The sequence below is a fragment of the Mobula birostris genome, unplaced genomic scaffold (genome assembly GCF_030028105.1).
Source record: "Mobula birostris isolate sMobBir1 unplaced genomic scaffold, sMobBir1.hap1 scaffold_1420, whole genome shotgun sequence".
Classification (NCBI taxonomy): Eukaryota; Metazoa; Chordata; class Chondrichthyes; order Myliobatiformes; family Myliobatidae; genus Mobula; species Mobula birostris.
In genome coordinates this window covers 1-69,504 of record NW_027274461.1, presented here as the reverse complement: position 1 = coordinate 69,504, position 69,504 = coordinate 1, and the positions used below count along the sequence as shown (strand labels likewise).

The following is a 69,504-nucleotide window of genomic DNA, read 5'->3' as shown; positions in this document are numbered from 1 at the left end:
CAGATTAAGCAACATACACAAAATGCTGGAGGAAATCCACAGGCCGTGGAAAAGAGTAAACAGCCGATGTCTCAGGCCGAGACGCTTCTTCAGAACTGAGAAGGAAGGCAGAAGCTGCCAGAATAAAGAAGGTCGGGTACGGGAAAGAGGCTGGTTAGGAGGTGACAGTGTGAAGCCAAGTGGGTGGGAAAGGTCAGGGGCTGGAGAAGAGAGTGGACCATAGGAGAAAGGAAAGCGGCCAGTGAGTGAGTGGGCCAGTGAAGGAGTGGAGCTTTGAGGCTTTGACTCGAGGCAGAGGACGAGCTTGTTCCCAGTTAGTCTTTACAATGCCTCCTGAGACGATGATGTGCCTCTCATGTGAGATGTGGCAGTCTTGGGGAACGCCCCTCTCCCACAGAGTCACATCTGCCAGAAGAGTATATGGCTGGACGATCTGGAAGACCGTGTAAGGAATCTGGAGCAGCAGCTGGATGACCTTAGACTCATAAGGGAGAATGAGGCAGTCATAGATGAGAGCTACAGGGAGGTAGTCACACCTACGCTGTCGGAAGCAGGTCGTTGGGTGACAGTCAGAGGGGGGGAAAGCGAAGGTGAGCAGACAGGTAGTGCAGAGCACCCCTGTAGCCATTCCCCCAAATAATAAGTTTACCGTCCTGGATACTGATGGCGGGGACGACCGACCAGGTGTGAGTCACGGTGGCAGGGCCTCTGGCACTGACTCTGACCCGGTGGTGCAGAAGGGTGGGACGGAGAAGAGGAGAGCTGTCGTCATTGGAGACTCTATAGTCAGGGGAGCAGACAGGAGATTTTGTGGACGTGAGAAGGACACCCGCATGGTTTGTTGCCTCCCGGGTGCCAGGGTCCAGGATGTCTCTGACCGGGTGCACGACATCCTGGTACGAGAGGGAAAGCAACCAGAAGTCGTGATACATGTTGGGACCAACGACACAGGCAGGAAGAGGGATGAGGTCCTGAAGTGTGAGTTTTGGGAACTAGGCAGAAGGCTGAAGAACAGGACCCCAAGGGTGGCGTTCTCAGGATTGCTGCCAGTGCTACATGACAGAGATGGTAAGAATTGGAGGAGATGGCAGTTGAATGTGTGGCTGAGGAGTTGGTGTAGGGAGCAGGGTTTTAGATTTTTAGATCATTGGGATCTCTTCTGGGGAAGGTGGGACCTGTACAGATTGGACAGATTGCATCTGAACTCAAGGGGGAGCAATATCCTTGCAGGTAGGTTTGCTAGCATGGTTCGGGAGGGTTTAAACTAATTTGCGAGGGGGATGGGACCCGGAGCGATAGAGCAGTGAAGGAATTGCATGGAGTAAAGCCAGATCTAACATACAGAGAGGCTTTGAGGAAAGAGAAGCAGAATAAATGGTGTAAAGACAGTAAGGTAGAAGGGCTGAAATGTGTGTACCTCAATGCAAGAAGCATCAGGAACAAAGGTGATGAACTGAGAGCTTGGATACATAGCAGGATACATAGCAATGTAGCAGGATCCTCTTTTGAGTCAGGATGGGTGGAAGTCAGGAACAGGGAGGGAGCAGTTACTCTATTGGGGGTATTCTATAGGCCCCCTGGTAGCAGCAGAGATACCAAGGAGCAGATTGGGAGGCAGATTTTGGAAAGGTGCAAAAATAACAGGGTTGTTATCATGGGTGACTTTAACTTCCCTGATATTGATTGGCACCTGATTAGTTCCAAGGGTTTGGACGGGGCAGAGTTTGTTAAGCGTGTCCAGGACGGATTCCTGTCACAGTATGTTGACAGGCCGACTAGGGGGAATGCCATACTAGATCTAGTACTAGGTAATGAACTGGGTCAGGTCACAGATCTCTCGGTGGATGAGCATCTGGGGGACAGTGACCACCGCTCCCTGGCCTTTAGTATTATCATGGAAAAGGATAGAATCAGAGAGGACAGGAAAATTTTTAATTGGGGAAGGGCAAATTATGAGGGTATAAGGCTAGAACCTGTGGATGTGAATTGGGATGATATTTTTGCAGGGAAATGTACTATGGACATGAGGTCGATGTTTAGAGATCTCTTGCAGGATGTAAGCGATAAATTTGTCCCGATGAGGAAGATAAAGAATGGTAGGGTGAAGGAACCATGGGTGACAAGTGAGGTGGAAAATCTAATCAGGTGGAAGAAGGCAGCGTACATGAGGTTTAGGAAGCAAGGATCAGATGGGTCTATTAAGGAATATAGGGTAGCAAGAAAGGAGCTTAAGAAGGGGCTGAGAAGAACAAGAAGGGGGCATGAGAAGGCCTTGCCGAGTAGGGTAAAGGAAAACCCCAAGGCATTCTTCAATTATGTGAAGAACAAAAGGATGACAGAGTGAAGGTAGGACCGATTAGAGATAAAGGTGGGAAGATGTGCCTGGAGGCTGTGGAAGTGAGCGAGGTCCTCAATGAATACTTCTCTTCGGTATTCACCAATGAGAGGGAACTTGATGATGGTGAGGACAATATGAGTGAGGTTGATGTTCTGGAGCATGTTGATATTAAGGCAGAGGAGGTGTTGGAGTTATTGAAATATATTAGGACAGATAAGTCCCCGGGGTCTGACGGAATATTCCCCAGGCTGCTCCACGAGGTGAGGGAAGAGGTTGCTGAGCTTCTGGCTAGGATCTTTACGTCCTCGTTTGTCACATTGACGGGCCATTGGGAGCAAGGATGGACCCAAATGCAAGACACATCTTCTGAGGTTTCTTAGGTTTAGTTTATTGTACGATACCAGGAGAGCAAGGCAGAAGCAGGAATAGCGAACAGGATAAGGACTTAGGACTACGACTAGGCTGGGACCAAGGGTCTGGGTTTGGATTTGTAATCGGCTCCCAGAACTAGAGGAGACATGAAGAGGCTAGGGTATGGACTCCGAGCCCGAGACCGGGCAAGGACCCAGTACCTGGGCCTTACCTCGGGCTCGGACCCCAGACCCAGGCATGGATAGGACATGGGCTAGGGAGAGGAGGAACATGGAAAACAGAGCCTCGGTCTCAGGAGAGCAGGTACATGGAACCATGGACACATACACAGAACACAGAGTACAAGACATAGGGCCGGGACTCGCACACAGAAAAAAGAGCTGGGACCCCTCCTTGGGTACAGGACATAGGGCCGGGACTCATGACCCTCCGCGGGGCAACAGCAAGACAGCCTGACTTATCCCACGGAAGCGAGGACAAGACACATAGAAACATAGAAACGTAGAAAATAGGTGCAGGAGTAGGCCATTCGGCCCTTCGAGCCTGTACCGTCATTCAGTATGATCATGGCTGATCATCCAACTCAGAACCCTGTACCTGCCTTCCCTCCATACCCCCTGATCCCTTTAGCCACAAGGGCCATATCTAACTCCCTCTTAAATATAGCCAATGAACTGGCCTCAACTGTTTCCTGTGGCAGAGAATTCCACAGATTCACCACTCGCTGTGTGAAGAAGTTTTTCCTAATTTCAGTCCTAAAAGGCTTCCACTTTATCCTCAAACTGTGACCCCTCGTTCTGGACTTCCCCAACATCGGGAACAATCATCCTGCATCTAGCCTGTCCAATCCCTTTAGAATTTTATACGTTTCAATAAGATCCCCCCTCAATCTTCTAAATTCCAGCGAGTATAAGCCTAGTTCATCCAGTCTTTCATCATATGAAAGTCCTGCCAACCCAGGAATCAATCTGGTGAACCTTCTTTGTACTCCCTCTATGGCAAGGATGTCTTTCCTCAGATCAGGGGACCAAAACTGCACACAATACTCCAGGTGTGGTCTCACCAAGGCCTTGTACAACTGCAGTAGTACCTCCCTGCTCCTGTACTCGAATCCTCTCGCTATAAATGCCAGCATACCATTCGCCTTTTTCACTGCCTGCTGTACCTGCATGCCCACTTTCAATGACTGGTGTATAATGACACCCAGGTCTCGTTGCACCTCCCCTTTTCCTAATCGGCCACCATAATAGATAATAATCAGATAATAATCTGTTTTCCTGTTTTTGCCACCAAAGTGGATAACATCACATTTATCCACATTAAATTGCATCTGCAATGAATTTGTCCACTCTCCTAAACTATCCAAGTCACCCTGCACCTTCCTAGCATCCTCCTCACAGCTAACACTGCTGCCCAGCTTCGTGTCATCCGCAAACTTAGAGATGCTGCATATAATTCCCTCATCCAAGTCATTAATATATATTGTAAACAACTGGGGTCCCAGCACTGAGCCTTGCGGTACCCCACTAGTCACTGCCTGCCATTCTGAAAAGGTCCTGTTTATTCCCACTCTTTGCTTCCTGTCTGCCAACCAATTCTCTAACCACATCAATACCTTACCCCCAATACCGTGTGCTTTAAGTTTGCACACTAATCTCCTGTGTGGGACCTTGTCAAAAGCCTTTTGAAAATTCAAATATACCACATCCACTGGTTCTCCCCTATCCACTCTACTAGTTACGTCCTCAAAAAATTCTATGAGATTTGTCAGACATGATTTTCCTCTCACAAATCCATGCTGACTTTGTCCGATGATTTCACCGCTTTCCAAATGTGCTGTTATCACATCTTTGATAACTGACTCCAGCAGTTTCCCCACCACCGACGTTAGGCTAACCGGTCTATAATTCCCCGGTTTCTCTCTCCCTCCTTTTTTAAAAAGTGGGGTTACATTAGCCACCCTCCAATCCTCAGGAACTAGTCCAGAATCTAAAGAGTTTTGAAAAATTATCGCTAATGCATCCACTATTTCTTGGGCTACTTCCTTAAGCACTCTAGGATGCAGACCATCTGGCCCTAGGGATTTATCTGCCTTTAATCCCTTCAATTTACCTAACACCACTTCCCTACTAACATGTATTTCGCTCAATTCCTCCATCTCACTGGACCCTCTGTCCCTTACTATTTCTGGAAGATTATTTATGTCCTCCTTAGTGAAGACAGAACCAAAGTAATTATTCAATCGGTCTGCCATGTCCTTGCTCCCCATAATCAATTCACCTGTTTCTGTCTGTAGGGGACCTACATTTGTCTTAACCAATCTTTTTCTTTTCACATATCTATGAAAGCTTTTACAGTCAGTTTTTATGTTCCCTGCCAGTTTTCTCTCATAATCTTTTTTCCCCTTCCTAATTAAGCCCTTTGTCCTCCTCTGCTGGACTCTGAATTTCTCCCAGTCCTCAGGTGAGCCACTTTTTCTGGCTAATTTGTATGCTTCTTCTTTGGAATTGATACTATCCCTAATTTCCCTTGTCAGCCACATGTGCACTACCTTCCTTGATTTATTCTTTTCCCAAACTGGGATGAACAATTGTTGTAGTTCATCCATGCAACCTTTAAATGCTTGCCATTGCATATCCACCGTCAACCCTTTAAGTGTCACTTGCCAGTCTATCTTAGATAATTCATGTCTCATACCTTCAAAGTTACCCTTCTTTAAGTTCAGAACCTTTGTTTCTAAATTAACTATGTCACTCTCCATCTTAATGAAGAATTCCACCATATTATGGTCACTCTTACCCAAGGGGCCTCTCACGACAAGATTGCTAATTAACCCTTCTTCATTGCTCAAAACCCAGTCCAGAATAGCCTGCTCTCTAGTTGGTTCCTCGACATGTTGGTTCAAAAAACCATCCCGTATACATTCCAAGAAATCCTCTTCCTCAGCACCTTTACCAATTTGGTTCACCCAATCTACATGTAGATTGAAGTCACCCATTATAACTGCTGTTCTTTTATTGCACACATTTCTAATTTCCTGTTTAATACCATCTCCGACCTCACTACTACTGTTAGGTGGCCTGTACACAACTCCCACCAGCATATTCTGCTCCTTAGTGTTATGCAGCTCTACCCATATCGATTCCACATCCTCCTGGCTAATGTCCTTCCTTTCTATTGCGTTAATCTCCTCTCTAACCAGCAATGCTACCCCACCTCCTTTTCTTTCATGTCTATCCCTCCTGAATATTGAATATCCCTGAATGTTGAGCTCCCATCCTTGGTCACCCTGGAGCCATGTCTCTGTGATCCCAACTATATCATATTCATTAATAACAATCTGCACTTTTAATTCATCCACCTTGTTATGAATGCTCCTTGCGTTGACACACAAAGCTTTCAGGCTCGCATTTACAACTCTCTTAGCCCTTATACAATTATGTTGAAAAGTGGCCCTTTTTGATTTTTGCCCTGGATTTGTCAGCCTGCCACTTTTACTTTTCACCTTACGACTTTTTGCTTCTACTCTCATTTTACACCCCTCTGTCTCTCTGCACTGGTTCCCATCCCCCTGTTGTGAACTAACCTCCTCTCGCCTAGCCGCTTTAATTTGATTCCCACCCCCCAACCATTCTAGTTGAAAGTCACCTCAGTAGCCCTCGCTAATCTCCCTGCCAGGATATTGGTCCCCCTAGGATTCAAATGTAACCCGTCCTTTTAGTACAGGTCACGTCTGCGCCAAAAGAGGTCCCAATGATCCAAAAACTTGAATCCCTGCCCCCTGCTCCAATCCCTCAGCCACGCATTTATCCTCCACCTCATCGCATTCCAACTCTCACTGTCGCGTGGCACAGGCAGTAATCCCGAGATTACTGCCTTTGCAGTCCCTTTTCTCAACTCCCTTCCTAACTCCCTATATTCTCCTTTCAGGACCTCATCCCTTTTCCTACCTATGTCATTGGTACCTATATGTACCACGACCTCTGGCTCCTCACCCTCCCACTTCAGGATATCTTGGAGGTGATCAGAAATATCCCGGACCCTGGCACCAGGGAGGCAAACTACCTTCTGGGTCTCCTGACTGCATCCACAGAATCGCCTATCTGACCCTCTTGCTATCGAGTCCCCTATTACAACTGCCCTCCTCTTCCTTTCCCTACCCTTCTGAGCTGCAGGGCTGGATTCTGTGCCGGAGGCATGGCCACTGTCGCTTCCCCCAGGTAAGCTGTCCCCCCCAACAGTACTCAAACAGGAGTACCTATTGTTAAGGGGCACAGCCACTGGGGTACTCTCTATTACCTGACTCTTCCCCTTACCCCTCCTAACCGTGACCCACTTGTCTGCCTCCCGTGGCCCCGGTGTGACCACCTGCCTGTAACTCCTCTCTATCAACTCCTCACTCTCCCTGACCAGATGAAGGTCATCGAGCTGCAGCTCCAGTTCCGTAACCCGTTCCTTAGGAGCTGCATCTCGATGCACTTGACGCAGATGTGGATGTCCCAGAGGCTTGGAGACTCCAGGGCCTCCCACATCCGGCACCGAGAACAACAAACTGCCCTCACACTCATACTGCCCCTCTCCTCAAATAACAACAAAAATAAATACCAAACCTTCCCCGCCTCGCCCGTTTCCGCCTAAGCCCGGTGAGCCAAAGCCCTTAAGCCTTCATTCTGTTCCTGGCTCAGTCCACAGGCCGCATATGACACTGCCCGCTGTATAAGGCTCTGTTCCTTTTAAATCTTCCGTGCTTCACTGCCCGACGTCACACGCCTGCGTAGTCCCACCTCTCTGAACGCCGATGGAAAAAAAACTGAAAAATTCACAGATGTCTTCCTCCGTAGTCCCGCTCCGATTCTCAGACTTCCTTCTTCGAACACAACAAGACATGAACCCCCGTGGGGCAACGGCAAGACGGCCTGACTTACCCCACGGAGGCGAGGACAAGACAAGACAAGACCAACACGAATGAACACCAGACAGTACCTATCTAGCTTCGGTGATGGAACTAGACCGAAGTGCAGGCGGGGGCTGCAGACGAGGGCGAGAGGCGAGAAGGGCAGAGAAGGGATTCAGACAAGGAGGTAGGACAGGAATCACGGACCGCCAGGGCCAGGACTAGACTCAGAACTGGGAAGTCGCTAGGGCCAGGACTTGACATGGTACTTGAACGCCACCAGGGCCAGGACTTGACATGGTACTTGGACGCCACCAGGGCCAGGACTTGACATGGTACTTGGACGCCACCAGGGCCAGGACTTGACATGGTACTTGGACGCCACCAGGGCCAGGACTTGACATGGTATTTGGACGCCGCCAGGGCCAGGACTTGACATGGTATTTGGACGCCGCCAGGGACAGGACTTGACATGGTACTTGGACGCCACCAGGGACAGGACTTGACATGGTACTTGAACACCACCAGGGCCAGGACTTGACATGGTACTTGGTTGACGCCAGAACCAGGACGTAGACGTGGTACTTGGACGATGCCAGGGCCAGGACGTGGACGTGGTACTTGGACGACGCCAGGGCCAGGACGTGGACGTGGTACTTGGACGACGCCAGGGCCAGACCGTGGTGCTTGGAACCTCCGGGTAGTGCCGAGCTCTCGACTCGGCCCGGGAACAGTAGACAGCAGCTCTTGATTCTCTCCGGCGGGTTAACTGACGGACCCACCTTGATGAGGAAACTTTGCAGGCTCGCTTTGGCGAGGTAACTGGACTGGGTTGCTCCGGTGAGGAGAGGTGAATTACCGACACTCGCTTCGGGCGGAGACAAGGCTTGCTCCGGCTAGATAACATTGGCACGCTGTGACTTTGCAGACGCTCCCGCCCCGAACGGCTGAAAGCCGGAGACTATAAACTACCGGTTCAGCCGAGTGTTAGTTGTCTCTAATCACCAAAGTCGAGGGACAGGGGAAAACAGGGAATCAATGGTCCGGATCGTAACATAAATAAACTAAATTTAAAGGGACCCCGATCCGGACCATGACATCGTTGTCTACGGGAATGGTACCAGAGGATTGGAGGGAGGTGAATGTTGTCCCCGTGTTGAAAAAAGGTAGCAGGGATAGTCTGGGTAATTATAGACCAGCGAGCCTATGTCTGTGGTGGGAAAGCTGTTGGAAAAGATTCTTAGAGATAGGATTTATGGGCATTTAGAGAATCATGGTCTGATCAGGGACAGCCAGCATGGCTTTGTGAAGGGCAGATCGTGTCTGACAAGCCTGATAGAGTTCTTTGAGGAGGTGACCAGGCATATAGATGAGGGTAGTGCAGTGGATGTGATCTATATGGATTTTAGTAAGGCATTTGACAAGGTTCCACACAGTAGGCTTATTCAGAAAGTCAGAAGGCATGGGATCCAGGGAAGATTGGCCAGGTGGATTCAGAACTGGCTTGCCTGCAGAAGGCAGAGGTCGTGGTGGAGGGAGTACATTCAGATTGGAGGATTGGAACTAGTGGTGTCCCACAAGGATCTGTTCTGGGACCTCTACTTTTCGTGATTTTTATTAACGACCTGGATGTGGGGGTAGAAGGGTGGGTTGGCAAGTTTGCAGACAACACAAAAGTTGGTGGTGCTGTAGATAGTGTAGAGGATTGTCAAAGATTGCAGAGAGACATTGATAGGACGCAGAAGTGGGCTGAGAAGTGGCAGATGGAGTTTCAACCCGGAGAAGTGTGAGGTGGTACACTTTGGAAGGACAAACTGGAAGGCAGAGTACAAAGTAAATGGCAGGATACTTGGTAGTGTGGAGGAGCAGAGGGATCTCAGGGTACATCCCTGAAAGTTACCTCACAGGTAGATAGGGTAGTTAAGAAAGCTTATGGGGTGTTAGCTTTCATAAATCGAGGGATAGAGTTTAAGAGTCGCGATGTAATGATGCAGCTCTATAAAACTCTGGTTAGGCCACACTTGGAGTACTGTGTCCATTTCTGGTCGCCTCACTATAGGAAGGATGTGGAAGCATTGGAAAGGGTACAGAGGAGATTTACCAGGATGCTGCCTGGTTTAGAGAGTACGGATTATGATCAGAGATTAAGAGAGCTAGGGCTTTACTCTTTGGAGAGAAGGAGGATGAAAGGAGACATGATAGAGGTGTACAAGATAATAAGAGGAATAGATAGAGTGGATAGCCAGCGCCTCTTCTCCAGCGCACCACTGTTCAATACAAGAGCACATGGCTTTAAGGTAAGGGGTGGGAAGTTCAAGGAGGATATTAGAGGAAGGTTTTTTACTCAGAGAGTGGTTGGTGCGTGGAATGCATTGCCTGAGTCAGTGGTGGAGGCAGATTAACTAGAGAAGTCTAAGAGACTACTAGACAGGTATATGGAGGAATTTAAGGTGGGGGCTTATATGGGAGGCAGGATTTGAGGGTCGGCACAACATTGTGGGCCAAAGGGCCTGTACTGTGCTGTACTATTCTATGTTCTATGTTCTATGTCTATAAAAGGAGGAGGTGACTAGAGGAAGTAATAGGCAGGTGAGAATTGAAAGGTCAGGGGTAATAGAGGAAGAGGGGGAACTTATTCACTGGAAAACATAGAAACATAGAAAACCCAGAGCACAATACAGGCCCTTCAGCCCACAAAGCTGTGCTGAACATGTCCTTACCTCAGAAATCACCTCGGGTTACCTATAGCCCTCTATTTTTCTATGCTCCATGTACCTATCCAGGAGCCTCTTAAAAGACCCTATCGTATCCACCTCCACCACAGTTGCCGGCAGCCCATTCCACACACTCACCACTCTCTGCATAAAAAACTTACCCCTAATGTCTGCTCTGTACCAACTCGCAAGCACCTTAAAACTGTCTTCTCATGCTAGCCATTCCAGCTCTGGGAAAAAGCCTTTGACTATCCACACGATCAATGCCTCTCATCATCTTATACACCTCTATCAGGTCACCTCTCATCCTCCATCGCTCCAAGGAGAAAAGGCCAAGCTCACTCAACCTATTCTCATAAGGCATGCTCCCCAATCCAGGCAACATCCTTGTAAATCTCCTCTGCACCCTTTCTACGGTTTCCACATCTTTCCTATAGTGAGGCGACCAGAACTGGAAGGAGAAACCAATATTCATGCCATCAGGTTGGAGGCGTCCCAGATGGAATATAAGGTGGTGTCCCTCCAAGGCGAGGGTGGCCTCGAGATTGACACATCAGAATGGAAATGGGAATCGGAATTAAAATGTTTGCCACTAGGAAATCCCACTTGTGGTAGATAGTGCTGGACAAAGCAGTCCCTTAATTTACAATGGATACATTGATTAAATAGGCCAAAGGGCCTGTGTTTTTTGTGCTGTGACTCTATGTAGAGGTGTTGGAGAGCTTACTTGGCTGTGACATCTATGTGGAATACAGTGTTGGGAAGTGTGTGATCATGCACTTTGGTAAAAGGAATAAAGCTCCAGACTGTTTTCTACACAGGGAGCAAATTCAGACATCAGAAGTGCAGAGGAAGCTGGGAGTCCTCATGCGAGATTCCCTAAAGGTTAACTCACAAGTTGAGCTGGTGGTGAGGAAGCCAGATGCAATGTTCATAGAAGTCAAAAGTCAAAGTAAAATTGATTATCAAAGAATGTTGATGTTTGTGATGTATATAACTGACTTGGGTGAAAATTTAGATGGGGATTAATAAGTTTGCAGATGATGCAATGTTGTGGATTAGGTAGATGACTAGCAAAGAATACAGCACGTTATAGATCAGGTGCGATATGGGCAGGGAAACGGCAGATGGAGTTTAACCTCTTTAACAGGGGTAATGGGGAGTGGCTCCCTCTGTAACAGAGGTAATGGGGAGGGACTCTGTCTGTAACAGGGGTAATGGGGAGGGACTCCCTCTGTAACAGGGGTAATGGGGAGTAACTCCCTCTGTAACAGGGGTAATGGGGAGAGACTCCATCTCCAACAGGGGTAATGGAGGAGAGACTCCCTGTGTAACAGGAGTAATGAGGAGAGACTCCTTCTATAACAGGGGTAATGGGGGAGAAACCCCACTGCAACAAGGGTAATGGGGAGAGACTCCCTCTGTAACAGGGGTAATGGGGAGGGACTCTGTCTGTAACAGGGGTAATGGGGAGGGACTCCCTCTGTAACAGGTGTAATGGGGAGGGACTCTGTCTGTAACAGCGGTAATGGGAAGGGACTCCATCTGTAACAGGGGTAATGGGGAGCAACTCCCTCTGTAACAGGGGTAATGGGAAGGGACTCCGTCTGTAACAGGGGTAATGGGGAGGGACTCCCTCTGTAACAGGGGTAATGGGGACAGACTCCATCTGTAACAGGGGTAATGGGGAGGGACTCCGTCTGTAACAGGGGTAATGGGGAGGGACTCTGTCTGTAACAGGGGTAATGGGGAGGGACTCCGTCTGTAACAGGTGCAATGGGGAGGGACTCCGTCTGTAACAGGGGTAATGAGGAGTAACTCCCTCTGTAACAGGGGTAATGGGGAGGGACTCTGTCTGTAACAGGGGTAATGGGGAAAGACTCCCTCTGTAACAGGGGTAATGGGGAAGACTCCATCTGTAACAGGGGTAATGGGGAGAGACTCCATCTCCAACAGGAGTAATGGGGAGGGACTGTCTGTAACAGGGGTAATGGGGAGGGAGTCCCTCTGTAACAGGGGTAATGGGGACAGACTCCATCTGTAACATGGGTAATGGGGAGGGACTCTGTCTGTAACAGGGGTAATGGGGAGTAACTCCCTCTGTAACAGGGGTAATGGGGAGTGGCTCCCTCTGTAATGGGGTAATGGGGAGGGACTCTGTAACAGGGGTAATGGGGAGGGACTCCCTCTGTAACAGGGGTAATGGGGACAGACTCCATCTGTAACAGGGGTAATGGGGAGGGACTCCGTCTGTAACAGGGGTAATGGGGAGGGACTCTGTCTGTAACAGGGGTAATGGGGAGGGACTCCGTCTGTAACAGGTGCAATGGGGAGGGACTCCGTCTGTAACAGGGGTAATGAGGAGTAACTCCCTCTGTAACAGGGGTAATGGGGAGGGACTCTGTCTGTAACAGGGGTAATGGGGAAAGACTCCCTCTGTAACAGGGGTAATGGGGAAGACTCCATCTGTAACAGGGGTAATGGGGAGAGACTCCATCTCCAACAGGGGTAATGGAGGAGAGACTCCCTCTGTAACAGGAGTAATGAGGAGAGACTCCTTCTATAACAGGGGTAATGGGGGAGAAACCCCACTGCAACAGGGGTAATGGGGAGAGACTCCCTCTGTAACAGGGGTAATGGGGAGGGACTCTGTCTGTAACAGGGGTAATGGGGAGGGACTCCCTCTGTAACAGGAGTAATGGGGAGGGACTGTCTGTAACAGGGGTAATGGAGAGGGACTCCATCTGTAACAGGGGTAATGGGGAGCAACTCCCTCTGTAACAGGGGTAATGGGAAGGGACTCCGTCTGTAACAGGGGTAATGGGGAGGGACTCCCTCTGTAACAGGGGTAATGGGGACAGACTCCATCTGTAACAGGGGTAATGGGGAGGGACTCCGTCTGTAACAGGGGTAATGGGGAGGGACTCTGTCTGTAACAGGGGTAATGGGGAGGGACTCCGTCTGTAACAGGTGCAATGGGGAGGGACTCCGTCTGTAACGGGGTAATGAGGAGTAACTCCCTCTGTAACAGGGGTAATGGGGAAGACTCCATCTGTAACAGGGGTAATGGGGAGAGACTCCATCTCCAACAGGAGTAATGGGGAGGGACTGTCTGTAACAGGGGTAATGGGGAGGGAGTCCCTCTGTAACAGGGGTAATGGGGACAGACTCCATCTGTAACATGGGTAATGGGGAGGGACTCTGTCTGTAACAGGGGTAATGGGGAGTAACTCCCTCTGTAACAGGGGTAATGGGGAGTGGCTCCCTCTGTAATGGGGTAATGGGGAGGGACTCTGTAACAGGGGTAATGGGGAGGGACTCCCTCTGTAACAGGGGTAATGGGGACAGACTCCATCTGTAACAGGGGTAATGGGGAGGGACTCCGTCTGTAACAGGGGTAATGGGGAGGGACTCTGTCTGTAACAGGGGTAATGGGGAGGGACTCCGTCTGTAACAGGTGCAATGGGGAGGGACTCCGTCTGTAACAGGGGTAATGAGGAGTAACTCCCTCTGTAACAGGGGTAATGGGGAGGGACTCTGTCTGTAACAGGGGTAATGGGGAAAGACTCCCTCTGTAACAGGGGTAATGGGGAAGACTCCATCTGTAACAGGGGTAATGGGGAGGGACTCCCTCTGTAACAGGGGTAATGGGGAGTAACTCCCTCTGTAACAGGGGTAATGGGGAGAGACTCCATCTCCAACAGGGGTAATGGAGGAGAGACTCCCTGTGTAACAGGAGTAATGAGGAGAGACTCCTTCTATAACAGGGGTAATGGGGGAGAAACCCCACTGCAACAAGGGTAATGGGGAGAGACTCCCTCTGTAACAGGGGTAATGGGGAGGGACTCTGTCTGTAACAGGGGTAATGGGGAGGGACTCCCTCTGTAACAGGTGTAATGGGGAGGGACTCTGTCTGTAACAGCGGTAATGGGAAGGGACTCCATCTGTAACAGGGGTAATGGGGAGCAACTCCCTCTGTAACAGGGGTAATGGGAAGGGACTCCGTCTGTAACAGGGGTAATGGGGAGGGACTCCCTCTGTAACAGGGGTAATGGGGACAGACTCCATCTGTAACAGGGGTAATGGGGAGGGACTCCGTCTGTAACAGGGGTAATGGGGAGGGACTCTGTCTGTAACAGGGGTAATGGGGAGGGACTCCGTCTGTAACAGGTGCAATGGGGAGGGACTCCGTCTGTAACAGGGGTAATGAGGAGTAACTCCCTCTGTAACAGGGGTAATGGGGAAAGACTCCCTCTGTAACAGGGGTAATGGGGAAGACTCCATCTGTAACAGGGGTAATGGGGAGAGACTCCATCTCCAACAGGGGTAATGGGGAGGGACTCTGTCTGTAACAGGGGTAATGGGGAAAGACTCCCTCTGTAACAGGGGTAATGGGGAAGACTCCATCTGTAACAGGGGTAATGGGGAGAGACTCCATCTCCAACAGGGGTAATGGAGGAGAGACTCCCTCTGTAACAGGAGTAATGAGGAGAGACTCCTTCTATAACAGGGGTAATGGGGGAGAAACCCCACTGCAACAGGGGTAATGGGGAGAGACTCCCTCTGTAACAGGGGTAATGGGGAGGGACTCTGTCTGTAACAGGGGTAATGGGGAGGGACTCCCTCTGTAACAGGAGTAATGGGGAGGGACTGTCTGTAACAGGGGTAATGGGGAGGGAGTCCCTCTGTAACAGGGGTAATGGGGACAGACTCCATCTGTAACATGGGTAATGGGGAGGGACTCTGTCTGTAACAGGGGTAATGGGGAGTAACTCCCTCTGTAACAGGGGTAATGGGGAGTGGCTCCCTCTGTAATGGGGTAATGGGGAGGGACTCTGTAACAGGGGTAATGGGGAGGGACTCCCTCTGTAACAGGGGTAATGGTGAGTAACTCCCTCTGTAACGGGAGTAATGGGGAGGGACTCTATCTGTAACAGGGGTAATGGGGGAGAGACTCCATCTCTAACAGGGGTAATGGAGGAGAGACTCCCTCTGTAACAGGAGTAATGAGGAGAGACTCCTTCTATAACAGGGGTAATGGGGAGGGACTCTGTCTGTAACGGGGTAATGGGGAGAGACTCTGTCTGTAACAGGGGTAATGGGGAGAGACTCCATCTCTAACAGGGGTAATGGGGAGTAACTCCCTCTGTAACAGGCGTAATGAGGAGAGACTCCTTCTATAACAGGGGTAATGGGGAGGGACTCTGTCTGTAACAGGGGTAATGGGGAGGGACTCCGTCTGTAACAGGGGTAATGGGGAGGGACTCCCTCTGTAACAGGGGTAATGGGGAGTAACTCCCTCTGTAGCAGGGGTAATGGGGAGGGACTCTGTCTGTAACAGGGGTAATGGGGAGGGACTCCATCTGTAACAGGGATATTGGGGAGTAACTCCCTCTGTAACAGGGGTAATGGGGAGGGACTCTGTCTGTAACAGGGGTAATGGGGAGAGACTCCATCTGTAACAGGGGTAATGGGGAAGTCTCCATCTGTAACAGGGGTAATGGGGAGGGACTCTGTCTGTAACAGGGGTAATGGGGAGAGACCTCCTCTGTAACAGGGGTAATGGGGAAGACTCCATCTGTAACAGGGGTAATGGGGAGAGACTCCATCTCCAACAGGGGTAATGAAGGAGAGACTCCCTCTGTAACAGGAGTAATGAGGAGAGACTCCTTCTATAACAGGGGTAATGGGGAGGGACCCTGTCTGTAACAGGGGTAATGGGGAAGGACTCCGTCTGTAACAGGGGTAATGGGGAGAGACTCCATCTCCAACAGGGGTAATGGGGGTGAAACCCCACTGCAAAAGGGATAATGGGGAGAGACTCCTTCTGTAACAGATGTACCTCTCATGTGAGATGTGGCAGTCTTGGGGGAACTCCCCTCTTCTGCAGACACATCTGCCAGAAGTGCATGCGGCTGGACGATCTGGAAGACCGTGTAAGGAATCTGGAGCAGCAGCTGGATGACCTTCCACTCATAAGGGAGAATGAGGCAGTCATAGATGAGAGCTACAGGGAGGTAGTCACACCTAGGCTGTCGGAAGCAGGTCGTTGGGTGACAGTCAGAGGGGGGGAAAGCATAGGTGAGCAGACAGGTAGTGCAGAGCACCCCGTAACCATTCCTCTGAATAATAAGTTTACCGTCCTGGATACTGTTGGCGGGGACGACCGACCAGGTGTGAGCCACGGTGGCAGGGCCTCTGGCACTGACTCTGACCCGGTGGTGCAGAAGGGTGGGACGGAGAAGAGGAGAGCTGTCGTCATTGGAGACTCTATAGTCAGGGGAGCAGACAGGAGATTTTGTGGACGTGAGAAGGACACCCGCATGGTTTGTTGCCTCCCGGGTGCCAGAGTCCGGGATGTCTCTGACCGGGTGCATGACATCCTGGTACGAGAGGGAAAGCAACCAGAAGTCGTGATACATATTGGTACCAACGACACAAGCAGGAAGAGGGATGAGATCCTGAAGTGTGAGTTTCGGGAATTAGGCAGTAGGCTGAAGAACAGGACCTCAAGGGTAACGTTCTCAGGATTGCTGCCAGTGCTACGTGACAGTGATGGTAAGAATTGGAGGAGATGGCAGTTGAATGCGTGGCTGAGGAGTTGGTGCAGGGGGCAGGGTTTTAGATTTTTGGATCATTGGGATTTCTTCTGGGGAAGGTGGGACCTGTACAGATTGGATGGGTTGCACCTGAACTCAAGGGGGAGCAATATCCTTGCAGGTAGGTTTGCTAGCATGGTTTGGGAGGGTTTAAACTAATTTGCGAGGGGGATGGGACCCGGAGCGATAGAGCAGTAAAAGAAGTGTATGGAGTAAAGCCAGATCTAACATACAGAGAGGCTTTGAGGAAAGAGAAGCAGAATAAACGGTGTAAAGGTAGTAAGGTAGAAGGGCTGAAATGTGTGTACTTCAATGCAAGAAGCATCAGGAACAAAGGTGATGAACTGAGAGCTTGGATACATACATGGAATTATGATGTAGTGGCCATTACAGAGACTTGGCTGCACCAGGGCAGGAATGGATTCTCAATATTCCTGGATTTCAGAACTTTAAAAGGGATAGAGACGTGCGGAAGGGGAGGAGGGGTGGCATTACTGGTCGGGGATACTATTACAGCTACAGAAAGGGTGGGTAATGTAGCAGGATCCTCTTTTGAGTCAGGATGGGTGGAAGTCAGGAACAGGAAGGGAGCAGTTACTCTACTGGGGGTATTCTATAGACCCCCTGGTAGCAGCAGAGATACAGAGGAGCAGATTGGGAAGCAGATTTTGGAAAGGTGCAAAAATAACAGGGTTGTTATCATGGGTGACTTTAACTTCCCTGATATTGATTGGCACCTGATTAGTTCCAAGGGTCCAGGACGGATTCCTGTCACAGTATGTGGACAGGACGACTAGGGGGAAACATAGAAACATAGAAACATAGAAAATAGGTGCAGGAGTAGGTCATTCGGCCCTTCGAGCCTGCACCGCCATTCAGTATGAACATGGCTGATCATCCAACTCAGAACCCTGCACCAGCCTTCCCTCCATACCCCCTGATCCCCGTAGCCACAAGGACCATATCTAACTCCCTCTTAAATATAGCCAATGAACTGTCCTCAACTGTTTCCTGTGGCAGAGAATTCCACAGATTCACCACTCTCTGTGTGAAGAAGTTTTTCCTAATCTTGGTCCCAAAAGGCATCCCCCTTTATCCTCAAACTATGACCCCTCGTTCTGGACTTCCCCAACATCGGGAACAATCTTCCTGCATCTAGCCTGTCCAATCCCTTTAGGATTTTATACGTTGCAATAAGATCCCCCTTCAATCTTCTAAATTCCAACGAGTACAAGCCCAGTTCATCCACTCTTTCTTCATATGAAAGTCCTGCCATCCCAGGAATCAATCTGGTGAACCTTCTTTGTACTCCCTCTATGGCAAGGATGTCTTTCCTCAGATTAGGGGACCAAAACTGCACACAGTACTCCAGGTGTGGTCTCACCAAGGCCTTGTACAACTGCAGTAGTACCTCCCTGCTCCTGTACTCGAATCCTCTCGCCATAAATACCAGCATACCATTCGCCTTTTTCACCGCCTGCTGTACCTGCATGCCCACTTTCAATGACTGGTGTATAATGACACCCAGGTCTCGTTGCACCTCCCCTTTTCCTAATCGGCCACCATTCAGATAATAATCTGTTTTCCTATTTTTGCCACCAAAGTGGATAACTTCACATTTATCCACATTAAATTGCATCTGCCATGAATTTGCCCACTCGCCTAACCTATCCAAGTCACCCTGCATTCTCCTCACAGCTACACTGCTGCCCAGCTTCGTGTCATCCGCAAACTTGGAGATGCTGCATTTAATTCCCTCATCTAAGTCATTAATATATATTGTAAACAACTGGGGTCCCAGCACTGAGCCTTGCGGTACCCCACTAGTCACTGCCTGCCATTCTGAAAAGGTCCCGTTTATTCCCACACTTTGCTTCCTCTCTGCCAACCAATTCTCTATCCACATCAATACCTTACCCCCAATACCGTGTGCTTTAAGTTTGCACACTAATCTCCTGTGTGGGACCTTGTCAAAAGCCTTTTGAAAATTCAAATATACCACATCCACTGGTTCTCCCCTATCCACTCTACTAGTTACATCCTCAAAATAATCTATGAAATTCGTCAGACATGATTTTCCTTTCACAAATCCATGCTGACTTTGTCCGATGATTTCACCGCTTTCCAAATGTGCTGTTATCACATCTTTGATAACTGACTCCAGCAGTTTCCCCACCACCGACGTTAGGCTAACCGGTCTATAATTCCCCGGTTTCTCTCTCCCTCCTTTTTTAAAAAGTGGGGTTACATTAGCCACCCTCCAATCCTCAGGAACTAGTCCAGAATCTAACGAGTTTTGAAAAATTATCGCTAATGCATCCACTATTTCTTGGGCTACTTCCTTAAGCACTCTAGGATGCAGACCATCTGGCCCTAGGGATTTATCTGCCTTTAATCCCTTCAATTTACCTAACACCACTTCCCTACTAACATGTATTTCGCTCAATTCCTCCATCTCACTGGACCCTCTGTCCCCTACTATTTCCGGAAGATTATTTATGTCCTCCTTAGTGAAGACAGAACCAAAGTAATTATTCAATTGGTCTGCCATGTCCTTGCTCCCCATAATCAATTCACCTGTTTCTGTCTGTAGGGGACCTACATTTGTCTTAACCAATCTTTTTCTTTTCACATATCTATGAAAGCTTTTACAGTCAGTTTTTATGTTCCCTGCCAGTTTTCTCTCATAATCTTTTTTCCCCTTCCTAATTAAGCCCTTTGTCCACCTCTGCTGAACTCTGAATTTCTCCCAGTCCTCAGGTGAGCCACTTTTTCTGGCTAATTTGTATGCTTCTTCTTTGGAATTGACACTATCCCTAATTTCTCTTGTCAGCCACGGGTGCACTACCTTCCTTGATTTATTCTTTTCCCAAACTGGGATGAACAATTGTTGTAGTTCATCCATGCAACCTTTAAATGCTTGCCATTGCATATCCACCGTCAATCCTTTAAGTGTCATTTGCCAGTCTATCTTAGCTAATTCACGTCTCATACCTTCAAAGTTACCCCTCTTTAAGTTGAGAACCTTTGTTTCTGAATTAACTATGTCATTCTCCATCTTAATGAATTCCACCATATTATGGTCACTCTTACCCAAGGGGCCTCTCACGACAAGATTGCTAATTAACCCTTCCTCATTGCTTAAAACCCAGTCCAGAATAGCCTGCTCTCTAGTTGGTTCCTCGACATGTTGGTTCAAAAAACCATCCCGCATACATTCCAAGAAACCCTCTTCCTCAGCACCTTTACCAATTTGGTTCACCCAATCTACATGTAGATTGAAGTCACCCATTATAACTGCTGTTCCTTTATTGCACACATTTCTAATTCCCTGTTCAATACCATCTCCGACCTCACTACTACTGTTAGGTGGCCTGTACACAACTCCCACCAGCGTCTTCTGCCCCTTAGTGTTATGCAGCTCTACCCATATCGATTCCACATCTTCCCGGCTTACGTCCTTCCTTTCTATTGTGTTAATCTCATCTTTAACCAGCAACGCCACCCCACCTCCTTTTCTTTCATGTCTATTCCTCCTGAATATTGAATATCCCTGAACGTTGAGCTCCCATCCTTGGTCACCCTGGAGCCATGTCTCTGTGATCCCAACTATATCATAATCATTAATAACAATCTGCACTTTCAATTCACCCACCTTGTTACGAATGCTCCTTGCATTGACACACAAAGCCTTCAGGCGCTCTTTTACAACTCTCTTAGCCCTTATACAATTATGCTGAAAAGTGGCCCTTTTTAATGCTTGCCCTGGATTTGTCGGCCTGCCACTTTTACTTTTCTCCTTACTACTTTTTGCTTCTACCCTCACTTTACACCCCTCTGTCTCTCTGCACTGGTTCCCATCCCCCTGTTGCGAACTAACCTCCTCTCGCCTAGCCGCTTTAATTTGATTCCCACCCCCCAACCATTCTAGTTTAAAGTCACCTCAGTAGCCCTCGCTAATCTCCCTGCCAGGATATTGGTCCCCCTAGGATTCAAGTGTAACCCGTCCTTTTTGTACAGGTCACGCCTGCGCCAAAAGAGGTCCCAATGATCCAAAAACTTGAATCCCGGCCTCCTGCTCCAATCCCTCAGCCACGCATTTATCTCCACCTCATCGCATTCCTACTCTCACTGTCGCGTGGCACAGGCAGTAATCCCGAGATTACTACCTTTGCAGTCCTTTTTCTCAACTCCCTTCCTAACTCCCTATATTCTCCTTTCAGGAACTCTTCCCTTTTCTTACCTATGTCATTGGTACCTATATGTACCACGACCTCTGGCTCCTCACCCTCCCACTTCAGGATATCTTGAACACGATCAGAAATATCCCGGACCCTGGCACCAGGGAGGCAAACTACCATCTGGGTCTCTGGACTGCGTCCACAGAATCGCCTTTCTGACCCCCTTACTATCGAGTCCCCTATCACTGCTGCCATCCTCTTCCTTGCCCTACCCTTCTGAGCTACAGGGCCAGACTCTGTGCCGGAGGCACGGCCACTGTCGCTTCCCCCGGGTAAGCTGTCCCCCCCAACAGTACTCAAACAGGAGTACCTATTGTTAAGGGGCACAGCCACCGGGGTACTGTCTATTACCTGACTCTTCCCCTTCCCCCTCCTAACCGTGACCCACTTGTCTGCCATACTAGATCTAGTATTAGGTAATGAACCGGGTCAGGTCACAGATCTCTCAGTGGGTGAGCATCTGGGGGACAGTGACCACCGCTCCCTGGCCTTTTAGCATTATCATGGAAAAGGATAGAATCAGAGAGGACAAGAAAATTTTTAATTGGGGAAGGGCAAATTATGAGGCTATAAGGCTAGAACTTGCGGGTGTGAATTGGGATGATGTTTTTGTCCCAGTGAGGAAGATAAAGAATGGTAGGGTGAAGGAACCATGGGTGACAAGTGAGGTGGAAAATCTAGTCAGGAGGAAGAAGGCAGCATACATGAGGTTTAGGAAGCAAGGATCAGATGGGTCTATTGAGGAATATAGAGAAGCAAGAAAGGAGCTTAAAGAAGGGGCTGAGAGGAGCAAGAAGGGGGCATGAGAAGACCTTGGCGAGTAGGGTAAAGGAAAAACCCCAAGGCCATTCTTCAATTATGTGAAGAACAAAAGGATGACAGAGTGAAGGTAGGACCGATTAGGGATAAAGGTGGGAAGATATGCCTGGAGGCTGTGGAAGTGAGTGGGGTCCTCAATGAATAATTCTCTTTGGTATTCACCAGTGAGAGGGAACTTGATGATGGTGAGGACAATATGAATGAGGTTGATGTTCTGGAGCATGTTGATATTAAGGCAGGGGAGGTGTTGGAGCTATTAAAATACATTAGGACAGATAAGGTCCCCAGGGCCTGACAGAATATTCCCCAGGCTGCTCCACGAGGTGAGGGAAGAGATTGCTGAGCCTCTGGCTAGGATCCTTATGTCCTCGTTGTCCACGGGACTGGTACCGGAGGATTGGAGGGAGGTGAATGTTGTCCCCTTGTTCAAAAAAGGTAGAAGGATAGTCCGGGTAATTATAGACCAGTGAGCCTTACGTCTGTGGTGGAAAAGCTGTTGGAAAAGATTCTTAGGGATAGGATTTATGGCATTTAGAGAATCATGGTCTGATCAGGGACAGTCAGCGTGGCTTTGTGAAGGGCAGATCATGTCTAACAAGCCTGATAGAGTTCTTTGAGGAGGTGACCAGGCATATAGATGAGGGTAGTGCAGTGGATGTGATCTATATGGATTTTAGTAAGGCATTTGACAAGGTTCCACATGGTAGGTTTATTCAGAAAGTCAGAAGGCATGGGATCCAGGGAAATTTGGCCAGGTGGATTCAGAATTAGCTTGCCTGCAGAAGGCAGATGGTCGTGGTGGAGGGAGTACATACGGATTGGAGGGTTGTGACTAGTGGTGTCCCACAAGAATCAGTTCTGGACCTCTACTTTTCGTGATTTTTATTAACGACCTGGATGTGGGGGTAGAAGGATGGGTTGGCGAGTTTGCAGATGACACAAAGGTTGGTGGTGTTGTAGATAGTGTAGAGGATTGTCGAAGATTACAGAGAGACATTGATAGGATGCAGAAGTGGGCTGAGAAGTGGCAGATGGAGTTTCAACCTGGAGAAGTGTGAGGTGGTACACTTTGGAAGGACAAACTCCAAGGCAAAGTACAAAGTAAATGGCAAGATGCCTGGTAGTGTGGAGGAAACACTCCTCTCAATCTCCTATGCTCCAGGGGTACATGTCCACATATCCCTGAAAGTTGCCTCACAAGTAGATAGGATAGTTAAGAAAGATTATGGAGTGTTAGCTTTCATAAGTCGAGGGATAGAGTTTAAGAGTTGTGAGGTATGATGCAGCTCTATAAAACTCTGGTTAGGTCACACTTGGAGTACTGTGTCCATTTCTGGTCGCCTCACTATAGGAAGGATGTTGAAGCATTGGAAAGGGTACAGAGGAGATTTACCAGGATGCTGCCTGGTTTAGGGAGTATGGATTATGATCAGAGATTAAGGGAGCTCGGGCTTTACTCTTTGGAGAGAAGGCGTATGAGAGAAGACATGATAGAGGTGTACAAGATATTAAGAGGAATAGATAGAGTGGATAGCCAGTGCCTCTTCCCCAGGGCACCACTGCTCAATACAAGAGGACATGGCTTTAAGGAAAGGGGTGGGAATTTCAAGGAGGATATTAGAGGAAGGTTTTCCACTCAGAGAGTGGTTGGTGCATGGAATAAACTGCCTGAGTCAGTGGTGGAGGCAGATACACTAGCGAAATTTAAGAGACTACTGGACAGTTATATGGAGGAATTTAAGGTGGGGGATTATATAGGAGGCAGGGTTTGAGGGTTGGCACAACAATGTGGGCCGAAGGACCTGTACTGTGCTGTTCTATGTTCTATGTAATGGGGGAAAGGCTCCCACTGTAACGGGGTAATGGGGAAGAGACTCCCTCTGTAACAGGGGTAATGGGGGAGAGACTCCCTCTATAGCAGGGGTAATGGGGAGAGACTCCCTCTGTAACAGGGGTATTCGGAAAAGACTTCCTCTGTAATACGGGTGATAGGGGAGAGTGTCTCTGTAACAGGGGTAATGAGGAAAGACCCTCTGTAACAGAGAGAGGCAAATTTGAAAAATAATTACTGAGAATGAGTTGCAAAGGTTCGTTGAAAGTGATTTTGTGGGTTGTAGTGTCAATCCTCTGTTAAGATGAGTGAAGTTAACTATACTGGTTCAGGAGCCTGACGGCTGTTTCTGAACCTGTTGGGGTCGGACCTGAGGCTCCTGTACCTGCTGCCCAATGGCAGCGTGAGAAGGGATCAGGGCTGAACGTTGGAGGTCCTTGACAATGGCTGCTGCTTTCTTATGGCAGTGTCCCACTCAGAGGTGGGAGGGCTTTACCTGTGATGGACTGGCTGTAACCACCATTTTCTGTGGAGAGAGTGAGGGAGGGGAAAGGAAGGGGAGAGAGGGGGGAGAGAGGGGGAGAGAGTCACCTATATTAGGAGACACTTTAATGCATCTCCACGGTTGTGTAGGGTTTTTCACACTTCCGTGCTGCAGATTCACCTCCTCCTTGTGTCCTACAGGAACAGCATCTGGCCTGCCATCGGAAGAAGAAGGATTTCTCAGCGGAATTAACTCCCCCCCTCCCCACCTCTTCCGCTTTATCCTCCAGGGAAGAGCGAGGGAGGAGAGGAGAAAGCGAGAGTGTGGGCGACCAAGAGGAGAAATCAAGAGAGCGGGGAGAGAAGACTGCAAGAGAAGGAGAAGAAAGAGAAAGAATTAAAAAGGAGTGGAAAGACAGAGCAGAAAAGAGGAGACAGAAGACCATGAGGGAGTGGAAGGAGAGTGAGGGTCAAGGGAATTCTCTGAGACACCAGGGAGGAAAAAGAGAAGAGAAAGTGAGAGAAGATTGCAGAAAGATAGCAGAGAGCACGTGAAACTAAACAGAAAATAGTGTGAGAGTGCAGAGGGAGAGAGAAGGGAGGAGAGTGAAAGATCAGAGAGATTATCATAAAAGAGTGAAGAGGAGAGCCGACAGCAAAACGAGAGAAGAGAGAAGGAGAGAGGGGAGATCAAAGAGGAGAGAGTGAGTGAGCAGGAAGAGAAGATCACAGGAGCTTAGAGAGAGAGAAGGGTGGGGAGCAGAGAACAGGAAAGAGGATTGTGGGTGAGTGGAGACAGGGGTCAAAGAAGAGAGGGAAGAGCAGAGGAGGGGAGAGAGTGTGAAGAGCAAAGAGAGGAGAGGAGAAAGGGAGAAGAGAAGGATTTCAGGAGGGTGGGGAGGAGAGGGGAGAGGACCCCAGGCCAAGATGTGGTGGCAAGCTGTGGCCGTCTGCCTGATGCTGGCCCCAAGGGGGCTGACAGCCTCAGGACCCAGTGACGGGAGCCAAGAGAGGGGAGAGCGGGAGGTGACGGATGCCTGTTGGGGTTACTACGACGTGATGGGCCACTGGGACCCACCATTCAACTGCAGCGCCGGCCCCTACCTGTACTGCTGCGGAAGTTGTCACTACCGCTTCTGCTGCCAGTTCCACAGCTACCGGCTGGCCCAGGCCGCCTGCAACAACTACCGGCTCCCCGCCTGGGCGGAGGGGGTGCCCAGCCCAGGCACCGGCCCCCGCCATGGGGGTGGCGGAGCGGGTGCCAGGGCAGGGGCGGCCAACTTCCCAGGGGACGCGGAAGACGACGAGGAGCAACGCAGCCTGGGAGCTGGTCGAGCCAATGCCGCAGTCTACGTCGTCTGTGCTGGCCTGGCCCTGGTTCTGGGCGCTGGCGTTGCTGCCAGGCTTGTATTCCGCAAAGCTGCCCGCGGACCCCGCCACCTTAACGTCTCCAGGTAAGTTCCCTGGACAGGGCAGCCCCACTTGATGTAGCATTTCTGGAGGGGTGTCCAGGGTTCCCCTCTCAATGTACAATATTGCAAAGTGTTATACAGAGTTTCTCACTCAGTATACCACACTGGGAGGTTCCTCTCTCAATGTACAATATTGCAAAGTGTTATACAGAGTTCCTCACTCTGTATACCACACTGGGAGGGTCGTATAGGGTTCCCCTCTCAATGTCCCAGACTGGGAAGTGTCTTACAGAGTTCCTCACTCTGTATACCACACTGGGAGGGTCGTATAGGGTTCCCCTCTCAATGTACAGTATTGAGAAGAATGTATGGGGTTATTGTCTCAATGAACCATATTGGGAGTGTATTACAAAGTTTTTCACTTGGTATATCACACTGGGAGGGTGGTACCAGGTTCCTCTCTTGATGTCCCATATTAGGGTGTATGGGGCGCCCCTCTCAGCAGTATTGGGAACGCTATTCAGGGATCACCATTTTCAGAGAAGTACAGGGAGTCTCCTATCAATATACCATATTCGATTTCCTACTCAACATGCTGCACTGGGAGGGGCATACTGGGCTACTGGGCTCCCCTCATGATATCCTACATTGGGAGGTGTCCACAGGGTTCCACTTTCAATATCCCACATTGGGAGTATGGGATGAGATTCGCACACTGGTTAACAGATAAACCTGCCTCCTCCAACCACAGTTAATCTATCACCGTGCCATACCGGTTCTGAACTGTCTCCTGAATCTCTCCCCACCTACCACCTCCTTTTCCTGATGGTACAGAGCTCTGGTGAGCATCCTGCGCCACCAGTCTGTCTCCACGCCAGACGCTGAACAGAACAACCTGACCAACACTGGGAGCACCGTGCCGGCTCCAGACAACCAGCCTCATATTGTCAAGAACCACTACACCCCAAGCAAAGCCTGCAAGAATCCCTCAGGTAAGCACAGCTGGGGAAGGGGTTCTGAGGTTCACATTGTACTAGGGCTGTGCTATGCAGCTGGGGCTATCAGATTTCAGCCTTATTGTCACACGTACAAGTACCTGAACCTGCGAGGGCAGCTTAGGGTTCCCCTCTTGAAATGTCATATTAGGAGTCATATTAGGAGTGTCATATATACTGGGAGTGGTGTATGGGGTTCCTCTATCGATATACCACACTGGGAGTGGTGTATTAAGAAGAATAGATAGAGGGAACAGCCAGCGCCTCTTCCCCAGGGCACCACTGCTCAATACAAGAGGACATGGCTTTAAGGTAAGGGGTGGGAAGTTCAAGGGGGATTTTAGAGGAAGGTTTTTTACTCAGAGAATGCTTGGTTCGTGGAATGCACTGCCTGAGTCAGTGGTGGAGGGACATACACTAGTGAAATTTAAGAGACTGTATATAGAGGAATTTAAGGTGGGGGTTATATGGGAGGCAAGGTTTAAGGGTCGGCACAACATTGTGGGCCGAAGGGCCTGTACTGTGCTGAACTATTCAATGTTCTATGTTCTAGGTATGGGATTCATGTACTGATATACCACCCTGGGAGTGGTGTATGGGGTTTCTCTGTCGATATACCACACTGGGAGTGGTGTACAGGGTTGCCATCCCGATATACCACTCTGGGAGTGGTGTACGGGGTTGCCATCCCGATATACCACTCTGGGAGTGGTGTACGGGGTTGCCATCCCGATATACCACCCTGGGAGTGGTGTATGGGGTTTCTCTATCGATATACCACACTGGGAGTGGTGTATGGGATTCCTCTATCCATATACCACACTGGGAGCAGTGTATGTGGTTTCTCTATCGATATACCACACCAGTAGTGGTGTATGTGGTTCCTCGATCGTAAAACCACACTGAGAATCGGGTATGGGGTTTCTCTACTGATATACCACACAGGGAATGCTGTATGGGGTTCCTCTATCGGTATACCACACTGGGAGTGGTGTATGGGGTTGATCAATCGATATGCCACCCTGGGAGTGATGTACGGGTTTCTTCTATCGAAGTACCACACAGGAAACGCTGTATCTGGTTATTCTATCGATATAGCACACCGGGTCTGGTGTAGGGGTTTCCTCTATCGGTATACCACACTGGGAGTGGTGTATGGGGTTGATCAATCGATATGCCACCCTGGGAGTGATGTACGGGTTTCTTCTATCGAAGTACCACACAGGAAACGCTGTATCTGGTTATTCTATCGATATAGCACACCGGGTCTGGTGTAGGGGTTTCCTCTATCGGTATACCACACTGGGAGTGGTGTATGGGGTTGATCAATCGATATGCCACCCTGGGAGTGATGTACGGGTTTCTTCTATCGAAGTACCACACAGGAAACGCTGTATCTGGTTATTCTATCGATATAGCACACCGGGTCTGGTGTAGGGGGTTTCCTCTATCGATATACCACACTGGGAGTGGTGTATGGGGTTGATCAATCGATATGCCACCCTGGGAGTGATGTACGGGTTTCTTCTATCGAAGTACCACACAGGAAACGCTGTATCTGGTTATTCTATCGATATAGCACACCGGGTCTGGTGTAGGGGTTTCCTCTATCGGTATACCACACTGGGAGTGGTGTATGGGGTTGATCAATCGATATGCCACCCTGGGAGTGATGTACGGGTTTCTTCTATCGAAGTACCACACAGGAAACGCTGTATCTGGTTATTCTATCGATATAGCACACCGGGTCTGGTGTAGGGGTTTCCTCTATCGATATACCACACTGGGAGTGGTGTATGGGGTTCTTCTATTTACATACCACTCTGGGAGTGGCATATGGGGTTCATCTATCAGTATACCACACTGTAAGTGGTGTAGGGGGTTCATCTATCGGTATACCACACTGGGAGTTGTGTATAGGTTTCTCCTATCGATATACCACACCGGTAGTTGTGTATGGGGTTCCTCTACCGTCATACCACACTGGGAGCGGGGTATGGACTTTCTCTATCGATATACCACACTGGGAATGGTGTATAGGGTTATTCTATCGATATACCACACCGGGTCTTGTGTAGGGGATTCCTCTATCGATATGCCACACAGGGAGTGGTGTATGGGGTTCCTCTGTCGATATTCCACACTGGGAGTGGTGTAGGGGGTTTCTCTGTTGATATTCCACACTGGGAGTGGTGTATGGGGTTCCCCCCTCGATATTCCACACTGGGAGTGGTTTATGGGGTTCCTCTGTCGATATTCCACACTGTGAGTGGTGTATGGGGTTTCTCTGTCGATATTCCACACTGAAAGGTGAGGGCATTTGGGCTTCCTCTCACGATATCCAGCACTGGGAAGGCCATCCCATTCTGGGAGTGGCATACAGGGAACAGAACAAAGTGAAGTTTATTCTGAAATGCAGAAGTCATGTCTACACATTTGCAATGAAAAGCAGCATCTCAGCATCAAACACAAACATAAATTATACATATTTTTGACATGAAAGAATGCAATTAGAAAATAGTACAGATGATCCAGCCCACAATGTTGGGCACACCGAACCTACTCCAGGATCATTCCAACCTTTCTCTTCCAGGTGGCCTCCATGTCTCCATCTCCATCAAAGAGTTCCTTAAAAGTCCCTAACATAGCTGCCTCTGGCAGGGCATTCCACTCACACACCACTCTCTGTGTGAAAACCTTCCCTCTGACACCCTGTCCCCATACTTCCCTCCAGTCACCATTACAATCATTTTCTATCAGCCATTCCTGCCCTGGGAAAGATATCTGGCTGTTCACTCAATTTATGCCTCATCTAGGGTTCATTTTCCCACTGCTGCCTGTAAGGAGTTTGTACATTCTCCCCACAACCACGTGGGTTTCCTCCGAGTGCTCTAGTTTCCACCCACAGTCCAAAGACTTACCATTAGGTAGATTATTTGTTCATTGTAAATTGTCCCGTGATTAGGCGAGGATTAAATTGAGGGATTGCTGGGTGGGGAGGCTTGACGGGCGAATTCCACACTGCATCACGATCCAAAAATAAAATTAAATCAGGTCACCTCCCACCCTTCTCTGCTCCAAAGAGAAAAGCCCTGGCTTACTCAACCTTTCCTCATAAGACATGTTCTGGTTAATCTCTTCTGTACCTTCTCTAAAGCTCCCACGTACTTTCCATAATGAGGCAACCCCACACTCCAAGTGTGGGGTGGCCTGAGTTTTCTGGAACAAATAAGATTTTTTTTTAAGTCCATTGTAGTCAAAGGGGTCACAGTGTTACAGAGGAGGTGGTCACAGTGTTACAGAGGAGGTGGTCACAGTGTTACAGAGGTGGGGGGTCACGATGTTACAGAGGAGGTGGTCACAGGGTTACAGAGGAGGATGTCAGTGCTACAGAGGAGGTTGTCACGGTGTTACAGAGGAGGTTGTCACGATGTTACAGAGGAGGTGGTCACGGGATTACAGAGGAGGTGGCCACAGTGTTACAAAGGAGGTTGTCACGGTGTTACAGAGGAGGTGGTCACGGTGTTACAGAGGAGGTTGTCACGGTGTTACAGTGAAGGTGGTCACTGTGTTACAGAAGAGGTGGTCACGGTGTTACAGAGGAGGTGACCACGGTGTTACAGGGGAAATTGTCACAGTGTTATAGAGGAGTGACATGTCATGACATCCTTGCCATGGAGGGAGTACAAAGAAGGCTCACCAGATTGATTCCTGGGATGGCAGGACTTTCATATGATGAAAGACTGGATGAACTAGGCTTATACTCGTTGGAATTTAGAAGATTGAGTGGGGATCTTATTGAAACGTATAAAATCCGTTCCCAATGTTGGGGAAGTCCAGAACGAGGGGTCACAGTTTGAGGATAAAGGGGAAGCCTTTTGGGATCGAGATCAGGAAAAACTTCTTCACACAAAGAGTGGTGAATCTGTGGAACTCTCTGCCACAGGAAACAGTTGAGGCCAGTTCATTGGCTATATTTAAGAGGGAGTTAGATATGGCCCTTGTGACTAAAGGGATCGGGGGTATGGAGAGAAGGCTGGTACAGGGTTCTGAGTTGGATGATCAGCCATGATCGTACTGAATGGCGGTGCAGGCTTGAAGGGCCGAATGGCCTACTCCTGCACCTATATTCTATGTTTCTATGAAATAGGTGACCACTGAGAAATCCTGCCTTCCACAGTGGACGGGGAGCAATGGTGCTTGACAAAGAGGTCTCCCAGTCTGCACCAGATTTCATTGATGTGGAGGGGCGCTGGATATAGTAGATGACCCCGAGGCTTAGAGGGATATGAGCCAAACTCAAGCAGACGGGGCAGTTTCGAAAGGGCGGCAGAGACAGCTGGGCTGGCGGCCAGTGTTGGATGACACTCTCTAACTCCAGCCTCTCTCCTCAGGCCAGGTCCCACAGGGCAGGAGACAGTCTGGAGACGGCACCCTCCAGCGGATGCAAGGTAGGTCTGATCCCAACCTTCCCCACCCTCAGCCCACCACCGTCCACAAGGCAGAGCTTGAGGGGAGGGAGGATATCGTCAGCAGGTATGTCTGGGAGTTGAGAGGATAGTGGTGTCAGGGTGTGAAGAAGTGGCCCTCAGAGAGTGAGCCATGGAACGTCCATGTTCATCTGGTTGGACTGACTGTTGGGGTCAGACAGCACACACAGGCCCTTTGGCCCAACTCGTCCGCTGGAATTCAGAAGAGTGACATATGAGCTCATTGAAACCCATTGATTTGGTGAAAAGGTTTGATAGAGTGGGTGTGGAGAGGATGTTTGCTATGGTGGGAAAGTCTAAGACCTTAGGACACAGCCTCGGAATAGAGGGGCGTCCATTTAGAACAGAGATGAGAACCACTTTCTATAGAGAGCGGTGAATCTGTAGAACTCTCTGCCACGGGCAGCTGAGGAGGTCAAGTCTTTATGTATATTTAAGGCAGAGGTTGACAGATTCTTCATTGGTCAGGAGAAGAAAGAAGGGCTGATAGAAAAAATGGATCAGGCATGATGAAATGGGCCAAATGGCCTAATTCTGCTCCTATATCTTATGGGCTTATGCTTTTCTGTGCCTCTTGGTTTTATACTTCTCTGTAGCGTCACTCCTGAGTCTCCTACGCTCCGAAGATTAAAGTCCCAACCTTTCTCCATAACTTAGTCCCTCGAATCCTGGCAACATCTTCGTAAATCTCCTCTGCACTCTTTCCAGCTCAATGGCATCTTTCCTACAGCAAGGTGATCAGAACTGAACACAATACTCCGAGTCTGGTCCCACCAACGTCTTGTACAACTGTAACATAACGTCCCAACTCCTGTACTACGTGCCCTGACTGATGAAGGGCAGTGTGGCAAACGTCTTCTTCATTACCCTGTCTACCTGTGACTCCACTTTCAGGGAATCATGTCCCTGTACCCCTGGGTCCCTCCGTTCTACAACACTCCCCAGGGTTCCTGTCTACCTGTGACTCCACTTTCAGGGAACCATGTCCCTGTACCCCAGGGTCCCTCTGTTCTACAACACTCCCCAGGGTCCTTGTCTACCTGTGACTCCACTTTCAGGGAACCATGTCCCTGTACCCCTGGGTCCCTCTGTTCTGTAATGTTTCCCAGGGTCCCTGTTTACCTGTGACTCCACTTCCTGGGAACCATGTCCCTGTACCCCCGGGTCCCTGTTCTGTAACGTTCCCCAGGGTCCCTGTTTACTTGTGACTCCACTTTCAGGGAACTATTTCCCTGTACCCCAGGGTCCCTCTGTTCTACAACACTCCCCAGGATCCCTGTCTACCTGTGACTCCACTTTCAGGGAACCATGTCCCTGTACCCCAGGGTCCCTCTGTTCTATATCAGTTCCAAAGTCGCACCATAAACCTTTGCCCTTTTGTTCTAACAAGCTGCATCTCTGCTTGGTACGGAAACTGCTCTGCGTCGGACATGACGGCTCTGCAACGGATAATCAAAACTGCCCAACACATCACCGGCACCCGCCTACCCACCATCAGGAACAGAGATACAGAAAGGTGCCGGAAAAGGGCCAGTAACGTCAGGAAGGATCCCACACACCCTGCTCACGGACTGTTTGACTCCCATCAGAGCGGAGGCTACGTAGCGTCCACACCAGGACCACTAGACTCAAAATCAGTTCCTTTCCCCAAGCAGTGAGGCTGATCAACACCTCCACCCAGTAACCCACCTCTCCACACCCCCAACCACCACTACTTTATCATTTCCTGTCAGTCACCTTATGTACAGACACTCCAGTGCCTGCTCTCCCCATGTGTATAAGTAGCCTATGTTTTTTATATTTGTTGTGTTTTTTATTATTGTGTACTTTATCTCGTGTTGGCACATGACCAGGTGGTTAAGGTGTTCGTCTAGTGATCTGAAGGTCGCTAGTTCAAGCCTTGGCTGAGGCAGTGTGTTGTGTCCTTGAGCAAGGCACTTAACCACACAGTGCTCTGTGACAACACCGGTGCCAAGCTGTATCGGCCCTAGTGTCCTTCCCTTGGACAACATCGGTGGCGTGGAGAGGGTAGTCTTGCAGCATGGGCAACTGCCGGTCTTCCATACGACCTTGCCCAGGCCTGCGCCCTGGAAGCCTACCAAGGCACAAATCCACGGTCTCACGAGACTATACTTTATCTCATTGTGTGTTTCTGTGATGCATTGCTTCCCTAGTGACAACTATTTAATTACACTACACTCGTGTACTGGAAATGACATTAAACAATTTGGAATCTTGAACCTTTGATTCCTCCACCCTGGAGAAAACGACGGTGACCTAAGAGAATAAGATATGGGAGCAGAATTAGGCCATTCGGCCCATTGAGTCTGCTTCGCCATTTCATCATGGCTGGTCCATTCCCCTCTCAACCCCAATCCCTTGCCAACTGCCCGTACCTCCATGCCCTGACCAGTCAAGAATCTATCAACCTCTGCCTTAAATATACATAAAGACTTGGCCTTCACAGCCACCTGTGTCAATGAATTCCGCAGATTCACCACTCATTGCCTAAAGAAATTCCTCCTCATCTCTGTTCTAAAAGGACTCTCCTCTATTCTGAGGCTGTGTCCTCTGGTCTTAGACTCTCCCACCATAGGAAACGTCCTCTCCACGTCCACTCTATCACATTCAATGGGTTCCATTACAAACAGTTTCTGCCTTCAGATTGGAGCCTCCAAAGGGTAACACTCCCATTCTGCCGTACATCAACCAGCATACATTGTGGGTCTTTTTACTCTGAATGGGTTTGAGGAATGTAGACACAGCAGGGAATCGCAAAAATAACCATCCTCCTCTCTCGTCCCCAGGGAACACATACCACAACCTCAAACACGTGGTGGGAAGCAGCCCAGGACACGCAGGAACCTTGCCCCTAGGTGAGCGTCAGAAAGAGAGAGAAAGCGACGGGCAGACACGTCTCCCCTCCCTTCTTGTTGCCCCACCCTTCTCTCCTGCTCTACGCCAACATAGACTGAGACGCCAACCCACACCACGTCCTCCTCCCCTGCTTCAATACGGCAACAGGCAACAAAGGTCGATTCGACGGCGGAGGGGGTAGGATTGGGAGAGATGCTTCCCACCCTGGAGTCGTGGCTCTGTTGAACCAGGTGGACGCAGCGGTGGGTGAGACGGACGAGGATTAACCCTCTCATTGCCTTTTCCTCCCCACTACCCACAGGGAGACAGACACCACGCTCGGAGACTCTCTCACACACACGCACACACACACAGACAGACAGACAGACAGACACTGACACAAGCCAGTCTGTTTAACCATCTCCTGGCTGCGCTCTGGTTATACAGGGACACGGTGTTCGATCGTTAATCCTCTCCCTCACCATTGCTCCCATTCTGTATGTGTGTGTGTGTGTGTGTCTCCCTCCCTCACTCTCTCTCTTACTCTCTGTCCCTCCATCTATCCTTCTCATTCACTCCCACTATCTCCCTTCCACTTTCTCTCTTTATATTTAACCTTGTACCTCTCCATCTCTCATTCTCTCGTTCAATCCCTCACTCTCTCTCTCTCCCTCCTTCCCCATTTCTCCCTTCCCCTCTCCCCTATCTCCCCCTCCCTCTCCCTCTCCACTCTCCACCCCTCCTTCTCCCCTCTCTCTCTCAACCCCTCCCTCTCACTCCATCCTTGCACAGACCGCTCCCGAGGACACCATCACTCCCGGCAGAGCGGACTTCTCACCTCGTGTTCCTACCACAACCTCTCCCACCTGCCACCCACGTACGAGGCCGTTGTTCGGCAGGATGTTAACAGATACTCCTCGCTCCGGAGGCTTGGTGAGCTCATCAGGGGACGGGTTTGGGGGGAGAGGGGCAGGGAGGGGAGGGACAGGTGTTGGTGCACAGGTGTGTTGGGACAGGTGCAGATGGGGACAGGTGTGGATGGAGACAGGTGTGGATGGGGACAGGTGTGAGTGGAGACAGGTGCAGATGGGGACAGGTGTGGATGGGGACAGGTGTGAGTGGGACAGGTGTGGATGGGGACAGGTGTGGATGGGGACAGGTGTGAGTGGAGGCAGGTGTGGATGGGGACAGGTGTGAGTGGGACAGGTGTGGATGGGGACAAGTGTGGATGGGGACAGGTGTGAGTGGAGGCAGGTGTGAGTGGGGACAGATGTGAGTGGGGCAGGTGTGAGTGGGGCAGGTGTGGATGGGGACAGATGTGAACGTGGATAGGTGTCCATGGAGGCAGGAGTGATTGGAGACAAGTGTGAGTGGGGTCAGGTGTGTGGAGTCAGGTGGGGATGGGTAGGTGTGAGGGGGACAGGTGTGGAATGGGGACAGGTTTAACTGGAGACGTGCGAGTGGAGACAGTTGTGAGCTGGGGAGGGTGTGAGTGGACACTGGTGTGGATGGGGGCACATGTGGATTGGGACAGCTGTGACCGGGGACGGGTGTGAGTGCGGACAGGTGTAAATAGGGACAGGGATGAGTGGGTCAGATGTGAGTGGGGACAGATGTGGATGGAGACAAGTCTGAGTGGGGACTGGTGTGAGTGGGAACAGGTGTGGATGGGGACCAGTGTTAGTGGGAACCGTTGCGAGTGGGGACAAGTGTGAGTGTGGCAGGGGATAGGTGTTTGTGGGGACGAGTGTGGAAGGTGACAGGTGTGAGTGGGGACAGGTGTGAATGGAGACAGGTGTGGATGGGGACAGGTGTGAATGGAGACAGGTGTGAGTGGGGACAGGTGTGGATGTGGACAGGTGTGGATAGGGACAGGTTTGAGTGGGGACAGGTGTGGATAGGGATCTTTAGACATTGGAAATTGACATCTTCACACATGGGATTGACCTGCCTCTCTTTCATCCTCTCCCCCTTTTCTCTCTCACCTTCTCTCCCTCCCCTTTCCTCCTCTCTGTCTCTCTTCACCTATACCTCACTTCCTCATTCCTTACTTTAATCCCTCCCTTATTCTCGGCTTCCCACTCTCCCCTCTCTTTCTGTCCCTCTCCCTCTTTCCCTCTCTTCTTTTCCCTCCCAACCTTTCTTCACTTCTTATCCTTTCCCTCCCTTCCTCTTTCCTCCTCTCCTTACCACTCTGCCACTCTGTTTCCTCCCCCGCCCCCTCATCTCATCATCTTTCGCTCCATCCCTTCTCTCCTACCAGCCCGGGACGTTGAGGATTGCTGCCAACACCGCCACCTCCCCGAGACTCCCGGACGGGGCACCCTCCCCCTGCGCCGCCCACCCCGAAACCACCCCTCCTCCAGTGCCCTACCATCGTCACCCTCCCCCTGCCCAAGACGGGCAATCTCCCAGGACCGTCTGCTGTCTGAGCCGGGACACCCTGCCACCTCCTCCTTCCCCCCTCTCCCCCCTCCGCGGCCACGCTCCTCCCGCTCCCGCGAGCGGCTTTGCCCCACTGCCCCGCCCCCTCCCCCACCCCCTCCTCCCCCTCCACCCCCTCCACCTCTATCCCCCTTCTTCCTGCCACTCTCGCAGAAGGCCCTATCCTACGGGAACGTCTCCTCGCCCTCCCGTCCCTGGATCGAGCGTCACCAGATCGTCAAGATGAACTCCCACCCCTCGGCCGGCTCTCCCCGAGGGGGTGGGGGAGGAGGGGGGAGTGGGGGAGGGGCAGGGGTGGGTGTCACTCCAACTCTGCCCAGTGCCGAGCGCCGCCAAGCCTTCGCCGCCAAGAGGCACAGCACCGTGGACCAACTCCAGCCCTTGCCAGGGCACCCAGCGACCCAGATCCGCTCGGGCTCCAAGGCCGAGGTCACCGTCTGAGATTCAACCCCGCCCTTCTCAAACATCCCTCTCCATCCCTCCCTCTTTCCTTCTCTGCATTCCGTCCCTATTGCTCCTCCACCGCCCAGCCCAACTGTCCACCTCCCTCCCTCCCACTACCTTCCTCTCCACCCTCATCTCTCTCTCCCTCCTCCTATCTTCCCCTCTCTTATCATTCCCCTCCCTCTTTCTCTGTCTCCTTCTCTCCCTCTCCCTCTCCCTCCTTTCTCTCCCGTTCTCTTTCCCCCTCCCTGCCTCCCCTATCTTCTTCAACACTCCTCCTCTCCTCCTTCTCTCCCCTTCCTCCTCACTGCCTGAGGTGAGACCCCCCCATCTCTCTCACCCTCCTTCTCTTTCACAGTCACTTCCTTTCCCTTTCCTCCCTCCTTCTCCCTCTTCCTCTTTTCCTCGAGCTCTCTGGACGAGGACAGCTGGGCACCACGTCCCTGGCATCCAGTCGACCCATCTCAGTTTGCCTGCTCATCCTCAGCTACACCATGGGGGAACCTTCTCTTCCCACACCCTCTCCCACTTCACCCCAGCCGTCTCCAAGGAGCTTCCAACTCCCAGCGGGAATGTTGGATGAGGACCAGCCGGCAGCCACATTTCAGAGACACCCTGGGCTCCCCTCCATAATCTTCACTGAAGAGAGGTTGGCATTGGGTGGTGAGCTGAGGCTTGGTATTCCAGAAGGACTTTTCCCATCAAGGCACCTTCTGTAGATGTCTAGAGTGATCGTCAACCACTTTAGAGAAAGATCTCTCCCATCCACCATTTTAGAGGGTGATTGGTTCTGTCGGCCATTTTGAAGAAGATAATTGACACACTCCCCACCACTGTAGGTGAAGACTAGTTCTCATGAGTTAATTCAGTGTATCCTTGGTCCCATCCCAACCCAACGTCTTAGGGAGATAGTATAGCGTAACCCACCCCCACCCCCCAGTGGTTTTGCACCAATACTGACCACATTAGAAGGATTTGGGACACTATTATCCATAACGGCTAAGTTAAAGGTGTTTAAGACATCATTGGCCATAGCACAGAAGATCAAACCAATACCAACCAAGTTAGAGATGTTTGTGACCCCAATGAACAGTGTAGAGGCAATTGGACAAATACCGGGTACATTTGAGAGATTTAGGAAACTATTGGCCATTGCAGAGAAAGTTGCACCAATAGCGAACAGGGTTAGAGGAGCTTGGGACAACGTTAGCCATTGCAGCGAGGATTGGACCAATCAATGCCAGCCAAGTTCAAGGGGTTGGGTCACCATTGTCCATGGCAAAGGAAGTCGGACCAATATCAACCATGTCAGATGGAGTTGGAAAATCACTGGCCATTGGACCACTGCCAACCAACTTGAACTATTGGACTATCCTCATCCATGTCTGAGACTGTTTGGGTATATTGAAAGGTGACAGGGCCATTGCTTCTAATCAGCAGATGGGGCCATTTATTTGGTGATGAAGCCCAACGGAGCACTCCAGCGCAGGAGACGAAATACGGAGGGGGTTCAATCCTTGCCTGCACTGAGACGTTGGTGGGGAGGGAGGTGAGGGGGTGGTGGAGTTATGTGGTCGGGACTGGAATTATTTCGATTTCCTTATCCAGGCTATGCATGGTGGAGATGGGGTTGGGGTTTGATGTTCTCTCCTTGCTGGAGGTGGAGAGGGAGGGGGATGAGTTCCCAACCCCTTCCCCATTCTCCCCACCTTCAGCCCAGCCCCCAACCCATCCCCGTCCTCAGCACAACTACATCAGCGGCATAAACGGTGTCGGAGATGGAGCACCCAGTCGGAGACATGACTTCACTCTCTCTCGAGAAGATCTTATTCCAGGAAGAAGAGATGTAGGGATGGGCGCTTGTGGGGGGTGGGGGAGGTGTGCAGAAGATAGATGCCCCGAGCACCTAGAGACCCCTAACCCCAGGCGGAGAGCGGACAGCGTTGGCCATGGACCAATAACGGCCAAGTAGAGGGAACTGGGATCCCATTCGCTATAGTAAACCCCCAACCCCGGGCGTTAGAACGCAGCTGGCAATCTCGACGAGTTTGTGTGTGTTTTTTAAAAGCCAGGACGAACTTTTGTAAAAGAAGTTTTATTCTGTCTCGTATATCTTTGTAAAACCAATTTTAGCTACCAAGGCTTTTTATTGGCAAGACAGGGGAAGTTAATCCCCTCCCTGCAGCGGGGTGTGCTGGGTGGGGTTACAGGGGGAGGGCATGCGATCATTTTATTCTGGGTTTTTGTTCTGTGTTCAGATATTTTGATGTTTTGAATTGAATAAAGGAATCTTGGTGTACGTCTTCATGCAGTTCCGAACAATTCCGCCCCAGAGGCGATGAGTGAGTGAGCGAGGCCTCCGTCGGCCAGGTCGACTGAGGATATTGCGTTCCGGCTGGGCTGTCTACCTGATACGCCAGCCAGGGCAGAACGATATAGAGAGCAAGCCGCTACCCATGTAGGAGGCTCCCGCTCTCCACGATGAGCCCGAAGGAATGGCCGATACAGTTTGATACCAGCGGTGCTTCAGGAGTTGCCGGTCAGTATTGACTTAGGGACTGCAGCTCCGGATCTGGGGTTTACTCCCGAATTCTTCCCCGTGAGCGGGTATAGACACAAGGCAGTGGAGGTTTGAGATCAGAGTATTCCGTCTCCTCGATGAGCTGACAGCCACGACTGATGAGCCCATCTGCCCGAAGCGGCAGTCACCCGCCTTTACCCCCTTGTCAATGGAAACGGTTCTGCCGGGCTCAGTAGCTAAACCACACGTGAAGGTCAGAAGCTGGACTTGGTTGTCAGAGGCTGTTTGAGACGTGCGCCATTGGGAGCATTTAATAGGTACTGGGACCTCATCCCCCTTCCCCCCTCCCCCGGCTATAACGAGGAATCAAGGTGGAAGGCGGGGGACATGGGAATGGAAATTGTGCACAGGGCAGAGACGGAGACTCTGCACGGTGCTCCTGGTGTGGGTCTGACCCAGGGATACGGAGATGCGAACTGTGCACGGTGCTCCCAGTGTGGGTCTGACCCGGAGGGATACGGAGATGGGAACTGTGCACGGTGCTCCCAGTGTGGGTCTGACCCGGAGGGATACGGAGATGGGAACTGTGCACGGTGTTCCCAGTGTGTGTCTGACCCAGGGATACGGAGACGGGAACTGTGCACGGTGCTTCCGGTCTGGGTCTCACCCAGGGACACGGATACTGGGTGATACGGAGACAGGAACCGTCCACCTCTCCCCTTTCCCTGCACATCTATATGTCTGTGTCCTCGCCGATTAACCCCCTCGATTGTATCTGCCTCCTCCTCCTCCACTGGCAGCACGTTCTAGGTATCTAAAGCTCTATGCGTGATTAAAAAAACGTGACCCTCTCATCTCCTTTGAACTCTCTCTCACCTTAAACACACGCCCTCTGGTATTAGACATCTCCACCCTGGGGAAACGTCTTCTCTAGCTGTGCCTCTCATAAACTTATAAACCTCTATCAGATCTCCCCTCACCTTCCGCCGCTCTAGAGAAAACAACCCAAGTTTGTCCACTCCTTGTAGCTCACACCCTCTGATGCAGGCAGCATCCTGGTGAACCTCCTGCACCCTGTCCAAAGCCTGCGGGTTTCTCCGCTGACACGGGGCGATCTCTGTGCCTCCCTCGGTTGGTCGGGGTCGAGAACGGACGTTGCATCGCAGCTGTTGACGCGATACGCAAGCCAGGGCAGTACAATACAGAGAGCGAGCCGTCGCCATCTGCCGGGGCAATACAATACAGAGAGCGAGCCGTCGCCATCTGCCGGGGCAATACAATACAGAGAGCGAGCCGTCGCCATCTACTGGGGCAGTACAATACAGAGAGCGAGCCGTCGCCATCTGCCGGGGCAGTACAATACAGAGAGCGAGCCGTCGCCATCTACTGGGGCAATACAATACAGAGACCGAGCCGTCGCCATCTGCCGGGGCAATACAATACAGAGAGCGAGCCGTCGCCATCTGCCGGGGCAATACAATACAGAGAGCGAGCCGTCGCCATCTGCCGGGGCAGTACAATACAGAGAGCGAGCCGTCGCCATCTACTGGGGCAATACAATACAGAGACCGAGCCGTCGCCATCTGCCGGGGCAATACAATACAGAGAGCGAGCCGTCGCCATCTGCCGGGGCAATACAATACAGAGAGCGAGCCGTCGCCATCTGCCGGGGCAATACAATACAGAGAGCGAGCCGTCGCCATCTGCCGGGGCAATACAATACAGAGAGCGAGCCGTCGCCATCTGCCGGGGCAATACAATACAGAGAGCGAGCCGTCGCCATCTGCCGGGGCAATACAATACAGAGAGCGAGCCGTCGCCATCTGCCGGGGCAGTACAATACAGAGAGCGAGCCGTCGCCATCTGCCGGGGCAGTACAATACAGAGAGCGAGCCGTCGCCCTCTACCGGGGCAATACAATGCAGAGAGCGAGCCGTCGTCGTCTGCTGGGGCAATACAATACAGAGAGCGAGCCGTCGCCATCTACTGGGGCAATACAATACAGAGAGCGAGCCGTCGCCATCTACTGGGGCAGTACAATACAGAGAGCGAGCCGTCGCCATCTACCGGGACAATACAATACAGAGAGCGAGCCGTCGCCATCTGCCGGGCTTCGGCTCTCCGCACAGCTGATTCATGCAGAGGAATCTCAGAGACCGGCACAGTTGGGCACCAGCGGCGTCGCAGGGGTTGCCGGTGAAGGGATTTAGAAAGTAAGTCTATTGCACACTCCAGAGCAAAAGGTGGTGGTAATGCACCATTAAGCTGGGTACCAACCGCCGTAAAACAAGACAGAGAGAGAGGAATGGACGGTTCGCGTTGACACGACGGAGGGATTTTTCCCTGGAGGCTTGCTCCCGAAACCTCTCTCATGTGGATACAGCCGCAAGGCAGCGGAGGTTTCAGATCCGACTTTTCCTTCTTCAAGATGAGCTGCCAGCCACGGCTGTCAAGCCGCTTCTGCCCAAAGTGACTGTTTTAAGGCGCCAGTAACCTGCTTTTGCCCCTTCTCCCGTGAATAGAAACGGTCCCGCCGGGCTGAGTAGCTAACCATACGTGAAGGCCGGGAGCTGGACGGCTGTCAGAGACTATTTGAGACACACGTCATTGGGAGCATTTAAATGACAGTGGGAGCTTGTCCCCACTACCTCCCCCGGCTGAAACCAATTCCATGTGACCACTTAATGTCTTCGAAAGCCAGCGTCAGTGCATACAAGCTCCCGGCTTGTCTTGCCCGTCTTCACAGGGATCGGTCCGGTATTCCCTTCCTGAGCCTGTCGTCTGTATTGGGAATTAAACATAATCAACAAGACTATAGAACATAACAGCAGAATTGGGCCATTCGGCCCATCGAGTCTGCATCACCAATCCAGCAAGGCTGATTTACTAATCCTCTCAACTCCATTCTCCTGCCTTCTCCCCGTAACCTTTGACACCCTGACTAATCAAGAACCTATCAACCGCCACTTTAAATATACCCATTAACTTGGCGGCCACAGCCACATGGATAGGGAATCACGGGACAGTCTACAGAGCAGCACTCGCTGGGGTCACAGTGCTCCACTGTGACACATTCAGGATTTCAGTGGATGGGCCTCTCGAGGGAATTCTCACTTCGTCCAGGGGATTCCCTCACACTCCTGACCTGTACGCAGTGGAAGGTTGATGTGTCGGATGCTGTGGGCAAGGACCAACTCCACTGAGGAATATACAGGGTGGTCTCTTGCCCTCTCCCTCTGCAAACTTACGAGCCCACATTTTCACGCAAGGCATTGGTAGATAGCACAAAGAGCAGAAGTCCCAGCAACGATCCCTGTGAATCCCTCCAGCCAGAGTCCTTATTTGTTGATTGATATGCAGTGTGGGAAAGGAACCTTCCGAGCAGTCCCACGATTTAACCCCAGCCTTACAATGACCAATTAACTTACCGACCATAGTGTTTCGACTGTGGCAGGAACCCAGAGGAAACGCATGTGATATGGGGAGAACATACAAACTGCTCACAAGCATCTGCTCTCTGCAATTCCAGACAGCCCGTTCACCATGGATCCCATACATTCCAGCCTCTGGATTAGTTTCCCATAACACATAGGGAGCAGAAATAGACGATTCAGTCCACCAAGTCTGATTCGCCATACCATCAAGGCTGATTTATTATCCCATTCTCCTGCCTTCTCCTTGAAACCTTTGACAACCTGATTAATCAAGAACCTAGCAACCTCCACTTTAGATATCCCCAATCACTTGGCCTCCACAGCCGCCTCTCACAAAGAATTCCACAGATTCATCACTCTGGCTAAAGAAATTCTTCCTCATCTCTGTTCTATTCTGAGGCTGCACTTTCTGATCCGAGACATCCTCTCCACATCCACTCTATCTAGCCCTTTCAATATTTGACAGGTTTCAGTGAGAGTCCCCCCTCCCCACACCCCCCCCCACCTTTATTCTTCTAAAGTCCAGCTCCCTGAACTCCACTGAGATCCACACAGACAACATCCATTACCAAGCACGATTGATCTCCTTCAATACTTCCTCTGATAGGGGAAGTTCATAAGCCATGACATGCCCCACACAAAGACCTGATGACTGTCCCCAATAAACCCCTGGTTTTTCAGGTTTAGAGTGAAAGGCAACCCAGTTATACAGTATTGCTTTTTTACATGTCCACCCAGTAGCTACTTTATTAATGACTCTAATCTTTAAAGCAAATATCTAATCAGCCAATCACGTGGCAGCAACTCAATGCATAGAAGCATGCAGACATGGTCAAGAGGTTCCGTTGCTGTTCAGATCAAACATCAGAATGGGGAATAAATGTGGTCGAAGTGACTTTGACTGTGGAATGGTTGATGGCTTCCAATCCAAACTGAGTGAGGTCTCCCAGTCAGGAAATCTAGGATCCAGTTGCAGAGGGAGGTGTTCAGGCCTAGCAGGCTCAGCTTTCCAATCAGTTTCTGAGGAATGATTGTGTTGAACGCTGATCTGAAGTCTATGAGCAGCATTCGAACGTACGTGTCTTGGATGCATCACGGCTCGGCACGGCGACCGCTCCACCCGGGACCGCAGGAAACCGCAGAGACTTGTGGACACAGGTCAGCACATCACGGAGACCAGCCTCCCCTCCATGGACTCTGTCTACACTTCCCACTGTCTCAGTAAAACAGAGAGTGTGATCAAATACCCCCACCCACACCGGACATTCTCTCTCTCCCCCCCCCACCCCCATCGGGCAGAAGATACAAAGGCCTGAGAGCACGTCCCACCAGGCTCGAGGACAGCTTCTACCCCGCTGTTATCAGACTATTGAACGGTCCCCCAGTACGAGGGCAGCTTCTACCCCGCTGTTATCAGACTATTGAACGGTCCCCCAGTACGAGGGCAGCTTCTACCCTGCTGTTATCAGACTATTGAACGCTCCCCCAGTATGAGGACAGCTTCTACCCCGCTGTTATCAGACTATTGAACGGTCCCCCAGTACGAGGGCAGCTTCTACCCCGCTGTTATCAGACTATTGAACGATCCCCAGTACGAGAACAGCTTCTACCCCGCTGTTATCAGACTATTGAACGCTCCCCCAGTACGAGGACAGCTTCTACCCCCGCTGTTATCAGACTATTGAACAGTCCCCCAGTACGAGAACAGCTTCTACCCCGCTGTTATCAGACTATTGAACGCCCCCCCAGTACGATAAGATGGACTCTTGACCTCACAATCTACCTCGTCGTGACCCTTGCAGCTTATTGTCTGCCCTGCAGTGCCCTTTCTCTGTAACTGTAACACTTTAATCTGCACTCCGTTACTGTTTTCCCTTGTTCTTCCTCAATGCACTGTGTAAGTGATCCGTATGGATAGAATACAAAAGCCAAGATTTTCCCTGTTTCCATGTGAAAATAATAAACTGTTAGCCAGAAAGCAGCAGTCTAGAAATCAACGAATTCAAATGAATCAAGAACGGTGGAGCACACAGACCAATTGTCCTTTGTTCTTGCCATGAGGTCAGAGGAAAGAAGGCTGCCACTTTGTGGATTGGCTTTGCTTGGCTGAATCAATGGTTTAAAGTAGAGGCAATGATGCTCCAGGTAATCTGCTGGACTAGGGAGAATTTCCAAATAGGAAGCAATTTGTTACATATTCTGTGGTGTGAACATCCTTGATGGTTTGTGAATGGTGGGGTCTGTGTCAGCCCTGCGTCATTTTAGCTGGTTACTGGTTTGGTAACTAATTTCAAACAAAGAGCCATAACTTAACCAGTTATCACCTGCGGAAGAGGGAAATAAATGGACTCTGGCCTGGACCACAGCCATTGGGAATGAAATGGGATATTTGAACAGGTAAGGAAAGACTATAAAAGCAGAGACTTTGAATGCAAAGTGATGACAACTCTCCAGAGACCAACCATCGAGGATGTGGAGGACCCCACGGACATATGGAGATTACATCAGGAACACTTTTCCTGGGTATTACTTTTCTATTCTTTGACTGTTCGTGGAGTGTAGGTGTGCACAAGAACTTGTCTGTGTAAATTCACACGCTTGTGAACTTGCAGGCAAATACAGATTCACTCTGTGCCTCGCTGTTCATCACTATTAATCCTTGTAACAAAACTAATACCAGTTCTATATTTTAGAACTGATTGAAATAAATTGTCTCCACGTCATTTTGTAAACTTCTCTTTCTCTCCCCCTTCTTTCCCCTCAACCCCCATCACAGGAGGAAAACAACCAAACTTTGTCCAAAATCTACTCCCAGCTCATACCCCGCCCCGCCCCCCCCCCCGGGATATGGTTGGGGTGTCCCTTGTGGGAACTGGTATGGAGCATTTCCCGCCGGGATAAAAGCAGTCGTCTACACTCGATCTGTTCCTCTCATAATCTTATGAACCGCTGTGAGACCTCAGCCTCTGCCAAGAAAACCCAACTTTGTCCAACCTCTCAAAACCTAGCATAAGGATTGCAAGAGACAAAATTGGTCCTCTGGTAAATCAGTTATAATTCATGAGTGGATCCGAAAGAGATGGAGATCTTTTTTTTCTTGGTATCTGTACTTACTCGGGAGATGGACAGAGTCTATAGAAGTGAGGCAACGCAGTAGCAAATCCATGGACCCTGTACAGATTACAGATGAGACTGCTGTCTTGAGGTAAATCAGGATGGACAAATCCCCAGAGCCTGACAAGCTGTTCCCTTAAACCCTGTGAGAGGTAAGCGCAGAAATTGCAGCTTTTCAAATCATCCTTTGCAACAGGTGATGTACCACAGGATTGGAGGAACACTCACAACACGCTGGAGGAATTCAGCAGGTCGGGCAGCATCCGTGGAAAAGATCGGTCCACGTTTTGGGCCGGAACCCTTCGTCAGGATGCTGCCTGACCTGCTGAGTTCCTCCAGCGTGTTGGGAGTGTTTCTTTGACCCCAGCATCTGCAGATTATTTTGTGTGTACAGGATTGGCGGATAGCCCATGTTGTTCCACTGTTAAAGAAAGGCTCTAAAAATAAACCGGGAAATTACAGGCCGGTGAGCCTGACATCAGTAGTGGAGAAGTTATTGGAAGGTATTCTAATGAACTGATATATGTAAGTATTTGGACAGACAGGAACTAATTAGGGATAGTAAGCATGGCAGGGTCATGTCTGACCAATCTTGAGATTTTTTTGAGGGTGTTTCCAGGAAAGTGGATGACAGCAAGGTAGTGGATGTTGTCTACATGGATCTTAGTAAGGCATTTGACAGGGTCCCACATGGGAGACTGGTCAAGAAGGTTCAGTCACTCGGCATTCAGAATGAGGTAGTAAATTGGATTAAACATTGGCTTTGCGGGGAGAAACCAGAGAGTGGTATCAGATGGTTACCCCTCTGACTGGAGGCCTGAGACTAGTGGTGTGCCACAGGGATCGAAGATCTGGTTGACAATGCGGTTAACTGGATCAGAAAATTTGAAGATAATTGGGGGTGCAGTGCACAGTGAGGATTATCAAACCTAGCATTGGGATCTGGAGCAGCTGGGAAATGGCAGGTAGAATCTAATGCAGACAAGTGCAAGGTGCTGCACTTTGGTAGGACCCAACCAGGGTAGATCTTACACAGTCAATGAGGAGTGTGATGGAACAGAAGGTTCTGGGAATACAGGTTTTTAATTCATAAAAAGTGGGTCATTAAGAAAGCTTTTGGCACATTGGCCTTCATAAATCAAAGTACTGAGTACAGGAGTTGGGATGTTGAAGTTGTAGAAGACACTGGTGAGGCCTATTTGCACTACTGTGTGCAGTTTTGGTCACCTACCTACAGGAAAAATGTAAATATGGTTAAAAGAGTACAGAGAAAATTTACAAGGATATTGGCAGGTCTGGAGGACCTGAGTTATAAAGAAAGATCGAATAGGTCAGGACTTTATTCCTTGCAACATGGAAGATTGAGGGAAGAGTTGATAGAGGTGTACAAAATTATGATGGGTTTAGATGAGTAAATGCAAACAGGCATTGTGAACAGTTTATCTCCATACACTCCTGGGTCAGACCCACACCAGGACAACCATGCAGTTCCCGTCTCCGTATCCTCCTGGGTCAGATCCACACCAAGAGAACCGTGCATAGTTCCTGTCTCCCTATCCCTGGGTCAGACCCTCACCAGGAGCACCGTGCACAGTTCCCATCTCCGTAACCCCCTAGGTCAGACCCATGCCAGGAGCATCGTGCACAGTTCCCATCTCCATATCCCTGAGTCAAATCCACAGCAAGAGTACTGTGCACAGTTCCCATCTCCGTATCCCCCTGGGTCAGACCCACATCTGGAGCACCTTGCACAGTTCCCATCTCCGTATCCTCCTGGGTCAGACCCACACTGGGAACACCGTGCACAGTACCTGTCTCCATATCCCCCTGGGTCAGACCCACACTGGGAGCACCGTGCGCAGTTCCCATCTCCGTATCCCCCTGAATCAGACCCACACCGGGAGCACCGTGCACAGTTCCTGACTCCATAACCCCCTGGGTCAGACCCACACCAGGAGCACCATGCACAGTTCCCGTCTCCATATCCCCCTGGGTCAGACCCCCACTGGGAACACCATGCACAGTTCCCGTCTCCTCATCACCCTAGGGCAGCCCACAGCAGGAGCACTGCCCCAGGGGTGAGGGAGTGGAAAATCTGGTGTACCCTGACCACACAGACAAAAACGTCTTGCAGCAGATAATGTTTAATATAAACAGAATGTACCCATTTCTTTATTTACAGGTGTAGATGGGGAGTCGGGCATGAGGAAGAACCTCACCGTAGAACTGCCCCTCCAGGAGGCTGTTATCTCGGAACACAGTACCTGACTAGGACGCGGAATGAGAACAAACCAGAACCTGAGATGAGAAGGGACCTGGTCACTGGGGAAATGTCTCTGTATCCCAGGGTCAGGCACAGTGAAGTCCCCTCCACACCGTCCCGGGGTCAAACACAGTGAAGCTCCCTCCACACCATCCCGGGGTCAGGCACAGTGAAGTCCCCTCCACACACTCCCGGGGTCAGACACAGTGAAGCTCCCTCCACACACTCCCGGGGTCAGACACAGTGAAGCTCCCTCTACTCCGTCCCGGGGTCAGGCACAGTGAAGCTCCCTCCACACCGTCCCGGGGTCAGACACAGTGAAGCTCCCTCCACACCATCGCTGGGTCAGACACAGTGAGGCTCCCTCCACACCATCCCAGGGTCAGACACAGTGAAGTCCCCTCCACACCGTCCCGGGGTCAGACACAGTGAAGCTCCCTCTACACCTTCCCGGGGTCAGGCACAGTGAAGTCCCCTCCACACCATCCTGGGGTCAGGCACAGTGAAGTCCCCTCCACACACTCCCGGGGTCAGACACAGTGAAGCTCCCTCCACATACTCCCGGGGCCAGACACAGTGAAGCTCCCTCCACACACTCCCGGGGTTAGCACAGTGAAGCTCCCTCCACACACTCCCGGGGTCAGACACAGTGAAGCTCCCTCTACTCCGTCCCGGGGTCAGGCACAGTGAAGTCCCCTCCACACACTCCCGGGGTTAGCACAACAGTGAAGTCCCCTCCACACCGTCCCGGAGTCAGACACAGTGAAGCTCCCTCTACACCTTCCCGGGGTCAGGCACAGTGAAGCTCCCTCCACACACTCCCGGGGTTAGAAGCAGAGTGAAGCCCCCTCCAGACTGTCCTGGGCACAAAGGAGTGAGTCAGAGAGGGAAGGAAGGGAGAGGGGAGAGAGAGTGAGATGGGGTTGGAGGATGTAGGATGGCGAGGGTTGGTAAAAGGGAACAGGAGAAGAAAGTTGAGAATGAATAATGAAATGCAAGAGATGGCGAGAGGGGGCACACGCACATCCAGGACTTGGTCAGAGCACAAATGAAATTGTGAGTATGGGGAGTGAGTTGGGATGCCCAGGACAGGGATGAGTGTGCTGGGGTGGGAGAACATCTGCAATAACTTATGTAGAGTGGTCAGACCTTTCAATTCTGGGTGGGTGGGAGAGGAACCAGACAGGCGGGGTGGGAAATTTGTATTTTTTTCCTCTTCCTTTTCTTTTTGTTACAAAAGCAAATGAGGCAACCACATCTTCTGCTCCAGCTCCCCCTGTGGGTCAAACGGAAGCCCAGGCTCATCAGGAATGGTGTGCTGCGGGGTCCTAGAACTCAGCAGCTGGAGCCTATAACCACTGGTAGGATGCTGCACGGTCCTAGAGTCCAGAAATTAGAGCCAGTATCTGCAGGAAGGGGTGCTCCTGGGTCCCAGTGCCCTGCATTCAGTACCTTGTAGTTGCTGGGGCTGATGCAGGTTCCTAGGGTGCATCAAGTGCCTCAGTCATTGGAAAAGAGCTGCCACAGGGTCCAAGTGCCCAGCTGATATCCAATATTCACTTGAAGGGGTGCCGCAGAGTCCTAGTGCACAGTAGCCAGTCACTGGGAGAAGTGGTGCAGGGTCCTAGTGCCCAATGGGGTGAGGATTACCTTAGTGCCTGGTGACCCATGGGGGCGGAGGGAGGGGGGGAGGGCAGATTCTAGAGCCGACGGAGTGCCCGCTTCTTCTCACCCTTCTTCTTGGGGGGCTTCTTGTCGCCGGCGTGCTTTTTGGGGAGGGGCCCATCGGGGGGGCGGGGCTGGGGCGAAGTGGATGAGGAAGATGGCGGAGGGGAGGGGTCATTATCACGGGCGCGGGCGTGAATCTCGGTCAGCAGGCGGGCACGCGATGCGTACTCGCTGTATTCCTCCAGCAGTAGGCGACCTGCTTCCTCGTTGAGGGCTGACTCCGGGTTCGGCTGGATCAGCAGGCACTTGATGGTCTGGATGAGACAGACAGAAATAAGAGGGTGGCGTTAGCAGAGGGAGCAGCTGTCGTGGACCAGGCGACCTTCCCCCTCCCCACACCTCACACACAGAGACACCAACCAGCAGCACATGACGAATTCCCAACTCCGGCCTCCAGTCCCGCTGCAGAACATTGACGCAGATCTCTCCACTGGGGCTGACGTTGGGGTGGAAGATGCGGGTGATAAAGAAGGCCTTAGGAGGCCGGGCAGGGAAGTCCTTGCCCAGCACCAGCTTCATCCGGAAAAGGCCTCCTGCATATGGTGTCCCATCTGTGAAGGGGGAAGAGAGATGAGTCGAGTAAGGTGAGAGAAAGAGGGAGGGGAAAGGGCAAGGGGGGGAGAGGGGACAGGAATGGGGCAAGGGGGGAGGGGACAGGGATGGGGGGGCAAGGGGGAGCAGGGAAGGTGGGGAGAGAGAGGGGGAGTGTGGGGAGAGAGGGGGAGGCAGGGAGAGGGAGAAGGGGAGGGTGCGGAGACGGAGAAGGGGAGGGCGGGGAGAGGGAGAAGGGGGAGGCAGGGAGAGGGAGAAGGGGGAGGCAGGGAGAGGGAGAAGGGGGAGGCGGGGAGAGGGAGGGGGAGGCGGGCAGAGGGAGAAGGGGAGGTGGGGAGAGGGAGAAGGAGAAGCGGGGAGAGAGAGGCGGGGAGAGGGAGAAGGGGAGGTGGGGAGAGGGAGAAGGGGAGGCAGGGAGAGGGAGAAGAGGAGGCAGGGAGAGGGAGAAGGGGAGGCAGGGAGAGGGAGAAGGTGGAGGCGGGGAGAGAGAAGAGGGAGGCGGGGAGAGAGAAGTCGGAGGCGGGGAGAGCGAAGGGGGAGGCGGGGAGAGAGAAGGGGGAGGCGGGGAGAGAGAAGGGGGAGGTGGGGAGAGGGAGAAGGGGGAGGTGGGGAGAGAGAAGGGGAGGTGGGGAGGGAGAAGGGGGAGGCGGGGAGAGGGAAGGGGAGTCAGGGGAGAGAGGGGGAGGCGGGGAGAGAGAGGGGGAGGAGGGGAGAGGGAGAAGGGGGAGGCGGGGGGATAGGGAGAAGGGGGAGGCGGGGAGAGGGAGAAGGAGGAGAGGGGGGAGAGAGAGGGGAGGCAGGGAGAGGGAGAAGGGGAGAGGGAGAAGTGGAGGCGGGGAGAGGGAGAAGGGGGAGGTGGAAAGAGGGAGAAGGGGGAGGTGGGGAGATGGAGAAGGGAGAAGGGGAGATGGGGAGGGGCAGAAGGGGAGACGGGGAGATAGAGAAGGAGAGGCGGGGAGATAGAGAAGGGGAGGCGGGGAGAGAGAAGAGGGAGGCGGGGAGAGAGAAGTGGGAGGCGGGGAGAGCGAAGGGGGAGGCGGGGAGAGCGAAGGGGGAGGCGGGGAGAGAGAAGGGGGAGGCGGGGAGAGAGAAGGGGGAGGCGGGGAGAGAGAAGGGGAGGTGGGGAGGGAGAAGGGGGAGGCGGGGAGAGGGAAGGGGAGTCAGGGGAGAGAGGGGGAGGCGGGGAGAGAGAGGGGGAGGAGGGGAGAGGGAGAAGGGGGAGGCGGGGATAGGGAGAAGGGGAAGGCGGGGAGAGGGAGAAGGGGGAGGCGGGGAGAGGGAGAAGGGGGAGAGGGGGAGAGAGAGGGGGAGGCGGGGAGAGGGAGAAGGGGAGGCGTGGAGAGGGAGAAGGGGGAGGCGGGGAGAGGGAGAAGGGGGAGAGGGGGAGAGAGAGGGGGAGGCGGGGAGAGGGACAAGGGGAGGCGGGGAGAGGGAGAAGGGGGAGGTGGGGAGAGGGAGAAGTGGGAGGTGGGGAGATGGAGAAGGGGAGACGGGGAAGGGAGAAGGGGAGACGGGGAAGGGAGAAGGGGGAGACGGGGAAGGGAGAAGGGGAGACGGGGAGGGGCAGAAGGGGAGGTGGGGAGATAGAGAAGGGGAGGCGGGGAGATAGAGAAGGGGAGGCGGGGAGAGAGATGGGGGAGGCGGGGAGAGAGATGGGGGAGGCGGGGAGAGGGAGAAGGTGGAGGCGGGGAGAGAGAAGAGGGAGGCGGGGAGAGAGAAGTCGGAGGCGGGGAGAGCGAAGGGGGAGGCGGGGAGAGAGAAGGGGGAGGCGGGGAGAGAGAAGGGGGAGGTGGGGAGAGGGAGAAGGGGGAGGTGGGGAGATGGAGAAGGGGAGACGGGGAAGGGAGAAGGGGAGACGGGGAAGGGAGAAGGGAGGCGGGGAGGGGCAGAAGGGGAGGCGGGGAGATAGAGAAGGGGAGGCGGGGAGAGAAATGGGGGAGGCGGGGAGAGAGATGGGGGAGGCGGGGAGAGAGATGGGGGAGGCGGGGAGATGGACAAGGGGAGACGGGGAAGGGAGAAGGGGAGACGGGGAGGGGCAGAAGGGGAGGCGGGGAGATAGAGAAGGGGAGGCGGGGAGAGAGATGGGGGAGGCGGGGAGAGAGATGGGGGAGGCGGGGAGAGAGATGGGGGAGGCGGGGAGAGAGATGGGGGAGGCGGGGAGAGAGAAGAGGGAGGCGGGGAGAGAGAAGTGGGAGGCGGGGAGAGCGAAGGGGGAGGCGGGGAGAGGGAGAAGGGGGAGAGGGGGAGAGAGAGGGGGAGGCGGGGAGAGGGAGAAGGGAGGCGGGGAGAGGGAGAAGGGGGAGGTGGGGAGAGGGAGAAGTGGGAGGTGGGGAGATGGAGAAGGGGAGACGGGGAAGGGAGAAGGGGAAACGGGGAGGGGCAGAAGGGGAGGTGGGGAGATAGAGAAGGGGAGGCGGGGAGATAGAGAAGGGGAGGCGGGGAGAGAGATGGGGGAGGCGGGGAGAGAGAAGAGGGAGGCGGGGAGAGAGAAGAGGGAGGCGGGGAGAGAGAAGTCGGAGGCGGGGAGAGCGAAGGGGGAGGCGGGGAGAGAGAAGGGGGAGGCGGGGAGAGAGAAGGGGGAGGCGGGGAGAGAGAAGGGGGAGGCGGGGAGAGGGAGAAGGGGGAGGTGGGGAGATGGAGAAGGGGAGACGGGGAAGGGAGAAGGGGAGACAGGGAGGGGCAGAAGGGGAGGCGGGGAGATAGAGAAGGGGAGGCGGGGAGAGAAATGGGGGAGGCGGGGAGAGAGATGGGGGAGGCGGGGAGATGGACAAGGGGAGACGGGGAAGGGAGAAGGGGAGACGGGGAGGGGCAGAAGGGGAGGCGGGGAGATAGAGAAGGGGAGGCGGGGAGAGAGATGGGGGAGGCGGGGAGAGAGATGGGGGAGGCGGGGAGAGAGAAGAGGGAGGCGGGGAGAGGGAAGTGGGAGGCGGGGAGAGGGAGGGGGAGTCGGGGGAGAGAGGGGGAGGCGGGGAGAGAGGGGGAGGCGGGGAGAGAGCGGGAGGCGGGGGAGAGGGGGAGGCAGGGGAGAGAGAGAGGGTGGGGAGAGAGGTGGAGGCGGGGAGAGAGAGGGGGAGGCAGGGAGAGGGAGAAGGGTGAGGGCATGGAGAGGGAGAAGGGGGAGGGCGGAGAGAGGGAGAAGGGGAGGGCGGGGAGAAGGGGGAGACGGGGAGAGGGAGAATGGGGAGGGTGGAGAGAGGGAGAAGGGGGAGGCGGGGAGAGGGAGAAGGGGGAGGGGGGAGAGGGAAAAGGGGGAGACGGGGAGAGGGAGAATGGGGAGGGCAGAGAGAGGGAGAAGGGGGAGGCGGGGAGAGGGAGAAGGGGGAGACGGGGAGAGAGAGAAGGGGAGGCTGGGAGAGGTAGAAGGCGAGGAGGAGAGATGGAGAAGGGCATACGGGGAGAGGGAGAAGGGGAAGGCGGGGAGAGGGAGAATGGGAGGCGGTGAGAGGGAGAAGGGGGAGGCGGAGAGAGAAGGGGGAGACGGGGAGGGGGAGAAGGGGAGGCGGGGAGAGGGAGAAGTGGAGGTGGGGAGAGGGAGAAGGGGGAGGCGGGGAGAGGGAGAAGGAGGAGAGGGGGAGAGAGAGGGGGAGGCGGGTAGAGGGAGAAGAGGAGGCGGGGAGAGGGAGACGGGGGAGGCGGTGAGAGGGAGAAGGGGAGGCGGGGAGAGGGAGTGGGAGTCGGGGGAGAGAGGGGGAGGCGGGGGGAGAGAGAGGGGGAGGCGGGGAGAGAGAGGGGGAGGCGGGGAGAGAGGGGGAGGCGGGGAGATAGGGGGAGGCGGGGAGAGAGAGCGGGAGGCGGGGAGAGAGAAGGGGAGGCTGGGAGAGGTAGAAGGCGAGGAGGAGAGATGGAGAAGGGCATACGGGGGAGAGGGAGAAGGGGAAGGCGGGGAGAGGGAGAATGGGAGGCGGTGAGAGGGAGAAGGGGGAGGCGGAGAGAGAGAAGGGGGAGACGAGGAGAGGGAGAAGGGGAGGCGGGGAGAGGGAGAAGGGGAGGTGGGGAGAGGGAGAAGGGGGAGGCGGGGAGAGGGAGAAGGGGGAGGCGGGGAGAGGGAGCAGGAGAGGGGGAGAGAGAGGGGGAGGCGGGGAGAGGGAGAAGAGGAGGCGGGGAGAGGGAGACGGGGGAGGCGGGGAGAGGGAGACGGGGGAGGCGGGGAGAGGGAGAAGGGGGAGGCGGGGAGAGGGAGAAGGGGAGGCGGGGAGAGGGAGTGGGAATCGGGGGAGAGAGGGGGAGGCAGGGAGAGAGAGGGGGAGGCGGGGAGAGAGAGGGGGAGGCGGGGAGAGAGAGGTGGAGGCGAGGAGAGAGAGGTGGAGGCGGGGAGAGAGGGGGAGGCGGGGAGAGAGAGGGGGAGGCGGGGAGAGAGAGGGGGAGGCGGGGAGAGAGGGGGAGGCGGGGAGAGAGAGCGGGAGGCGGGGAGAGAGAGCGGGAGGCGGGGAGAGAGAGCGGGAGGCGGGGGAGAGGGGAGGCAGGGGGGGAGAGGGGGAGGCAGCGGGGAGAGAGAGAAGGGGGAGGCGGGGAGAGGGAGAAGGGGAGGCAGGGAGAGGGAGAAGGGAGGCAGGGAGAGGGAGAAGGGGAGAGGGAGAAGGGGAGGCGGGGAGAGAGGAGGAGGAGGAGAGAGGGAGAAGGGGGAGACGGGGAGAGGGAGAAGGGGGAGACGGAGAGAGGGAGAAAGAGGAGACGGGGAGAGGGAGAAGGGGGAGGCGGGGAGAGAGAAGGGGGAGGCGGGGAGAGGGAGGGGGAGTCGGGGGAGAGAGGTGGAGGCGGGGAGAGAGAGTGGGAGGCGGGGAGAGAGAGGGGGAGGCGGGGAGAGAGGGGGAGGCGGGGAGAGAGGAGGAGGCGGGGGAGAGAGAGCAGGAGGCGGGGGAGAGGGGGAGGCAAGGGGGAGAGAGAGGGTGGGGAGAGAGGTGGACGCGGGGAGAGAGAGGTGGAGGTGGGGAGAGAGGGGGAGGCGGGGAGAGAGGGGAGGCGGGGGAGAAGGGGAGGTGGGGGAGAAGGGGAGGTGGGGGGGAGAGAGAGGGGGAGGTGGGGAGATAGAGGGGGTGGGGAGAGAGAGCGAGGGGGAGGCAGGGAGAGCGAGGGGGAGGCGGGGAGAGCGAGGGGGAGGTGGGGAGAGATTGGGAGGCGGGGAGAGAGAGGGGGAGGCGGGGAGAGAGAGGGGGAGGCGGTGAGAGAGAGGGGGAGGCGGGGGAGAGAGGGGGAGGCGGGGGAGAGGTGGGGAGTGCAGGGGGAGAAGGGGGAGTGCAGGAGGAGGGAGGGGGAGTGCGGGGGGGAGAGATGGGGAGTGCGGGGAGAGGGAGGGGGAGGCGGGGGAGAGGGGGGAGTGCAAGGAGAGAGAAGGGGAGACGGGGAGAGGGAGAAGGGGGAGACGGGGAGAGGGAGAAGAGGGAGGCGGGGAGAGGGAGAAGAGGGAGGCGGGGAGAGAGGGGGGAGGCGGGGAGAGAGGGGGAGGCGGGGGAGAGAGGGGGAGGCGAGGGAGAGAGAGGGGGAGGCAGGTAGAGAGAGGGGGAGGCGGGGAGAGAGAGGGGGAGGCGGGGGAGAGAGAGGGGGAGGCGGGGGAGAGAGAGGGGGAGGCGGGCAGAGGGAGAAGGGGAGGTGGGGAGAGGGAGAAGGAGAAGCGGGGAGAGAGAGGCGGGGAGAGGGAGAAGGGGAGGCGGGGAGAGGTAAAGGGGAGGAGGAGAGAGGGAGAAGGACAGACGGGGAGAGGGAGAAGGGGGAGGCGGGGAGAGAGAAGAGGGAGGCGGGGAGAGCGAAGGGGGAGGCGGGGAGAGAGAAGGGGGAGGGGGGAGAGAGAAAGGGGAGGCGGGGAGAGAGAAGGGGAGGCGGGGAGAGAGAAGGGGAGGCGGGGAGAGAGAAGGGGGAGGCGGGGAGAGAGGGGGAGGCGGGGAGAGAGAGGGGGAGGCGGGGAGAGAGAGGGGGAGGCGGGGAGAGAGAGGGGGAGGCGGGGAGAGAGAGGGGGAGGCGGGGAGAGAGGGGGAGGCGGGGAGATAGGGGGAGGCGGGGAGAGAGGGGGAGGCGGGGAGAGAGGGGGAGGCGGGGAGATAGGGGGAGGCGGGGAGAGAGGAGGAGGCGGGGAGAGAGAGGGAGAGGCGGGGAGAGAGAGGGGGAGGCGGGGAGAGAAAGGGGGAGGCGGGGAGAGAAAGGGGGAGGCGGGGAGAGAAAGGGGAAGGCGGGGAGAGAGAGAATGGGGAGGTGGGGAGAGAGAGAATGGGGGAGGTGGGGAGAGAGAGAATGGGGAGGTGGGGAGAGAGAGAAGGGGGAGGCGGGGAGAGAGAGAAGGGTAGGCGGGGAGAGGGAGAAGGGGAGGCGGGGAGAGGGAGAAGGGGAGGCGGGGAGAGGGAGAAGGGGAGGCGGGGAGAGAGGAGGAGGAGACGGGGAGAGAGAGAAGGGGAGGCGGGGAGAGGTCAAAGGGGAGGAGGAGGGAGGGAGGAGGAGAGAGGGAGGAGGGCAGACGGGGAGAGGGAGAAGGGGAAGGTGGGGAGAGGGAGAATGGGAGGCAGTGAGAGAGAGAAGGGGGAGGCGGGGAGAGAGAAGGGGGAGGCGGGGAGAGAGAAGGGGGAGGCGGGGAGAGGGAGGGGGAGGTGGGGAGAGGGAGGGGGAGGCGGGGAGAGGGAGGGGGAGTCGGAGGAGAGAGGGGGAGGCGGGGAGATAGGGGGAGGCGGGGAGAGAGGTGGAGGCGGGGGAGAGAGAGGGAGAGGCGGGGATAGAGAGGGGGAGGCGGGGGGAGAAAGGGGGAGGCGGGGAGAGAAAGGGGAAGGCGGGGGAGAGAGAGGGGGAGGCGGGGAGAGAAAGGGGAAGGTGGGGAGAGGGAGAAAGGGGAGGGCGGGGAGAGAGAGAATGGGGAGGCGGGGAGAGAGAGAATGGGGAGGCAGGGAGAGAGAGAAGGGGAGGCAGGGAGAGAGGTGGAGGCGGGGGAGAGAGAGGGGGAGGCGGGGAGAGAAAGGGGAAGGTGGGGAGAGGGAGAAAGGGGAGGGCGGGGAGAGAGAGAATGGGGAGGTGGGGAGAGAGAGGGGGAGGCGGGGAGAGAGGGGGAGGCGAGGAGAGAGAGGTGGAGGCGGGGAGAGAGGGGGAGGCGGGGAGAGAGGGGGAGGCGGGGAGAGGGGGGAGGCGGGGAGATAGGGGGAGGCGGGGAGAGAGAGCGGGAGTTGGGGGGGAGGGGGAGGCAGGGGGGAGAGGGGGAGGCAGGGGGGAGAGGGGGAGGCAGCGGGGAGAGAGAGGGGAAGGCGGGGAGAGGGAGAAAGGGGAAGGCGGGGAGAGGGAGAATGGGGAGGCGGGGAGAGAGAGAATGGGGAGGTGGGGAGAGAGAGAAGGGGGAGGCGGGGAGAGGGAGAAGGGGAGGCGGGGAGAGGGAGAAGGGGAGTCGGGGATAGGGAGAAGGGGAGGCGGGGAGAGCGAGAAGGGGAGAGGGAGAAGGGGAGGCGGGGAGAGAGGAGGAGGAGACGGGGAGAGGGAGAAGGGGTAGACGGGGAGAGGGAGAAGGGGGAGACTGAGAGAGGGAGAAGGGGGAGACGGGGAGAGGGAGAAGGGGGGAGGCGGGGAGAGAGAAGGGGGAGGCGGGGAGAGAGAAGGGGAGGCGGGGAGAGAGAAGGGGAGGCGGGGAGAGAGAAGGGGGAGGCGGGGAGAGGGAGGGGGAGTCGGGGGAGAGAGGGGGAGGCGGGGAGAGAGAGTGGGAGGCGGGGAGAGAGAGGGGGAGGCGGGGAGAGAGAGGGGGAGGCGGGGAGAGAGAGGGGAGGCGGGGAGATGGGGGGGAGAGAGGAGGAGGCGGGGAGAGAGAGCAGGAGGCGGGGCAGAGGGGGAGGCAAGGGGGGGAGAGAGGGTGGGTAGAGAGGTGGAGGCGGGGAGAGAGAGGTGGAGGCGGGGAGAGAGGGGGAGGTGGGGAGAGAGGGGGAGGCGGGGGAGAAGGGGAGGTGAGGGGGAGAGAGAGGGGGAGGTGGGGAGATAGAGGGGGTGCGGAGAGAGAGCGAGGGGGAGGCAGGGAGAGAGGGGGGGAGGCGGGGAGAGAGAGGGGGAGGCGGGCGAGAGAGGGGGAGGCGGGGGAGAGAGGGGGAGTGCAGGGGGAGAGAGGGGGAGTGCAGGGGGAGAGAGGGGGAGTGCGAGGAGAGTGAGGGGGAGGTGGGGGAAAGGGGGGAGTGCGGGGAGAAGGGGAGACGGGGAGAGGGAGAAGGGGGAGGCGGGGAGAGAAAGGGGAAGGCGGGGAGAGAGAGAATGGGGAGGCGGGGAGAGAGAGAAGGGGGAGGTGGGGAGAGAGAGAAGGGGGAGGCGGGGAGAGGGAGAAGGGGAGGCGGGGAAAGTGAGAAGGGGAGGCGGGGAGAGGGAGAAGGGGAGGCGGGGAGAGGGAGAAGGGGAGGCGGGGAGAGGGAGAAGGGGAGGCGGGGAGAGGGAGAAGGGGAGGCGGGGAGAGAGGAGGAGGAGACGGGGAGAGGGAGAAGGGGGAGACGGGGAGAGGTCGAAGGGGAGGCGGGGAGAGGTCGAAGGGGAGGAGGAGAGAGGGAGAAGGGCAGACGGGGAGAGGGAGAAGGGGAAGGTGGGGAGAGGGAGAATGGGAGGCGGTGAGAGGGAGAAGGGGGAGGCGGGGAGAGAGAAGGGGGAGGCGGGGAGAGAGAAGGGGGAGGCGGGGAGAGAGAAGGGGGAGGCAGGGAGAGAGAAGGGGAGGTGGAGAGAGGGAGGGGGAGGTGGGGAGAGGGAGGGGGAGGCGGGGAGAGGGAGGGGGAGTCGGAGGAGAGAGGGGGAGGTGGGGAGAGAGAGGGGGAGGCGGGGAGAGAGAGAGGGAGGCGGGGAGAGAGAGGGGGAGGCGGGGAGAGAGGGGGAGGCGGGGAGAGAGGGGGAGGCGGGGAGATAGGGGGAGGCGGGGAGATAGGGGGAGGCGGGGAGATAGGGGGAGGCGGGGAGAGAGGTGGAGGCGGGGGAGAGAGAGGGAGAGGCGGGGATAGAGAGGGGGAGGCGGGGAGAGAAAGGGGAAGGCGGGGAGAGGGAGAAAGGGGAGGGCGGGGAGAGAGAGAATGGGGAGGCGGGGAGAGAGAGAAGGGGAGGCAGGGAGAGAGGTGGAGGCGGGGGAGAGAGAGGGAGAGGCGGGGGATAGAGAGGGGGAGGCGGGGAGAGAAAGGGGATGGTGGGGAGAGGGAGAAAGGGGAGGGCGGGGAGAGAGAGAATGGGGAGGCGGGGAGAGAGAGAATGGGGAGGCAGGGAGAGAGAGAAGGGGAGGCAGGGAGAGAGCGAAGGGGGAGGCGGGGAGAGCGAAGGGGGAGGCGGGGAGAGCGAAGGGGGAGGCGGGGAGAGAGAAGGGGGAGGCGGGGAGAGAGAAGGGGGAGGCGGGGAGAGAGAAGGGGAGGCGGGGAGAGAGAAGGGGGAGGCGGGGAGAGGGAGTGGGAGTCGGGGGAGAGAGGGGGCGGCAGGGAGAAAGAGGAGAGGCGGGGAGATGGGGGGGGAGAGAGGAGGAGGCGGGGATATGGGGGGAGAGAGAGCAGGAGGCGGGGGAGAGGGGGAGGCAAGGGGGGGGAGAGAGGGTGGGTAGAGAGGTGGAGGCGGGGAGAGAGAGGTGGAGGCGGGGAGAGAGGGGGAGGCGGGGAGAGAGGGGGAGGCGGGGAGAGAGGGGGAGGTGGGGGGGGAGAGAGAGGGGGAGGCAGGGAGAGTGAGGGGGAGGCAGGGAGAGCGAGGGGGAGGTGGGGAGAGATTGGGAGGCGGGGAGAGAGGGGGGGAGGCGGGGAGAGAGAGGGGGAGGCGGGGGAGAGAGGGGGAGTGCGGGGGGAGAGAGGGGGAGTGTGGGGGGAGAGAGGGGGAGTGCGAGGAGAGGGAGGGGGAGGTGGGGGAGAGGGGGGAGTGCGGGGAGAAGGGGAGACGGGGAGAGGGAGAAGGGGGAGACGGGGAGAGGGAGAAGAGGGAGGCGGGGAGAGAGGGGGGAGGCGGGGAGAGAGGGGGAGGCGGGGAGAGAGAGGGGGAGGCGGGGAGAGCATGAGGCGGGGGAGAGAGGGGGAGGCGGGGGAGAGAGGGGGAGGCGAGGGAGAGAGAGGGGGAGGCAGGTAGAGAAAGGTGGAGGCGGGGAGAGAGAGGGGGAGGCAGGGGAGAGAGAGGGGGAGGCGGGCAGAGGGAGAAGGGGAGGTGGGGAGAGGGAGAAGGAGAAGCGGGGAGAGAGAGGCGGGGAGAGGGAGAAGGGGAGGCGGGGAGAGAGAAGGGGGAGGCGGGGAGAGGGAGGGGGAGTCGGGGGAGAGAGGGGGAGGCGGGGAGAGAGAGTGGGAGGTGGGGAGAGAGAGGGGGAGGCGGGGAGAGAGAGGGGAGGCGGGGAGATGGGGGGGGAGAGAGGAGGAGGCGGGGATATGGGGGGAGAGAGAGCAGGAGGCGGGGGAGAGGGGGAGGCAAGGGGGGGGAGAGAGGGTGGGTAGAGAGGTGGAGGCGGGGAGAGAGAGGTGGAGGCGGGGAGATGGGGGGGAGAGAGGAGGAGGCGGGGATATGGGGGGAGAGAGAGCAGGAGACGGGGGAGAGGGGGAGGCAAGGGGGGGGAGAGAGGGTGGGTAGAGAGGTGGAGGCGGGGAGAGAGAGGTGGAGGCGGGGAGAGAGGGGGGAGGCGGGGAGAGAGGGGGAGGCGGGGAGAGAGGGGGAGGTGGGGGGGAGAGAGAGGGGGAGGCAGGGAGAGTGAGGGGGAGGCAGGGAGAGCGAGGGGGAGGTGGGGAGAGATTGGGAGGCGGGGAGAGAGGGGGGAGGCGGGGAGAGAGAGGGGGAGGCGGGGGAGAGAGGGGGAGTGCGGGGGGAGAGAGGGGGAGTGTGGGGGGAGAGAGGGGGAGTGCGAGGAGAGGGAGGGGGAGGTGGGGGGAGAGGGGGGAGAAGGGGAGACGGGGAGAGGGAGAAGGGGGAGACGAGGAGAGGGAGAAGAGGGAGGCGGGGAGAGAGGGGGGAGGCGGGGAGAGAGGGGGAGGCGGGGAGAGAGAGGGGGGAGGCGGGGAGAGCATGAGGCGGGGGAGAGAGGGGGAGGCGGGGGAGAGAGGGGGAGGCGAGGGAGAGAGAGGGGGAGGCAGGTAGAGAAAGGTGGAGGCGGGGATTGAGAGGCGGAGGCGGGGGAGAGAGAGGGGGAGGCGGGCAGAGGGAGAAGGGGAGGTGGGGAGAGGGAGAAGGAGAAGCGGGGAGAGAGAGGCGGGGAGAGGGAGAAGGGGAGGCGGGGAGAGAGAAGGGGGAGGCGGGGAGAGGGAGGGGGAGTCGGGGGAGAGAGGGGGAGGCGGGGAGAGAGAGTGGGAGGTGGGGAGAGAGAGGGGGAGGCGGGGAGAGAGAGGGGAGGCGGGGAGATGGGGGGGGAGAGAGGAGGAGGCGGGGATATGGGGGGAGAGAGAGCAGGAGGCGGGGGAGAGGGGGAGGCAAGGGGGGGGAGAGAGGGTGGGTAGAGAGGTGGAGGCGGGGAGAGAGAGGTGGAGGCGGGGAGAGAGGAGGAGGCGGGGAGAGAGGGGGAGGCGGGGGAGAAGGGGAGGTGGGGGGGAGAGAGAGGGGGAGGCAGGGAGAGTGAGGGGGAGGCAGGGAGAGCGAGGGGGAGGTGGGGAGAGATTGGGAGGCGGGGAGAGAGGGGGGGAGGCGGGGAGAGAGAGGGGGAGGCGGGGGAGAGAGGGGGAGTGCGGGGGGAGAGAGGGGGAGTGTGGGGGGAGAGAGGGGGAGTGCGAGGAGAGGGACGGGGAGGTGGGGGAGGGGGGGGAGAAGGGGAGAAGGGGAGACGGGGAGAGGGAGAAGGGGGAGACGGGGAGAGGGAGAAGAGGGAGGCGGGGAGAGAGGGGGGAGGCGGGGAGAGAGGGGAGGCGGGGAGAGAGAGGGGGAGGCGGGGAGAGCATGAGGCGGGGAAGAGAGGGGGAGGCGGGGGAGAGAGGGGGAGGCGAGGGAGAGAGAGGGGGAGGCAGGTAGAGAAAGGTGGAGGCGGGGAGAGAGAGGGGGAGGCGGGGGAGAGAGAGGGGGAGGCGGGCAGAGGGAGAAGGGGAGGTGCGGAGAGGGAGAAGGAGAAGCGGGGAGAGAGAGGCGGGGAGAGGGAGAAGGGGAGGCGGGGAGAGGGAGAAGGGGAGGCAGGGAGAGGGAGAAGGGGAGGCGGGGAGTGAGAAGGGGGAGGCGGGGACTGAGAAGGGGAGGCGGGGAGAGGGAGAAGGGGGAGGCGGGGAGAGGGAGAAGGGGGAGGCGGGGAGATTTCAGAAGGGGGAGGCAGGGAGAGAGGGGGGAGGCAGGGAGAGAGTGGGGAGGCGTGGAGAGAGTGGGGAGGCGTGGAGAGAGGGGGGAGGCGGGGAGAGAGAGGGAGAGGCGGGGAGAGAGAGGGAGAGGCGGGGAGAGAGAGGGTGAGGCGGGGAGAGAGAGGGGGAGGCGGGGAGAGAAATGGGGAGGCGGGGAGAGAAAGGGGAAGGCAGGGAGAGAAAGGGGAAGGCGGGGAGAGGGAGAAAGGGGAGGGCGGGGAGAGGGAGAAAGGGGAGGGCGGGGAGAGGGAGAAAGGGGAGGGCGGGGAGAGGGAGAATGGGGAGGGCGGGGAGAGGGAGAATGGGGAGGTGGGGAGAGGGAGAAGGGGAGGCGGGGAGAGGGAGAAGGGGAGGCGGGGAGAGGGAGAAGTGGGAGGCGGGGAGAGGGAGAAGGGGGAGGCGGGGAGAGGGAGAAGGGGGAGGCGGGGAGAGGGAGAAGGGGGAGGCGGGGAGAGGGAGAAGGGGGAGGCGGGGAGAGGGAGAAGGGGGAGGCGGGGAGAGGGAGAAGGGGGGAGGCGGGGAGAGGGAGAAGGGGGAGGCGGGGAGAGGGAGAAGGGGAGAGGGAAAAGGTGAGAGGGAGAAGGGGAGAGGGAGAAGGGGAGAGGGAAAAGGGAGAGACGGGGAGAGGGAGAAGGGGGAGACGGGGAGAGGGAGAAGGGGAGACGGGGAGAGGGAGAAGGGGAGACGGGGAGAGGGAGAAGGGGGAGACGGGGAGAGGGAGAAGGGGGAGACGGGGAGAGGGAGAAGGAGGAGACGGGGAGAGGGAGAAGGAGGAGACGTGGAGAGGGAGAAGGGGAGGCGGGGAGAGGTAGAAGGGGAAGGCGGGGAGAGGGAGAATGGGAGCTGGTGAGAGGGAGAAGGGGGAGGCGGGGAGAGAGAAGGGGAAGGCGGGGAGAGAGAAGGGGGAGACGGGGAGAGCGAGGGGGAGGTGGGGAGAGATTGGGAGGCGGGGAGAGAGAGGGGAGGCGGGGAGAGAGAGGGGGAGGCGGTGAGAGAGAGGGGGAGGCGGGGGAGAGAGGGGGAGTGCGGGGAGAGGGAGGGGGAGGCGGGGGAGAGGGGGGAGTGTGGGGAGAGAGAAGGGAGACGGGGAGAGGGAGAAGGGGGAGATGGGGAGAGGGAGAAGAGGGAGGCGGGGAGAGAGGGGGGAGGCGGGGGAGAGAGGGGGAGGCGGGGAGAGAGGGGGAGGCGGGGAGAGAGGGGGAGGCGGGGAGGGAGAGAGGGAGGCGGGGGAGAGCATGAGGCAGGGGAGAGAGGGGGAGGCGAGGGAGAGAGAGGGGGAGGCAGGTAGAGAGAGGGGGAGGCGGGGAGAGAGAGGGGGAGGCGGGGGAGAGAGAGGGGGAGGCGGGGGAGAGAGAGGGGGAGGCGGGCAGAGGGAGAAGGGGAGGTGGGGAGAGGGAGAAGGAGAAGCGGGGAGAGTGAGGCGGGGAGAGGGAGAAGGGGAGGCGGGGAGAGGTAAAGGGGAGGAGGGGAGAGGGAGAAGGGCAGACGGGGAGAGGGAGAAGGGGGAGGCGGGGAGAGAGAAGAGGGAGGCGGGGAGAGCGAAGAGGGAGGCAGGGAGAGCGAAGGGGGAGGCGGGGAGAGAAGGGGGAGGCGGGGAGAGAGAAAGGGGAGGCGGGGAGAGAGAAGGGGAGGCGGATAGAGAGAAGGGGGAGGCGGGGAGAGAGAAGGGGAGGCGGGGAGAGAGGGGGAGGTGGGGAGAGAGAGGGGGAGGCGGGGAGAGAGGAGGAGGCGGGGAGAGAGAGGGAGAGGCGGGGAGAGAGAGGGGGAGGCGGGGAGAGAGAGGGGGAGGCGGGGAGAGAAAGGGGGAGGCGGGGAGAGAAAGGGGAAGGCTGGGAGAGAAAGGGGAAGACTGGGAGAGAGAGAATGGGGAGGCGGGGAGAGAGAGAATGGGGAGGCGGGGAGAGAGAGAAGGGGGAGGCGGGGAGAGGGAGAAGGGGGAGGCGGGGAGAGGGAGAAGGGGGAGGCAGGGAGAGGGAGAAGGGGAGGCGGGGAGAGGGAGAAGGGGAGGCGGGGAGAGGGAGAAGGGGAGGCGGGGAGAGGGAGAAGGGGAGGCGGGGAGAGGGAGAAGGGGAGAGGGAGAAGGAGGAGACGGGGAGAGGGAGAAGGAGGAGACGTGGAGAGGGAGAAGGGGAGGCGGGGAGAGGTAGAAGGGGAAGGCGGGGAGAGGGAGAATGGGAGCTGGTGAGAGGGAGAAGGGGGAGGCGGGGAGAGAGAAGGGGAAGGCGGGGAGAGAGAAGGGGGAGACGGGGAGAGCGAGGGGGAGGTGGGGAGAGATTGGGAGGCGGGGAGAGAGAGGGGAGGCGGGGAGAGAGAGGGGGGAGGCGGTGAGAGAGAGGGGGAGGCGGGGGAGAGAGGGGGAGTGCGGGGAGAGGGAGGGGGAGGCGGGGGAGAGGGGGGAGTGTGGGGAGAGAGAAGGGGAGACGGGGAGAGGGAGAAGGGGGAGATGGGGAGAGGGAGAAGAGGGAGGCGGGGAGAGAGGGGGGAGGCGGGGAGAGAGGGGGAGGCGGGGAGAGAGGGGGAGGCGGGGAGAGAGGGGGAGGCGGGGAGGGAGAGAGGGAGGCGGGGGAGAGCATGAGGCAGGGGAGAGAGGGGGAGGCGAGGGAGAGAGAGGGGGAGGCAGGTAGAGAGAGGGGGAGGCGGGGAGAGAGAGGGGGAGGCGGGGGAGAGAGAGGGGGAGGCGGGGGAGAGAGAGGGGGAGGCGGGCAGAGGGAGAAGGGGAGGTGGGGAGAGGGAGAAGGAGAAGCGGGGAGAGTGAGGCGGGGAGAGGGAGAAGGGGAGGCGGGGAGAGGTAAAGGGGAGGAGGGGAGAGGGAGAAGGGCAGACGGGGAGAGGGAGAAGGGGGAGGCGGGGAGAGAGAAGAGGGAGGCGGGGAGAGCGAAGAGGGAGGCAGGGAGAGCGAAGGGGGAGGCGGGGAGAGAAGGGGGAGGCGGGGAGAGAGAAAGGGGAGGCGGGGAGAGAGAAGGGGAGGCGGATAGAGAGAAGGGGGAGGCGGGGAGAGAGAAGGGGAGGCGGGGAGAGAGGGGGAGGTGGGGAGAGAGAGGGGGAGGCGGGGAGAGAGGAGGAGGCGGGGAGAGAGAGGGAGAGGCGGGGAGAGAGAGGGGGAGGCGGGGAGAGAGAGGGGGAGGCGGGGAGAGAAAGGGGGAGGCGGGGAGAGAAAGGGGAAGGCTGGGAGAGAAAGGGGAAGACTGGGAGAGAGAGAATGGGGAGGCGGGGAGAGAGAGAATGGGGAGGCGGGGAGAGAGAGAAGGGGGAGGCGGGGAGAGGGAGAAGGGGGAGGCGGGGAGAGGGAGAAGGGGGAGGCAGGGAGAGGGAGAAGGGGAGGCGGGGAGAGGGAGAAGGGGAGGCGGGGAGAGGGAGAAGGGGAGGCGGGGAGAGGGAGAAGGGGAGGCGGGGAGAGGGAGAAGGGGAGAGGGAGAAGGGGAGGCGGGGAGAGGGAGAAGCGGAGGCGGGGAGAGGGAGAAGGGGAGGCGGGGAGAGAGGAGGAGGAGACGGGGAGAGGGAGAAGGGGGAGATGGGGAGAGAGAGAGGGGGAGGCGGGGAGAGAGAGTGGGAGGTGGGGAGAGAGAGGGGGAGGCGGGGAGAGAGAGGGGGAGGCGGGGAGAGAGAGGGGAGGCGGGGAGATAGGGAGGGGGGGAGAGAGGAGGAGGCGGGGAGAGAGAGCAGGAGGCGGGGGAGAGGGGGAGGCAAGGGGGGGGACAGGGGGAGGCAAGGGGGGGGAGAGAGGGTGGGTAGAGAGGTGGAGGCGGGGAGGGAGAGGTGGAGGCGGGGAGAGAGTGGGAGGCGGGGAGAGAGGGGGAGGCGGGGGAGAAGGGGAGGTGGGGGGGAGAGCAAGGGGGAGGTGGGGAGAGATTGGGAGGCGGGGAGAGAGGGGGGGGTAGGCGGGGAAAGAGAGGGGGAGGCGGGGGAGAGAGGGGGAGTGCGGGGGGAGAGAGGGGGAGTGCGGGGGGAGAGAGGGGGAGTGCGGTGAGAGGGAGGGGGAGGTGGGGGAGAGGGGGAGTGCGGGGAGAAGGGGAGACGGGGAGAGGGAGAAGGGGGAGACGGGGAGAGGGAGAAGAGGGAGGCGGGGAGAGAAGAGGGAGGCGGGGAGAGAAGAGGGAGGCGGGGAGAGAAGAGGGAGGCGGGGAGAGAGGGGGGAGGCGGGGAGAGAGGGGGAGGCGGGGAGAGAGAGGGGGAGGCGGGGGAGAGCATGAGGTGGGGGAGAGAGGGGGAGGCGGGGGAGAGAGGGGGAGGCAGGTAGAGAAAGGTGGAGGCGGGGGAGAGAGAGGGGGAGGCGGGGGAGAGAGAGGGGGAGGCGGGGGAGAGAGAGGGGGAGGCGGGCAGAGGGAGAAGGGGAGGTGGGGAGAGGGAGAAGGAGAAGCGGGGAGAGAGAGGCGGGGAGAGGGAGAAGGGGAGGCGGGGAGATTTCAGAAGGGGGAGGCAGGGAGAGGGAGAAGGGAGAGGCGGGGAGAGAGAGGGAGAGGCGGGGAGAGAGAGGGGGAGGCGGGGAGGGAGAGGGGGAGGCGGGGAGAGAGAGGGGAAGGCGGGGAGAGTGAGAAAGGGGAGGGCGGGGAGAGGGAGAATGGGGAGGCGGGGAGAGGGAGAAGGGGAGGCGGGGAGAGGGAGAAGGGGAGGCGGGGAGAGGGAGAAGGGGAGGCGGGGAGAGGGAGAAGAGGAAGGCGGGGAGAGGGAGAAGGGGAAGGCGGGGAGAGGGAGAAGAGGAGGCGGGGAGAGGGAGAAGAGGAGGCGGGGAGAGGGACATGGGGGAGGCGGGGAGAGGGAGAAGGGGGAGGCGGGGAGAGGGAGAAGGGGAGGCGGGGAGAGGGAGAAGGGGGAGGCGGGGAGAGGGAGAAGGGGGAGGTGGGGAGATGGAGAAGAAGAGACGGGGAAGAGAGAAGGGGAGACGGGGAGGGGGAGAAGTGGTGACGGGGAGGGGCAGAAGGGGAGGCGGGGAGATAGAGAAGGGGAGGCGGGGAGAGAGATGGGGGAGGCGGGGAGAGGGATGGGGGAGGCGGGGAGAGGGAGAAGGTGGAGGCGGGGAGAGAGAAGAGGGAGGCGGGGAGAGAGAAGTGGGAGGCGGGGAGAGCGAAGGGGGAGGCGGGGAGAGAGAAGGGGGAGGTGGGGAGAGAGAAGGGGGACGCAGGGAGAGAGAAGGGGAGGCGGGGAGAGAGAGGGGGGGAGGCGGGGAGAGGGAGTGGGAGTCGGGGGAGAGAGGGGGAGGTGGGGAGAGAGAGGTGGAGGCGGGGAGAGAAGGGGAGGCGGGGAGATAGGGGGAGGCGGGGAGAGAGAGCGGGAGGCGGGGAGAGAGAGCGGGAGGCGGGGGAGAGGGGGAGGCAGTGGGGAGAGAGAGGGTGGGGAGAGAGAGGGGAAGGCGGGGAGAGGGAGAAAGGGGAAGGCGGGGAGAGGGAGAAAGGGGAGGGCGGGGAGAGGGAGAATGGGGAGGCGGAGAGAGAGAGAATGGGGAGGCGGGGAGAGAGAGAAGGGGGAGGCGGGGAGAGGGAGAAGGGGGAGGCGGGGAGAGGGAGAAGGGGGAGGCGGGGAGAGGGAGAAGGGGAGGCGGGGAGAGGGAGAAGGGGGAGACGGGGAGAGGGAGAAGGGGGAGACGGGGAGAGGGAGAAGGGGGATACGGAGAGAGGGAGAAGGAGGAGACGGGGAGAGGGAGAAGGGGGAGGCGGGGAGAGAAGGGGGAGGCGGGGAGAGAAGGGGAGGCGGGGAGAGGGAGGGGGAGTCGGGGGAGAGAGGGGGAGGCGGGGAGAGAGAGTGGGAGGTGGGGAGAGAGAGGGGGAGGCGGGGAGAGAGAGGGGGAGGCGGGGAGAGAGAGGGGGAGGCGGGGAGAGAGGAGGAGGCGGGGGAGAGAGAGCAGGAGGCGGGGGACAGGGGGAGGCAAGGGGGGGAGAGAGGGTGGGTAGAGAGGTGGAGGCGGGGAGAGAGGGGGAGGCAGGGAGAGAGGGGGAGGCGGGGGAGAAGGGGAGGTGGGGGGGAGAGAGAGGGGGAGGTGGGGAGATAGAGGGGGTGGGGAGAGAGAGCGAGGGGGAGGCAGGGAGAGTGAGGGGGAGGCAGGGAGAGCGAGGGGGAGGTGGGGAGAGATTGGGAGGCGGGGAGAGAGGGGGGGAGGCGGGGGAGAGAGAGGGGGAGGCGGGGGAGAGAGGGGGAGTGCGGGGGGAGAGAGGGGGAGTGCGGGGGGAGAGAGAGGGAGAGGCGGGGAGAGAGAGGGGGAGGCGGGGAGAGAGAGGGGGAGGCGGGGAGAGAAAGGGGGAGGCGGGGAGAGAAAGGGGGAGGCGGGGAGAGAAAGGGGAAGGCGGGGAGAGAAAGGGGAAGGCGGGGAGAGGGAGAAAGGGGAGGGCGGGGAGAGGGAGAAAGGGGAGGCGGGGAGAGGGAGAAGGGGAGGCGGGGAGAGGGAGAAGGGGAGGCAGGGAGAGGGAGAAGGGGGAGGCCGGCAGTGGGAGAAGGGGGAGGCGGGGAGAGGGAGAAGGGGGAGGCGGGGAGAGGGAGAAGGGGGAGGCGGGGAGAGGGAGAAGGGGGAGGCGGGGAGAGGGAGAAGGGGGAGGCGGGGAGAGGGAGAAGGAGGCGGGGAGAGGGAGAAGGAGGCGGGGAGAGGGAGAAGGAGGCGGGGAGAGGGAGAAGGGGAGGCGGGGAGAGGGAGAAGGGGAGGCGGGGAGAGGGAGAAGGGGAGAGGGAGAAGGGGAGAGGGAGAAGGGGAGAGGGAGAAGGGGAGAGGGAGAAGGGGAGAGGGAGAAGGGGAGAGTGAGAAGGGGAGACGGGGAGAGGGAGAAGGGGGAGACGGGGAGAGGGAGAAGGGGGAGACGG

General features: G+C 56.1%; 2 protein-coding genes across 2 annotated transcripts; one reads left to right on the top strand and one right to left on the bottom strand.

Annotated features, from left to right (window-relative positions):
- The first annotated feature begins 25,218 nt into the window (after positions 1-25,218).
- Positions 25,219-36,930, top strand: LOC140192458 (protein shisa-6-like). The gene is made up of 7 exons (XM_072250058.1): positions 25,219-25,537; positions 25,592-25,745; positions 26,538-26,695; positions 31,093-31,149; positions 33,996-34,064; positions 34,837-34,977; positions 36,308-36,930. The coding sequence occupies exons 1-7, from the start codon at positions 25,219-25,221 to the stop codon at positions 36,928-36,930; spliced, it is 1,521 nt and encodes a 506-aa protein (XP_072106159.1).
- Positions 36,931-48,130: 11,200 nt separating this feature from the next.
- On the bottom strand, positions 48,131-50,549 carry ube2s (ubiquitin-conjugating enzyme E2S). The gene is made up of 2 exons (XM_072250057.1): positions 50,354-50,549; positions 48,131-50,247 (listed from the first exon to the last, which is right to left on the bottom strand). The coding sequence occupies exons 1-2, from the start codon at positions 50,510-50,512 to the stop codon at positions 49,966-49,968; spliced, it is 441 nt and encodes a 146-aa protein (XP_072106158.1). The 5' UTR covers positions 50,513-50,549; the 3' UTR covers positions 48,131-49,965.
- Between the last annotated feature and the right edge of the window lie 18,955 nt (positions 50,550-69,504).

Bases quoted from the DNA above. Each gene is read 5' to 3' on its own strand.
- LOC140192458 (XM_072250058.1), top strand. From the start codon at position 25,219: ATGTGGTGGCAAGCTGTGGCCGTCTGCCTGATGCTGGCCCCAAGGGGG. The intron at 26,696-31,092 runs GTAAGCACAGCT...CTCTCTCCTCAG, and splicing joins AGCCTGCAAGAATCCCTCAG to GCCAGGTCCCACAGGGCAGG. The intron at 31,150-33,995 runs GTAGGTCTGATC...TCTCGTCCCCAG, and splicing joins CACCCTCCAGCGGATGCAAG to GGAACACATACCACAACCTC.
- ube2s (XM_072250057.1), bottom strand. From the start codon at position 50,512: ATGAAGCTGGTGCTGGGCAAGGACTTCCCTGCCCGGCCTCCTAAGGCC. The intron at 50,248-50,353 runs GTTGGTGTCTCT...TGTCTCATCCAG, and splicing joins GAATTCGTCATGTGCTGCTG to ACCATCAAGTGCCTGCTGAT.